This window comes from Danio rerio, chromosome 19 (genome assembly GCF_052040795.2).
Source record: "Danio rerio strain M-AB ecotype USA chromosome 19, GRCz13ab, whole genome shotgun sequence".
NCBI classification, from domain to species: Eukaryota; Metazoa; Chordata; class Actinopteri; order Cypriniformes; family Danionidae; genus Danio; species Danio rerio.
Window position 1 is genome coordinate 13,730,534 of NC_141039.2, and position 72,089 is coordinate 13,802,622.

A 72,089-nucleotide genomic window follows, 5' to 3' on the forward strand; every position below is an offset into this window, starting at 1 on the left:
GCAGTTTATTTATTTTAAGCCAGCCAGATCGCATTTTTAGGAGAGCTTGTATGATTCACTGGAACATAAAGGTGTAGGTGGACAACGGATATTTCTAGTATCTGTGGTGCACATTAAAGCATTTTGTTTACAAAAAAAAAATCTTTATGGAAAAGGTACTATTTTGAAGAAAGACAAGCTGATCTACCTTAAGGCCCTACAGCTTTACTTAGCTGTTCCTGAACACCAATAGTCTCAAACTCAATTCCTGATGGGCTGCAGCTCTGCATAGGCTGTTTCTCAATTCCAAGAACGCAGAGAACAGACTTGTGTTCTTGTGAAGACAGGTTACCTTGAAAGAACAAACTTGGGAGACCGTGAGAACAGAGTGTACCTAGTTAGACCTTAATTAGCTTGTTCGGGTGTGTTTAATTTGAGTTGGAGCTGAAATCTGCAGGACACCGGACCTCCAGGAACAAGTTTGGTAATCTCTGTCCTATAGTGTGACATGGCAAAAATTAAGGAAACCTCTTAATAATATACACAGAGTGAGATTGATTTATCTTCATATAGTTTTATCAAGTTTACTTAAAATTATAAATCTATTTTTTCTTCACAACATGCTGGACATTTTAAGGACAACTAAACACCGTTTTACATTGCAAAACTTGACCCAAATATGTTACAAGGTTAATAAAAAAAACATCTGTAATAAGACACCAGAAATGTTCATCGTTTTTATTGTCAAAGTTGACAGTCAGGTGGATCATCCTTCAAAATAAAAGGCCTCGTAATCCTGTAAGAGCTAAACATCTCAAGTGCTTCACCAGCAGAGATATTTTCCATTGAATAATTGATTAAATTAATAACCTTCATTAATTACTTTGCACACTTGAAACAAAAGGGACTTGGCCATCATCACAGTCCACAGAAAAATGAAAAATCAGGTCACATAAATAAAACGCATGAACATGGCAGGAACATACTGAACGTGAACTCCAAACAGGACGTAAAGGCCATTGATGATATGTCAGAAATATTAGTGCATATTCAGCATTACCAGTATTTTAAACAATGGTCAAATCTCTACTAAATCTCACTGTACATTTATACCTGTCTGACACAGTTTTCAAGACCTAGACTAACAAACGGTTAAAGATTTCCTTGACTATATCCTTTTCAGTAATTTTTATAAAAATGTCTGGGTTGTTTCAAATCCATAAATAATTTAAATAATAATGTAACATGCAAAAACTAAAAGAGGCAGTGCTATGTTGTTATTGTTAGTTCAGTCCAAAATCTTAATTCTGTCCTCAGTGTCATCCAAATCCCCGAAATGTTCAAGATACCAAAAAGCTATCAGTGTTAAAACGGTTTATTCCTTAAAGAGACAGCCAAAATGAAAACTCTGCCATCATTTACTTTACCTTCTCCCAAACCAGTTTGAGTTTTTTTTTTCCTTTTTGTCATTTTGATCTGCTAAACATAAAAGAAGATATTTTGAAGAATGTTGGAAACCTGTATTGACTTCCAAAAGTATTTGTTTTTCAGAAGTTTCATTTTTGGGTGAACTGTCACTTTAAGTGTTCCAAATTGACCCAATCATTTCATAAAGGATTAAATATATGCTTTTTTCTTTAACGCATTCATCAGAAATCAAATATGGTAGAAATTGGAAGCATTGAACATGCACAAATTGATAATATTTTTTTTCTAGCATGTCAAGCATGTTAGGTTGAGCTTTTTTATGTACAGTATGTTCTTTCCAAAAGTTTCTGATTTCTTAAAATATTTTTGAAGAGTCAGAATTTTGGGTGAGCGTACAATCAAAGGCAGCACAGACAGCAGTAAACAATCTTCATGATCTTCTGGATGAACATTTCTTTTGACTTCAGAGTGACTTGAATTTTCATTTTGGCCAAGACTAATCTTATAATATTTTAATGAACAAAGTCACTCATAATATTTGGGCAAATCACTTTAGAAAATACTCTCATGTGTTAAAAACGTACTTCAGTCAAGTCCAGTCCAACATTTTTCAGCAAACTTTGTGTGTGCTGTCATATTATGTATTTAGTAACTACTGTAACTTTAGGAGTTATAATTTCACCATCCTGTGATAGCTAGCATTAAACATAAACAATAAGTGTAGAGCTTGCAGCCTACATTAGTTTAATATATGTTTAAGACAAAGTGCTTCATAAATTGTTTTATATTGTGTAACGATGTGAATCTTCAAGACATTATGGGAGACAAAGTCACTTCAAGCCCTTTCACCAGTGTCCAAATCTATTCTTTTTTCTTTCTAAAAGACACTTTGTCTTTGGTTTCTTGAAGTTTTTCATTAAACTTGTCTTTCGTTTCCTCCATTCTTTCGGAGAAACGATCCTTGGTTTCCTCCATCTTGCCAGAGATCCTCTCTTTGGTCTCCTCCATCTTCTCCTGCAGGTATTCTTTGACGGGTGGTGGAGTGGACATGTAGCCGTGTTTCCTCAGGTACTTCACAGACAAGGATGTTCCTCCTAGAGTCACCGTGTACCTCGCTGGAGTGGCGATCTTAAGGAGATCAGAGGAAAATAAATACCCCTCACAACCCTGACTTGTGTAAAAGTCAGAACTAGCATTGTAGTCAGTTGATATTTATAATTTTTCAAATATCAGAGTATTAAATGTCGATACATTTTCTGTTTGGCTGATATATTAGACGTGAGACTTTTGTTTCAACGGCACGGCAGACTTTTACAAATTAAAGATAAGATAAATCAAAGTTGCTGCAACAGGGGAAACCGCTGTAGCTCATATTTCCTACATAACAAATCTATTGAAATTTATTAATAATAATAATTCCTTACATTTATAAAGCGCTTTTCTGGGCACTCAAAGCGCTTTACACAATGGAGGAGGAATCTCCTCATCCACCACCAGTGTGTAGCATCAACCTGGATGACTTGACGGCAGCCATTTTGCGCCAGACCGCACACCACACACCAGCTGATTGGTGGAGAGGAGACAGAGTGATGAAGCCAATTATGATAAGGGGATGGTTAGGAGGCAATGATGAACAGAAGCCAGTGGGCAAATTTGGCCAGGATGCCGGGGTTAAACCCCTACTCTTTTTCAAAGGACATCCTGGGATTTTTAACGACCAGAGAGTCAGGACCTCGGTTTAACGTCTCATCCAAAGGACGGCGCTCACTGAGCAGTATAGAGTCCCCCGTCACTATACTGGGGCATTAGGACCCACACAGACCGCAGGTTGGGCGCCCCCTGCTGGCCTCACTATCACCACTTCCAGCAGCAACCTAGCTTTTCCATGTGGTCTCCCATCCAGGAACTGACCGGGCGCAGCCCTGCTTAGCTCCAGTGGGCAACCATGAGAGAGTTGCAGAGAGCTAGCTGTTGGTGATTTAATCGGACTAGTATAAGCGACAGTCTAACCACTTCTCCTCCTTACCTCCTCTATTTTGCATTTAAATACAGCATTCTGTTTAAAATTGAAAGCACAAATATGGCCTGTTTTCACTGAGTGGTACAATATAGTACGCTTTTATGGCCGTTTCCACTGTCAAAAGATACCAAAAAGCGAACCGTACCGTACCACTTTTTAGGGTACCCTTTCGAGAGAGCATCTAGCACAACAAAAGAATACCAAAAGGCGGAGCTACACGCGCAGTTGAACACTATTGGTTTACAGAGACTAGCTTGTATACTAGACAGGAGAATGAAAACAAAGTAAGGCGACATTTTTAAATATACAGACCTTACACAGTCATAATATATACATATAATAATGAGCCATGGTAGGCCCAAGCATATGCAAACCTTGGTGACATCGTATTAAACAGCCAAAAAGCCAAGAAGAACAGCAGAATCTACTCTGTGCCCTGTTGTTGTTTATAAGGCCATCTAAAGCATAAGCGGTATCACTTTCTCGCGTGCACTCACCGCACTTCAACATTTAAAATAACAAACTTTTTGATCTGATGATAATAACTTGCACAAGATTATTGAAGTGCTTCTGACATCTTTTCAGAAACAAAAACAAACGGCCAGAGTGAAGCTCGAAAAAACAAAGGAGATGGCTGAAAAATGATCCTTTCAGCAAACAAAAACAAACTGCCATGTTTAACTATTATCATCACTTTTTGGACTATTATGAACTTGAAATGATGAAATTACTCTCTAACAGAGGTTACATGTGCTGGTGAAGATTAAAGACACAGATGAAAAGTTTGCACTGATTGTAGGCTATATGTTGCATGTTTTTGAAGCCAAATAAGGACTAAATGTCTGCTGTGTGTAGTTTTACTGTAATTGGTAACATATCATAGACTGTAAGAGGCTGTATGCGTTCATATATGTTGCATTTATGCATTTATTTTGTACAATTGCAGACGTTACAGTAGGCTATTTGTGATCATTGACCTGCAGTTATAATCCAATCATGGTAATCCATAATCCAACAATTATACACAAGTATTTATAGTGTATAAAGCATCTGATTTGTCAAAAGTGCTTCTCATATGATATGTGAACGACACGCACAGCTTTACTTTGACATTTACTTGAGTGAGAATGATGTCAACTGCAACTTTGTCGTGCACCATGCTTACCAGCAGTGGAAATGCAAGCCTGATAAAGGTGACCCTTACAGACCCGTAATGTACTGCACCACTCAGTGGAAATGGGCAATTACATTGTTTAAACTGTCTATCCCTTTACAGCAGTGTTGGGGTTACACCAGGGGGTGTCAAACTCAATTCCTGGAGGGCCGAAGCCCCGCACAGTTTAGTTCCAACCCTGCTCCAACACACCTACCTGTAGGTTCAAACAAGCCTGAAGGACTCAATTAGTTTGATCAGGTGTGTTTAATTAGGGTTGGAACTAAACTGTGCAGAGCTGCTGCCCTTTTGGAACTGAGTTTGACACATGTGGGTTACACATTACAAGAAACGCGAGTTATGTAATAAAATTAGCTTTCTAAGTATTGAGTGGAGTAATGGAATAAAAACATTAAATAATAACATTTGAGCTACTTTAAAAAAAATATAATGCTAGTTACTTGTCAGCTTAATTGATTAGCTATTAAAAAATAAAATGCTAAATTAAAATTAAGGCAGTCATATTGAATCCCACACTCGATGAGAGAATTTGTTCATTATTTTGAACATATTGAAAATAAGAAAAAAGGGATTTTCTCAATGGACAGCGATTTTACTTAACTACTAAGGCAAAAAGTTGCTTTAAACTGTAGGTGAATGTGTAGTTTATAGAGTGTTTTAATAAATGCAGAGCACCTCTATTAAAATTTCTGATAGAGATCAAGCCTCAAAAAAAAAGCAACGTAAAAGTAAAGCAAAAGTAACTCAAAAGAATGTAATGCATTACTTAACATAAAATTTAACTGAGCAACACAACTAGGTTATTTTTGAGGAGTAACTCAATATAGTAATGTATTACTTTCAAAAGTAGCTTTCCCAACACTGCCCACTACAGTATATACTAAACCAGTGGTTCTCAAACTGTGGTACGCGTACCACTAGTGGTACGCGGGCTTCCTCCTAGTGGTACGCGGAGGAATCGCCAAATAATGAAAGAAACAATTAACACTTTTAATCCTTTGATGCGTAATATAACATCGATGTGACCAGCATTGGCTGTTTTGTGAAGCGTACGATCACAACGCTGTGCTTAGAATGTTTACTTTAGTGCTTTGTGACATAAGCTGCTGAAAATCAGTTTCCGAAGTTTAAGAATTGATTCTGAAGGGTGATTTGACTGACATGAAAAGTAGCCAATCACAGTCCACTTTTTCTAGTCGCGTGAAACGTAAGGGCGGGACAAAGGCTTTCTGTGTTGCAGAGACAGAAAAGACAACTGAAAAACAAAAGTTTTGTTGGAATAGTGCTTCTCGGATGTTTTCACTAGATGTCTAGCTGAGTAATTAAACCGCGGACATATTTCCTGCCTTTTTGATTATCTACATACACGTTTCGCTCTCCGACAGCCAGTCGACTCGCCTCTGACCTGTCACTCCTCTAAATACATTCTGAATGGCGGCGCGGGAATGGAGGTATTGCGCAATAACTCATTTCTGCAAATGTGGCGAGTGCTTTATTTTAACACGAGAGAGCGCATTCATGTACGCAAATCGCTAAAACAGATATGCGAGCTCCTAAATAGGCTTTTTTTTTAAATGAACTGCAAGTCCTCTCATGATCGCCTGTGTGCTCAGATTAAATACAATCGCGATCTCTCCACTATTAAAGTAGACATTATTTATCTTTGCTCCTTGACTAAATTTAGTCAAAAGTATTCAAAGTTATCAAGTATTTAGAATTAGATTGATGCATGATCGATGACTATTCAAATTGTCTTCTTATTTGGCTGTATTGTGAAGTAAAACTTACTTTTAGCAAAGGTGGAACTTATTTCTTTACGACAAACGAATAATGCTGGAAATGTTTCTGGATGAGGTATTTGTGTGATTTATACATTTAGCTGTATTCTGATCTGTGTTAAAGCATTACAGGTCAAAACAATTCGTTGTTACTTATTGTTTATTTATCAAAATTAACAATAAGGCTCTTAAAACACTGCGTTGATAAATGTAGTGTCATATTTTAAATACCTCAAGTAAAATGAAGTCATTTGTTTTATTTTTTTACTGAAAGTGTACTTGTATTTTTTTTTTTGTATTTTAGATTAAGATCAAGTGTAAAATAAAATCTACATGTGATATACAGCTATTTAAGAAACAAATTTGCCATATTGTAAAGAAAAATAGTGTAAAATATATAAATAAAAGGCTAAATTTAAATATTTTTACCATATACTTTAATTAAACCTTTCAAAGCTTGAAAATATTGTTTAAAAAATGGGCAAAAAGTGTCTCTATGGCCTTAAAGTTTATGTGGTAGTTTTGCGAGTGCTATTGAAAAAAAATTAATTGTCATGAAAGGAAAAATCAACCATACTTCCTTTGTTAGTGAAAATTCCTATACATGTAGCTTTGAGATTTAAGCAATTAAACCATTCAATCAGGTTTACACTTAAAGTGATTTCAAAATGAAAATCCGATAATTTTTTTTTCAAAAGTAACCAACTAGTACTTTTTGAAAGAGTACTTTGTACTTTTACCTAATATTAGTATTATTTACTAAAATTTGTGTTATTTTAGCAGTGTAATAGTATTTTTCCTTGAGTACAAAAAGATTTCACAATCATTAAGTGCAGGTTTATTATATTATTAATATATGATTAATAAATATTATTAGTATTATTATTATTAATGGTTTTTATGTGTATCTATTCCTATGCAATGTTTTATGGGTTGCTGAGAATACATTTCAGGTCTTCAATACATAGCATGTCAGTCTTGAAAAAAAAAAATAGGTGCTGGAATTGATTTTCATTAGGCTGTGCCTGTATGAACCCTGTCATATGTACATTTAACATTTCAAGATTTGTCTAAAAGTGTATGAATATGACATATAGCCTATATTTATGAGGTCCAAGCAGCATTTCCAGCTTTTGATGAATAGGCTATTATGAATACTTTAGATTTAAGTGCAGCAGTTTTCTTTTTACTTTTTAAGAACAGCGCCATTTTTTATGAACCTTTAAAAGCACATTTTAACAAAAACATTTTTTTTTTTACCTGCAAGCACAGTTAATGTTCAGACTATTTAAAATGTTTAAAGTGACTGACAATAATACATATTCTTAATAATAGGAATTAATCTGCATCGTTTTAAAACTGTGCACACCTGTAGCTGCTTAATTAGGCCCACGACGCTATTTTTTAATACTGGTAAAAAAATAGCGTCGTAAGGTGGTACTTGGAGAGACAATTTTTTTCTAAGGTGGTACTTGGTGAAAAAAGTTTGAGAACCACTGTACTAAACTATGTGTCATTCGCTGTAAAGACAATAGTGATTTCTGATGAATCTATATATTATGTAGGGGACTTTAGATATAAATGATTATTTATTTACAAGTTAGAATTGCATCTTTATTTTGGAGCACAATAAAGCTCACAGAACCCCTTAAGACTAAATTATCCAATTTGGATTTCATGGGGTATTAAAATGTATGCTCAGTTTTTCCTGAATTAGTCAACCGACACCATATCTAATTTACCTGTATTTATGCACTTTTACTAATTATTTTGTGAAATTAAACCTAAACTGCCTTGATTTGGCTTCCATCTTGGGGATTCCTGAAGTTCTATAACTTAATAAGACAATTAAATGCATGAAACTACTTTGTATTGTTTTCAATGTTTCAACAAATGTTGAAACGTTAATATATTCGGCTAAAAAATAACTTGGCTCGCTCACCTTGTACATAGCATATGCTGTCAGTGCGTAGCCGCTCTGAGAGTTCTCCAGGAGCTTCACTACCTTGTCAGGAAACCCAACGTACTCGAGAAACGGCACCAAATTCACTCCTCTAAAGACAAAAAAATAAGAGAGAACAAACATTTATTTCATAACAAAGGGACGTTTCACATCTAAAAGGTGAATGTGCTGTCATTTATTACTCACCCTCAATTTTAAATGGTTTTGCTATTTTTTTTTTTTAAACATTAAATAAGATGTTTTGACTAGAACTTGTTTTGATGACCAGTGACTAAAAGATAAAAAACACGAGTAAGGTCTGAACATATTTTCATTTAGGGCAGGGCAATAATTCTATATCGATGATTATCACAATATCTAATTTTGGATAAAACGATGACAGTTCGATAACTGCTTGAAAATATTTATGCACAATGCGTAACGCTGTGCAGGCATTTTGCAGCCTGCCCTTCCGGATGTCGCACGCAGTATACAAGTTTACAGCCATACACTGTTAGTTGCACTTGAAGGAGTAAGAAAAAAATAAGGTAAAAAAGGTCAATCACAGACATTGTTGACAAGAAACGTCACTAGACTTAAGTAGTCTTGAGCTACATAGTTTTTTGCGAGATGGACACGAACTAAAAATACATGTTTATAAATATATATTTCTTTGAAAATGTATCTTTTTGTATAATGTGTGAATTAATTTTGATGTATATTTTGCTGGTCAGCTATCTACACAATAAACAAGAAGAACGAATAACATTAACGAATAAGGTTAAGCGATTTCAAACAAGCCTGCTATATTCTTTAGCGCCAAAACAAACTATCAAACTATTTTCAGGGTTTCAGTTTGAGCTGCATGAGCTGGAGTCTTGTAATGTGTATTTATATAGCGCATTTATTGTGTATGGCCGTACACCCAAAGTGCTTCACAATCATGAGGGGGGTCTCTCCACACCACCACCAGTGTGCAGCATCCACTTGGATGATGCGACGGCTGCCACAGGACAACGGCGCCAGTGCGCTCACCACACACCAGCTATTGGTGGAGAGGAGAGACAGTGATAGAGCCAATTCGGTGGAAGGGGATGATTGGGAGGCCATGATCGTAAGGGCCGATAGAGGGACTTTGGCCAGGACACCGGGGTTACATCCCTGCTCTTTCACGAGAAGTGCCTTGGGATTTTTAATGACCACAGAGAGTCAGGACCTCGGTTTAACATCTCATCCGAAAGACGGCGCCCACTGACAGTGTAGTGTCCCCTTCACTTTTTACTGGGGCATTAGGACTCACACAGACCACAGGTTAAGCGCCCCCTGCTGGCCTCACTAACACCACTTCCAACAGCAACCTAGTGTTCCCTAGAGGTCTCCCATCCAGGTACTGACCAGGCTCAGCCCTGCTTAGCTTCAGTGAGTAACCGGTCTTGGGCTGCAGGGTGAAATGGCACCTTAAGGCTTATTGCGTCTCATAGCGCAAAGCATAACTACACTTTTAAATGTCCATGCTTAATCAGTCATCGATAAGATCTATCGATTAAAGCGTTATCGACAATCGATAGATTATCAAGTAAACGTTAGCATACCTAAATAAAATATATTGAACTCACCTTTTACTTGTTCCAAAACTGTTTTTTTTCTGATGTTGAACAATAACATCCAATAACTTGTAGGTAATTGTTGAAAACATGAACAGTAAATGCTAAATTAAGATTGTTCTTTTGCTTATTATTTTATTATTTATAATGTCAGACAGCTAAAACATTTCACAAACTGTGTTAAATCAGCTGCACAAAGGGATTGGCATGCTGAAAATCCTATAAAATTGATAAGATACCAGGGTTCAACGCTAAGGATTTTTTGTACTGGTCTGATCGGGCCAGTGGTTCAGATTTTTACCTGCCCTGCCAAAATTTTCAATGGCCCCAACAAAAAAAAAAGGAACTTAATAGCTATATTTTAGCCGCGTATTTTAAATAATGTGTCAAAAATAAAGTTTGTGAATCTACAATTTTAATACTTAAAAAAAAATTATTAAAGTGTTATGCAAACAAAAAGAGTAGTATGGAAAATGTGGAGGTATTTTATTACAGTTCGAAATTATTTAACAAAAGGTGGGCTGACTTGTTAAACTGACGGCAAACTGTGCAAAACATCACTTCATTTTTTTTGTCACTTTGTTCACCTGTAAATGTCTGCTTCCAAAACATTAGAAACAGACATTTTCTTTTAGCCTTATATTTTGATATTGCTGCCATGTTGCTGTTTCTTCCCTGTTCTGGATGTTACCAGGTTATGGAAAAAAATTGCATGCTCAAAACATCAAATGAGATAAGAGGAACCTTAAAGAAATGTGGTGTTTACTACATCACAGACAAGGTAGTGTTTAAAGACTTAAAAGCACAAACTTAAAATGAACGCAATTGACAAATAGCAGACAAATTAAATGTTAGTGACAAGGCAGTACTGTCCCAATCGGGCCAGTAATGATCCTGTCTACTGTCCCAAGCGTCTCTCACGCTGGCCCTGGGCCACCGGGCAGTCCTTATTGTTGAGCCCTGGATACAAAGATTTTACATTTATCGTGATGATTATCGATGTCCACCGATATAAAAAAGAAATTGTAATTTTTTTTGCCATATTGCCCAGCTCTATTTACATTATTATTTTGTTAGCTATTCTACAAGAAGGTCATTAAGACCAAAAAGACCATTTCAGAGAGAAAAATACAAATATAGACACACAGATTGACAGGCAGACATTCTCACTTTGGAATTAAATGAGTGTTGAGTAAATAATGAGAGAATCTTAATTTTGTTGTGAATACACCCTTTAATAAAATAGTCAAACGTTCAAACTAGCATCGCATCTGTAATATAAGCCAAAGCTGTATGCATGCAGACGGTTGGTGAACATATGACAAGGCAAACTGATAACTAGGAGCCTGTCAGCAGAGTGAGGTCATGGTAAATGAAACAGCACATTTTCAAGCATCCATTACCACCTCCCACATTTCTGAAATGTCTAGACAGTGGTGACCCACATTCAGCCAGATGTACAGCAGAGTAAACATTCCAGTGTGCCATTTACCTCAATCCACCACGCGCCGTACACATACAATGACCAAGCAAAAAAGAAAATGACCCATCTCCCCCCCGCACATACCTGCTCCACCTGACAACCGCCTGCACTGTATGAGCACTCAAGCTTTTTAAAATCGCTTTGATTTGTCAAAAGAGACTGACTTCAATAAACCACTGACTTCAATGAATCAATTTGAAATTTCATCAACATACTGATATATTGAACAAGACAACATTAAAGCAATTTTCGAAGCCATTATTTTGTTTATGGTGATTCATGCATATTTAAAAAACAGAACAAATGAATAAATAAATAAAAATCCCATTATATTTTTCACTTATTTTACCTTTCTTCTATACCACTGTTTCAGTTCTCCTAAAAACGGTCTGTTCACTTCCTGTTACAAAGAAGCCCCTCTCTCAGAAATACCCACTGAGTACTGATTGGCTACCATTTGGGGCACATTTAAAACAAAAGCAGTTTATGAAGGTTCCATATAATGAAAATCTGAATATACCTGAATATTATATCAGTACATGGACATTACACACCATTAGCTTTATTTTCTACAATATTTATAGATGTTTTAAGGCTGTAAAACCCTTCACTACACACTTCATATCATAAACTTTTCTCAGACAGGCATTAACACTTTTCACACTTTTCTCTTGTTTAAACATTCTATAGTTCAAACCATTGTAGAAAAAAAAAGTCTGATAGTATACAATGAAACCAAAGATCAAAACCATTTGATCGTCCTTTATTTATTCCATAATGGTGCCCTACACCTGCCTAACCTTTAGCATGTTAAGAAGTTCAACTTTTTGTGTGATGATTATCATTTTCCTCTGCCTTTTGGGTGCTAGCGCAGGTGCCTTTGACGGTGCAGAACGTTTTATAAACATTGTGAAGAGAAAACTTGCAAAGATACAGTGCAGACTCCCACTGCAAGCATTAAAGATTTATGTAAATTTGACAAGCTAAACGTGTTCTGTACTGTACAGGAGACACGGCACAAAGAAGATTGATTGACAATGGTCTACAGCCAGTCAGAATGCAAAACACAATGAGCTAATCAGGAAGCAGAACACAATGACCTTTAAAAAAAAAAGCATGTCAAATTGTGTGAAAAACTTTTTACGAAACAGGGAAAATTTCATCTATTTTGTTAGTTTAATGTGTATATTCTAAAATTTGCCATGTATGTTTGTAATGAGCCAACAAACACATGTAAAGTGCATAATGTCAAATCACTCAGCTTTTCCTGTCATTTTTCATGAGTGAAAAATGGCAGTAAACATTATGAAACTTAGCAGAGGCTGAAATTAATCCCTGCTTGTGTTTTATATTTAAACTCACAAAATACAATTCTAAATACATCAATCTATTCCATTTGTTTGGTATAATTATAATTTAGCTTATATTTAATCCACAACATATAACCAGGGCCAGACGGAATCTGCGAACGTTTTTTGCTATTTCTGCGGAGAATTTTGGTAAAAATCTGCGGATTTCTGCGGAATTATTTTGGGAGTATCCAGCGGAGTATCATAACTTACACTTTAATATATTAAATAAAAAGTAATAAATTACTGAATAAAAACTGAATAAATTCAGAATTACATTTACTCAAGTAAATAAACAGAATTTATAATGGGCTAAAAATCTGCAGAAATTTGCGGAACTCTGTGGAAAATCTGCGGAATTCTGCACGCGTAGATTCTGTGTGGGCCTACATATAACTAAGGTGCAGTAAGAAAGAAGCAGACTTGGATGCCTACCGATAGCTCACTCACACCTAATGTTAACCGCTTCTCCACTTGAAATGATTGGCATTTAACAAGGCACTTACTCAGTTTGGTAAAACATTTTTGACAAATAAAGAATAATTATTTTGCACATGCGTGTATTTCAGCATACACTGTGTGTGTCAGGCACTGTCATGAGGTGTGGAGTGTCAAAGCAGAGCTTATTAATATTCACAACTGTTCCAAACCAAACTTTTTAGTCTAGTGGTTATGTCTGCAATAATAAATAAGTTAAACTTAATAACTTAATTAAACTTAATAAATATATATATTTTTCTGGAGAATTCTGGAACTTCCCAAGCCCCACACCCACACCCACCCACACACACAAATATATATCAGTATAAGTGAACGATTAAATAGTGAATCAAAAGTATGGCATCTTTTTTTTTTACTGCACTGTTAGTAGCTTATTAATCAAATAAACAAATTACTTTAAAAATAGCAACTTTTTCGATCTTTGTACAGATAGCTGGATATTAATTTGGTTAAAGCTCTAGCCTCACTCCTCCTGAATAGTGAAGCTGCGGGCTCTTTGATTGCCCCCTGGTGACGGGTTGCCAGACAGGTCATAAACCCCACCTTCTCCATGTAAATGAATAGAACTCGAGTCCAAATAAAATAAAATACAAATTACACCTGTAATAAAATTCCCAGAAAGATGGTTTTAGTTATTTAAGGCAGTTGTTATCCATCTGATATAGGTTCAGGGGTCCATTCTTCGAGCATGGATTACACAATTCGCTGGATTTGGTTATTGACGATTTGACTTGTTGCAGGATTATTTAATTTTTCAAGACTCATCTGAGTGTTTTTGTCTTAGCAACAGTTCTGGTAGCTCAAACCTGCTTGGGAGCAGGCTCATTTCATAGAAACAGGACTAGATCGGATTTAAAAATATATGCAGAGTTTATGCAGGTTTTTACAGAGTTAAATTTAAGACTTTTTAAGACTAATATGACTTAAATTTTAGACTCAAAGCGCTAAAGTATAATGAATTTTTCAAATGGCCCAGATGGAAGATTTTTATTTGCCCTATCAAAAAATGTTTTATTATAATTTAATACATTTATTAATACAATAATTATTTTATATTTGAATATTTTAGATTCAAAATATTTTAAATATTGTTTAAAAACAAGCAAGCTCTACTTGTATCTATACACTTTTTTTCACAACATAAGTTTTCTTTAAAATAAAAAAAGAACAAATGTTTTAAAAGTTTAAAATTCAAAGTTAAAAAAAGTTTCATTATAGTAAATACTATAATAAACTAAATCTACATGAAGAACTTTTTAAAAAATGTTAAATAACCATTATGATAGAGTTAAAAATTACTTTAAGTTTTATTGAGATGGATTATTGATTGTATGGGTTTTGGCCAGATTGGGTAGCGATTCAAATGGTTTTTGCATTCAATGGAAGAAGACGGTGTCACATCATCCATATTTTAGTTATATTGTCAAAATGCTGTTTTAAATCCATTCCAACTGCATACTCTTTTTATTGTCTGTTTATGGAAGTGTGTTATTCAAAACATCACAAAAATTAGATTAAGATAAAATTGGTTTTAATTTCGCACATTCAGACAATCTTCTTAGTAATATATTTTCAAAAAAGTAAAATATTCTTTGCAAATTCTAAATAGGGAAATCAAGTAAGCAGTCAATGACTTTCATTACTGTTTACAGTCAATAAATAGTGCTAATGTTGTTTTTAAGTTGTACTTGAATGTGATTTCAGACCGGATATTCAAAGTACTAGACCATTTCACAAGTTTTCAAAAATGAAGGAATGTGAGAATATAAAACTAAATTTTCCTCATTCATTAAAATTAGAAAGAGATAAATAGAGCACATAAAAATAAACAGTGTTAATTTATAGCATGGGGGAAAAGTTTAGATTTTGAATATGGGAAATCAATTTTTGTTTTATATTAAATGTATTAATAAACTACCACAATTCGGAACATTTTGTGAAAAGTATCCATGTATATGCAAATATAAAGTTCATATTTTCGCAGAATAAAACCCTTTAGTCTTGTACAACAGCCATCCATGTTAGGCTGCAAATAAGCATGTTGGGATTATTCTGCGATAATAAATGCCTGGAGGCACTTCATCCATTGCTTTTATATAATAATCCATAATCAATATCACTAAATAAACTAAATTCTGTTCTTGATCCACTCACTTCATTGCAGCATAGTAGAAGGTGCCGAACCACATGGTAGAGGTCAGCAGGTGCACAGGGATCATGACTTTGCCGTACTGCTTAAAGGTTTTCTTGAATCTCTGAATGAGGCCACTGGATTTGTCATGCAGTGGGTCTGGCTCTTCCTGTCCTGAAGCAGAGGTTTTCTGTGAGGTCGGAGAGCAGAGGGCGGTGGTGGAGTTGAGCCATCGCTGGCTGGAAATCAGCTGTTTCAGGCTGCGATGGGACGGGGAATCCTGCATCCGTCTGGTATGGCAATGGGACACAGGGCTGATCTGCAGCAGGACAGACGTCTGCCTGAAGACTCCAGAACACACAAACCGCTGCATCACAAAAGCAGGTTCTTCCCCCAAACGTCTGTCAAAATAAAAATGAGAAAAATTACCAAACTTAGCTCACAATAAAGCAAAAGAGCTTTGGAAACAGAAGACATATACAAAAGACAAAATGAAAAAAAGCATTCCATTAGTAAAATATTATTTTTATAGGTGCATAGCCATTTTGCATCTAATAACATTTACATAGGTTATATTATATACATTAGGGGTGGTCCTGGAGGGACGATGACCTATAAACTTTAGTTTCAACCCTAATTAAACACGCCTGAACAAGCTAATCAAGCTCTTTCTAGGTATACTAGAAACTTCCAGACAGGTGTGTTGAAGGAAGTTGGAGCTAAACTATGCGGGGACACCGCCCTCCAGGACCATGTTTGGACACCGCTGACAAACATAAAACACACCTTTAAGTAAAGGGTCTACTTTAATGTTTCAAACAGCTTTAATGAAAATAAAATGTCAAAATATTGTTGAAGTTATGTTTTACGTGGGGCGACATGGTGCCTCAGTGGTTTGCACTGTTGCCTCACAGCAAAATGGTCGCTGGTTCGAGTCCCGGCTGGGTCAGTTGGCAGTTCTGTGAGGAGTTTGCATGTTCTCCCGGTGTTTGTGTAGGTTTTCCCCAGGTATTCCGGTTTCCCTCACAGTCCAAACACATGAGCTATTGGTGAATTGAATAAACTAAATTGTCCTTAATGTATGTGTGTGAATGAGTTTGTATGGGTGTTTCTCAGTACTGCGTTGCAGCTGGAAGGGCATCCGCTGTGTAAAACATATGTTGGATACAATGGTGATTCATTCCGCTGTGGCAACTACTGATAAAAAAAAAAAAAAAAAGAGACTAAGCCGAAGGAAAATGAATAAATGTTCACATAAGAGACACATTTATGTAAAATTTAAAAATCATAGGCTACTTATTCTGATCTGCATTTATTCAAATATATATTTAAAATAATATGTGAACAAGCAAAATATTTTTCATTCATTCATTTTCTTTTCAGCTTAGTCCCTTTATTATCAGGGGTCCCCACAGTGGAATGAACCACCAGCTTATACAGCATATGTTTTAAGCAGTGGATATCCTTCCAGCTGGAACCCATCCTTTATTATCAGGGGTCCCCACAGTGGAATGAACCACCAGCTTATACAGCATATGTTTTAAGCAGTGGATATCCTTCCAGCTGGAACCCATCACTGGGAAACATCCATACACTCTTGAAATCACACACATACACTGCTGACAATTTAGCTAATCCAATTCACTTAAACCTCATGTCTTTGGACTTGTGGGGGAAACCGGAGCACCTGGAGGAAACCCACGGCAACACATGGAAAACATGCAAACTCCACAAAAAATGTTAACTGGCACAGCCAATGTTTGAACCAGCGACCTTCTTGCTGTGAGGCGACATCACTACCTACTGCGCCACTCTACATTTAAATGTAAATCACTGCAAATTTCTGACTTTTTGGCAATTGCGCAAAACGCAGTGGTTTTAAATTTCGTGGCAAAGTATTAAGAATTAAAATTATAATGAATTAGTATTTTGTGGTTGCACTGCGAGTGTTAAATACATAAAAAATATGTCAATTTAACATTTGGAGAAATTATTTTTTTTTAAACTTTCTAAATCACACCATCCTCTGGTTTTTAATTTCTGCTTGACAATGGTGTTAATGAACACCTAATACAAAGACACTTAACAATTTTTCCCGTATCTATCAAACAGTTATTTTAAACATGTACAAACCTTTGGGCAGCACTGCACGTTTTTTAATTGATAATATGTATGGTATACAATTACAAAGTTGAACTGTAATTTATTTATTATTGACATTAGACAATTATGAATGCATATGAAGAATACATGACGTGAAATATGATATTGCAAATTAATAAACATCTTTAGTAACTAAAGAGCAAACACTTATTAATATTTTATAATGTGCTTTAAAGCATGCTTTCAACAGGGACACTGGTGATTTTATTTAACAAGTTAACAGACAAACCCTGTAGAAACCCAGCAAGCTTTTTCTGTTTTTAAAAGATTTCTTTGCTTAAACAAGGCTAAATTTGGGCTGTCAGTGAAAATCCAACAGACGTTTAAGAATAGGCCACATCTAGACTAATCATCAAATAAACAGATATGAATGACAACACATACTGTATATAGTCTGTCTAATCTGTCTATTTTTGGGCTATTCTTGGATGTTTATTACTGACAGCTCAAGTTAAGCCTTGTTTTAGCCAAGCTGTCTACGTTTAGATGTCTATTAAACACAAAATTGTTTGCTGAGAAAATTATAAACATCGGACATAATATCAGTATTTCCTACCTTCAATATGCCATCAATAAGGACGTCACTGGTCTTGGTTAAACAGCTGAAAAATGACAGAAATATATAAGCTGCACATTCTCAGAAGACCACTTATAAATAATACAACATGGACCGACTTCCTAAAATCAATTGCATAAAAAAAACTCCTGACAAAACTTGTGCTACGATGGTCACCAAACGTGAGTCAGCTAGCTTTGCTAAGTGGTGTCCACCTATCCGAACAGCTATACTGATCAAAGTTTCACTCGTTTTTAGTGTAAACAAACAGAAACGATGATCGGAAATATGTACAGCTACATACGTGAGAGCTGAGATCCAACATGATGTGATTTCGCCAACATAAACACATTTTATTCATGTCCCTTCTGTCATTCAGAGAATTCCTCAGCAGACGCAGCGACATGACACATGGTGACTGAGCTCGCAGTGTGTTGTGGGAAATATAGTTCAGCCGTGCTGCGAGAACAACTGTTGTATAAGAGGCCAAAGCTCTGTGGAACTATGTTTCCCACAATGCGTAACAATGTCGCGAGTGATTACCATTTGAACGTGTATATTGCAGCATTGTATTAAAATCCCCCAGATTCGACTTTTTACCTACATAATATTTATAAAAATTTGTAATTTTTCTCCATCCAAGCTCCCTATAAAACTTTAAATTTCATGAACAGGCTCCTTTTCTCATGGAAATTATTTTGACATCACAATGATAAATACAATACAAAAACAAAAGAAAAATTACAATTATTCAAAGAGAAGAGTTAAGGCTTCAGGATATTCTTTTTAATTCTCCAATAGATAAAATTAATTGGAAAAAAATGGCTCATACCTTACAAGTTTTGAGTTCCCAACAAAGTTAAAGAAATTACACTTTAAAGCGTTACACAACATCTACCCCACACAAACGAGATTGTATCTAAATTTTGTAATTCTAATTCAAATTGTGTATTTTGTAACTTGATTGATCATCTTTTTGTCAAAGGCCCACGTTAAAGTGTTTTGGTCTGATTTATCCATCTTTTTTTACATCAAAATGTAAGTTTAACATAATTTTTTTCATCTGTTACTTTTCTCATGACAAACATGACGTAGAACTTCGAGGCAATTTATTTATTTTATTGGGTAAATATTATATTCACAAATGTAAATTTTCTTCATCATTACCTAATTGGCAAGATTTTCTTTGTGACTTAAATAGTTTAATTGCTAATTTACAAAACAGTTTACAGCAAAAAAGTGTAAAAATGTTATAAGAACTTATTATTAAGTTATAAGAAAAATTATTTAATTTGATGGTTTGCCTCTGTACCCTGTTTTTTTATTATCTTATTTTATTATTATCGCTATTTATTTCTATATAGTTTTCCTTGTTTATTTTTGTACTTGATGTCAAAACGATTTGTGGTATATATATGATGGTTAATATGATTGTATTGTTAAAACACAATAAAAAAGTTGCATTTAACATTGTCATAACTATGAAAATAATGAAAATATAATTTTTATATGAAACAAACAATACTTTACATTGAATTATGGCTAGCGTAACCTTTCGTATGGGCTATAAAATTACACTGTGTATTTATGTAGTCAGTTTATCTCTGTTTTTATGATGTCGCACTTAACGTTAGGCTGTTTAGAATGACACTTCCATAAACTGAAAGTAAAAAGAGCAAAGTTAGAGGCTCTGAATTAAACTAGCTACACATAAAATGACAACAATGCTTGCACAATACATAATGCAGTGTATACATGAGTAACATGAGGATCGCTGCGCATGCCGGTCCTCTAAGCGGCGCTGTGTTCGTCCCTTCAAATAAAATACTGCAGTACAGCTCCGCGAAGAGCGCTGCTAGTGGATGCATGATGGCGCAAAACTCAAGTGAGTGAAGCAACATAGATTCAGTCTTCAGCGATCTGTCTGTCACATAATCATGCTGTCGAAAACATAAACTTTTAATATGACTTCTAATGTTTGTCTCATACTAAGTTCAAGCAGCCGGAGTCAGTCTCTTTGCTGCTGAAACACGTGTCGAGATAAACGCTTGACATGAGCTCTTGTTATCAACGCAACACTCACGCAGTGCAATTTAGTGTTCTATCAACTTAAACCTCTATATTCTGCGCATTTCTTTATATTATGTTTCCCCATGTGGTAATTTGCGCTGTTTTATAGACGAATTCAAACTGTAAAGCATAGATGCTAATTCTCTGTGTGTTCAAAGGATTGTTCGAGATGGACAGTCCGTATGCTGATGCTAAGGTCGATAAGGACAGCATAGGATCATCTTTTGATAGTTCACAGACTTCAACTTCATCATCCTCCTCATCAGTGAAGAGACGGCGGGACGGTGATGAAGAGGATGACGATCACTCCCCCAGTAAAAAGCTGGTTAGTTCATGTTTCCTTTATATGTTAGTACTGAGCTTTATAGTTGGTTTTAAAATGTTTTTTTTGTGATCTTGGTCATCATGGTTTTCATTATTTGTCAGAAATAAACTGTGAGGCACAGAAGTAGAGTTTATTTCATTGGAACGTGACTTTTAAAAGTAATGCTTAACCCTATTGATTTCTCTATAAAACGTAACTAATTGCGTTACTTAATTGCTATTTGTGGAGAGGAATGCATTATAAAACCTGCAAAACCCCTTCACTGAGAAGTATAACACTGACAAGATACTTGATCTGAGCATGACTGATGCTAATGTTTTGTTATGCAGATGAACAACAACAAAAAGTGTATTAAAAATTACATTTGAGTGATGCTGCTTTAAATGAAGAATATACAATCACTAGCCAGTCTTAAACTATACTATTCAGGGGCATTATTTGACAATGGTCTTTTATTAGCAAATAATAACGTTTGTAGCTATACACATATTTTATGTTGTGTTTCAATTGATGTTTAATTATTTATGCGATTCAGAATACTATATAAACATGGTTTCCGCTACATTCAGTCTTCCATGGCGGGACGCCACACCAAAATTCATCCTGTCAGTGTTACATTACAGCTTCTTATTCAAAACATTCAGTCATTGCTGTTGTTGTTTTTTAATAGCAAGTTATAATCGCACCAAAACGAATTAAAAGGTTAGTGAATTATAACAGCGCAAATTTTTCTGTAACCGTAGTTGTGCTTTGCGTTATTTGGTTAACTCTATAAGGTGACATACTGACTGACTGACAGGTGCGCGGGGCCAGCAAACATGACATAGCTTTTAGTTAAGATGAACACAGTTTCCATAATTCTACTTTATCATGCTGGAGTTTATAGTCGTTTCACTTTACTTCAGAACACATTAATGCCGCTCTGTAGGTCTATTGGAGACATTCATAAATATTCCTAGCAAATCTTATAAATGTTGGACACATACTTGTTACATAAATGCACTAAATCGCACTTCAGCAGTTTTTATTTGAGAGCGCACAAGAAGATCTGCGCTTTGGCAGCGTATATTTGAGGGCGTGCAAAAGGTTTTGTGCACGAGCAGAGGAAATCGGCGCGCAAGCAAAGAGATTGGCATATGCTCGTATTACATAAATGCGATCTTGACTTATTATACTGCACTCAAGACATTTCCCCATTTGTCATTGAAATAATGCCATAGGTAGTTGGTAGATTTGTGTAAAAGACCTGCTGCCACTGCTGGAATCAATCCTAGTGGAAACACTTCCACTCAAATTTACGCTGCTCAAGCGCAGATCTTCTTGCGCCCTCTCAAATAAACACTGCTGAAGTGCGATTTAGTGCATATATATATTTTGAGCATGTCTCCAATAGGGTTGTAACAATATACCGGTATGACGGTTTACCACAATTTGAACGTGCACGATTATCATACCATGAACAATTGCATATCAACGGTTTTAACCCTTAAAGACCGAGACAGCCGCCCGCGGCTAAAAATAAGTATTGCTCTTAAATGTTTAATAACTTTTGATCCGCTGATCCGATTCATACAATTCAAAGATTGGCATAAAGAAGAGAATCTCAGCTTTCCAGTGCTGTATCACATCACATTCGCGGACTTTCAGAGGCTCCGGAATCAGTGCGGTTACGTCATCAAAATTTGACAACGCTGATTTGACAAAGAAACGCTCGTCACTGTGTCTCCGGACAAACCAGACATGATACATTGATGCATTGTCCCTCCTCCATGCCCAGATTGGTTCAAACTCGCTATATCACAACCAATAAGCATAGGTTTCACTTTTGTTTGTGGACCAAAACTGAGCTTTTTGAACAACACGGAATGAGGTTAGGCATACATTTCTGCGCGGCTAAATAAAACGCAAAAAAAAAAAGTTTTGCATGAAATAATTCTCATACTAAGTACTTTTGCATGCACAGCAGCACAGAAACATGACAAAACAGTGACACAGCAAAGATGAACTGCTGCTCTTGCTGTTTTCAAAAGACGCAAATGAAGGTGCAGCTGTTTGTCTGCATTGCATACAACCACATCCAAATCCATATCCACAGACAACCATATCCATGCTGGCACATAAAACCTAAGGATGTTCCATATTGAATCTAGTTTCGTTATGTAACTATTTATAGTATAGTAAATATTTATATCTATTTTTTTACTGAGGATTTGCACCATGTTTATTTGGACTTTGACACATTATTTATTATTTTTTTATTTGTTCATTGTACAAGTGGACACATTCTCTCACCTCAGCGGTCAAGATAAGGTCCTGAAAATCTCAACATGCTTACATTTCTTTATCACAACCTAGACTGAAAAAAACAACGCTTTAAATACATGTTTACAGCCATAAACTTGGTATTGCACTTTTGGTCTCCCATTTATCCTGCTTATAAGGAAGGGCAGTTTAAGTTTATTTTTGTCTAATCTTAAAAGACCCTGCTTGTTTATTCCTTCTAATTTAATTTATTAAAATGGGAGATTTTTCAGTTTATTTTTATAAAAGACTTCTATAGTTCTATTAAAATGGTTCTTTCAAAAGTTTGTTGAAATAAAACCTTTGTTCAGTCAGAAAACGTGTTCTTATTCTTTTCAGGGTCTTTGCTATGAGAATTACTATTTAATACCGTATACCGCGAAACCGTCAAACCGTGGTATTGTTTTAGACGATTATCATACCGTAAAAAATTCATACCGTTACAAGCCTAGTCTCCAACATTTATTAGATGTGCTAGGAATATTTATGAATGTCTCCAATAGACCTACAGAGAGACATTGTTGTGTCCTGACGCAAAGTGAAATGGCTATAAACTCCAGCAAGATAAAGCTATTGCATGCAGAACATTCTCTTTAAAAGTAACTTGAAAAACCATCTGGTTAAGGAACATTGCATTTTTAATGGCCATGTCATACAAAAATTGGTCAAGGTGTAAATAAATGTAAAACAAATTCACGAGTTAAATAGCGTTGCTGAAGATTTGAATAAGAAATATTTGTGTAAATATTGCAGTTCCCGGAATACAGGGGTATTTTTTGCAAATTTTGCTGAGTCTAGGAAAGATTGGCAGTCAGCTCGGCTTTGACTTTGTCTTCTGAATAAATGACAGGTTGTAAAGCTGCTGCCTTTTTATTAAAAAGATACAGTGGAAGAAAAGGACTGAACATGGAAACTGTTAAGCCTAATTTAACCCAATGTGTGAAGTTGTATACGTATAGCAGGAGCAAATACAAGTACCAGATTTGTGTCTAATATAAATTAATATATTTAATCTATTTTTCTTTTTTCCCCCTTTTAAATACCGATCATTAGATGCGCTTTGCTCCACTCTGTGTATTATGCTGCCTGATCTGTCTGGTTTTCAACTAGGTCCACTAAATGACGTCATGGGGGCGGGTACTTTCATTTTCACTGCTATAGTTCCTCACCTCTGCTCGTGTTCAAACCAAAAGATCGGCGCGGTTTTTCACATGGCAGGCTTTTACGTCCTTCATACATGTTGAGATCGAGTTTATCGACTTGATGAGGGAATATGTCTTGACAATCCACACAGACGTGACTCAGACTAATGCAACAAGTTAAATCCTACATGACTTCACGCTTTAACAGGCAGTCAAGCAGGTCGCACACCAGAAGCGCTGCGACACGGCGCGCACATGACAGTTTAAACTATCACATACCAAACACGCACATTCGCATGATATTTAACGTAACACTAATCAGATGGCGCTCTGTGGCGCGGCTAAAATATAAACTGCTTCGTGAATCGTGGCTGGGCGGCGCTGGTGTGTGTATAGAAACCTGTTTAGAGTTCTAAAATCTATGGCGCTGCATGGTGTTGTGCGGCGCGTCGCCGAGAGGCGCTTCTGGTGTGCTTCCTGCTTCATACAGAGAGTGAACCAAAGCGCATTGGTGCCATTATAATGTATTAAATATATATTTTTTTTAAATCGCGATTTCTCGATTTGATTCAAAATTAAATCGTCTGAAAACGTAAATTCGAATTAATCGAAAAAATCGCCCGGCCCTAATTCTTAGTAGTCGGACCATTCAAACCATTTTGAAAGTGGTGTGTTTTGAAAATGAGGTAGGATCTTAATCTTTAAAATGTGAATCTAAAGATCTAAAGTGTGTGAAGACAGTTCTGTCCCTTCATTATCTATATAAATATGTTGTCCACCTAGACCAGGGGTGACCAATCTCATTCCTGGAGGTCCGGTGCCCTGCATTGTTTAGCTTCAACTTGACTCAACACACCTGCCTGGGTGTTTCAAGTATACCTAGTAAGAACTTAATTAGCTTGTTCAGGTGTGTTTGATTAGGGTGGAGCTAAAATCTGCAGGACACCGGACCTCCAGGAAGAAGTTTGGTGATCCCTGACCTAGACTGTATTTTTTACATTTCGGGTGTCTTATTTGCTTAAACTTTTAGATGGTGAATGAAAACTACAGCATATAATGTTTTTCATTTAATTTCTTTCCCATTTGTCGATGGACCATTTTCACAAGAATTTTATGACGCAAATAACGGTCATCAGCATCCTGACAGCATCATCTTGGTCAGAAAGAACCGTCTCATTTGCATTTAAAGGCACACGCACAAAACGGCTCAAATTTGCTCTGACCCAAAAATGGACATTTTCAGTCGTGTATAATGCATAAGCTGGTGGATATTTTGAGCGGAAACCTTTCAGATACTTTCTGGAGACACCAAAAACGTATTTTACATCTTGTTGAAAGAAGCAAAAGAGTACCCCTTTACCTCTGTTTTCTGTTATTTCATGGCAATACAATACAACACAAACTACAAGATTATAAATGTACATCATTATTACACTTTGTTTTGCAGGTCACAGAAGATTCATTACACAGTCAAAAGGTGGCCACACATTACAACAAAATTAAGGAGTGTGGTCTGGCAGAACGAAATAAAAGCAGGATAGTCTACATGCGCAATTTCAACAACTGGTTGAAGAGTGTGCTTATTGGTGAGAAGAAGCGCTTGCTTATGTTTAACTCCCAAAACAAGCATGTTTAATTTGTGCTCTTATTTGGTGCTCAAGAGCCATGCTGAGGTCTCTCTGTGTTGGTTTTCTCAGCTGAGATCTTGGACAAGGTCAGGCAAAAACGAAGAGAGGTGACTGTACTGGATCTGGGCTGTGGAAAAGGAGGAGACCTTCTGAAATGGAAGAAAGGGCGTATTGATAAACTGGTCTGTGCAGGTAAATACAAAAAATCCTGTTGAAATTTTTATTTGTGCCTAGATTTATAACTTTGTCTTGTTTAAAGCATTTTAAACATTTTTATTCTTCCATCGGTCGATGAGGTAGTTTCCTGGTCCTGTCCCCAACTTTTCTTTCCTGTTAATTCTTGTCATCTCTAATGTTTTGGGCCAGTAAAGCCATCAAGTTTGAAATATTTTATCCTATAATAAAGTATACTTCTGACACACAAATAAGTAAATTTATCAATTGTTGAAATTCATTAATTTTCTTTCGATTTAGGCCTGATCCCAATTCTATTTTTGTACCCCTTACCCTTCCCCTTGGCCCTTACAACTGAGGGTTAAGGGGAAGGGCTTCAAAATTTACCCCTAAGAATTGGGACAGCACTACGATCTCTTGCTTCATATGAGATCAGATGATCGCAACTGCTGTAGTTATTCCTGTTGTGTTATTTTTTGGTATTTATCTTCAGGAAATCGCTGAAGGCATATTATATGTTATCATAACTATATAATGCAGCAATAAGATTATAACTGTACTGTGTTTAGACCATGGCCATATTCATGTAAACACACAAAACCAACATTATCAATATAGCAGACTCTGTAAAAAGCTCATTCTCAGCCACTAAACTTTTCTGACAAGGTATTCGAGTGTAATCAAGTGTCAGAATGTTGAGGATCTCCTTACTTCTGGGTTCAACAATACTGCCGTTGTGATAGGTGTATTCTGGGAAATTTTCTTACCCCTTGGTTTTGAGTGTGGTGCTGAAAAATCTTCATTCGAAGGGCTATTTACCCTTACCCCTTAGCCCTGCGCCTTCAAGCTAAAGAGAATCGGGACAGCCCTACCTCTTGACGTGAATGCGCAAAACGAGGGGTAGGGCTAAGGGGTGGAATTGGGATTGGGCCTAAGTCCCTTTATTCATCAGGGGTCACCCCAGCAGAATGAACCGCCAACTTATCCTGTATATGTTTTACACAGCAGATGCCCTTCCTGCTGCAACCCAGTACTGGGAAATCAGTTGTTTAAATAAAAGAAAAAAAGTTTGGAAAGTAGTTAATATATGATATTGACACTCTCATCTTATGTTATTGGAAACGAAATTAAAAGCTATTAAAAACTATTATTAGCCCTTTCAAGACTGTTTACCATTGACTTGCCTAATTAATCTTACTTGCATAGTGGTTAACTTAATTAACCTGGTAATTGTTTTAATTACGCTTTAAGCTGAATACTAGTATCTTGCAGAATAGTTTTTGAAATATTATTTACCTTATGGCAAAGAATTTTTTTTTTACTATTTTAACTACTTTGTTAAAATATGGGTTGTGAAATTTGACACAATCATTTTTTTAATTATTATTTTTATGGTCCCACTTTATATTAAGTGGCCTTAACTAAAGTACTTACACAGGAATTAATAGTTTGTTAAAATGTACTTATTGTGTAAATACATGTATTTACTGTGCACTTATGCTTGATTAAATACATGTATGTAATTACATCTGCAATTAACTTCTGTAATTACATTTGTGAATACACTGTTGACCATCCCTTACATCTTAACCCACCTTTAAACCTACCCATACCACCAAACCTGTTCATAACCCAACCTCTATTCCAACTCAAAAGCATCACAAGTGTTCTCAAATACATCGTAAACACAGTAAGTACATTGTGTTTATTTTTTAATGTAAGTACATAGTAATTAAGGACACTTAATATAAAGTGGGACCATTTTTATTCCAGCCAAAATAAAAGAAATTAGACGTTTTTTCAGAGGAGAATATTGTAAGAAAGACAGAAAAACCATCTTTGCTTTGTTGAACATCGTTTTGGTGATATTTAAAAACAATTTTAATTAAATTTTGTCTTCACCTGTATATTGGGTCCTTAAAATGTGTAATAAAGGTTTGTTATGTAGCAATTAATCATGTTGGATTGCTGGTTTGGATCATGGCTTAAAAATAACGTAATAAAAAAATCGATTTGAAAACATAGAAAGCTGCCCACTTTTTCAGCAATGCAGTTGTCTATGAATTTTTCATCACCACTTGAGTTTATACCTCTAAAACATTTACAGGTTTTGAAATTGCCATTTCAAAGTTCCATGACTTTTCTGTGCTTTTGTGGCAGTTTATACCCGGAGTATACTTGTATAATAATAATGATAACAACATTGACTACCCTAGCTTTACACGTAATCATATTGTATACCACACCTCTCATCTGTGTTTGTGTTTATTTATCACAGATATTGCTGCTGTGTCAATTGAGCAGTGTCAGCAGCGATATAATGATGTCAGACGGAGGGGTCACCCAAACGACCGTACCTTCTCTGCTGAGTTCATCACTGCAGACTGCAGCAGGGTATGAGCCACCGCTTCATTTACACTACTAAAACCCACACACGATTTATTCCAAATTATTTGTTACACTGGACTCACACTGTGCAGTTTTTGATAGAACTTAACACTTGTACTGCTTTTTGACTCTATGAATTGTGTACCTTTTGTAATTTATTTTGAGATAACTAATTTCACTGCATTAAAAAGTAAATAAATGTCAGACTGGATGAACATTATCTGCATGTCACACTAGAAGATTTTAGTTGACCACATGCACCGTTAGCATGTCTAGTGAACTGTCATTTTTGTTTATCTCATTGCGTTTTAGGCCTTGTTCAATGATTTGCCTGATTGAAACTACATTTTAGAAAAGGGTTATAAGCCAGACAAGCACTGCATTGCACCATGCTGTGTCTTTTTAAAATTTGAACACTGTATTTTCTGTAGATGTGCACACAGTGTCTCAATGCACTTTAATTAACCTTTTACAGGATTATTTAAAGTCTATTTACTGTAACTGACAGTATTCTGATTACAGTCTATATGTTATGCTATCTGTGCTGTTAAAGAATGGTCATGGAAGATACAGTCATGCCAATCTTTCACTAGAAATTAATCAGTTTTGTTAAGAACGTTTCATATAGTAAGTTAATTTCAGACTGTTCGCTCTGCGGGAAAGTGTGTTAGATTTCCATCGGAGGAAGAATTTGATTACAATGTCTATTAATTGACGGTGGCTAAACATGTCAAACCAGTGATTTAAAAACTCCAGATTTAATCCTAAGATTATAGAAATCTTTTAGGATTTTAAAAATGTGTCTCCGATTATATATCATACCCAGATTCACACAGTGCGAACTCAGCTTTAGAGGGTTTCAGTTCATTGTCAAAATAAATAAACGTTTGTCTGTGATCATCATTCAGTACATGACAGTACAGGGTCACATACTCTCCGTCTGTCTCAGGAACTGCTGTCTGAGAAGTTGCAAGACCCTGAGCTGCAGTTTGACGTGTGCAGCTGTCAGTTTGTGTATCATTATTCCTTTGAGAGCGAGTCGCAGGCTGACACCATGCTGAGAAATGCCTGTGAGAGACTCCGGCCTGGAGGATTCTTCATCGGGACAACTCCTGATGCATATGAGCTGGTGTAAGATCACACACACACACACACACACACACACACACACTTAGGACCTACTCACACTATGCTATACGAACCGTGCCCAGGCCCATTTCCCGGATCGTTTGAGAAGTGTGAGTGCGCTGAATCAGGCTCAGGCACGGTTCACTTGGCCGGCCCTGGCCTGGTTGGAAGAGGTGTGCCTGAGCGCGGTTCACTTGGGCTTTGGCGCGGTACGCTTGGGTGTGAGTGCAAAACGCGCCAAAGCCCGAAACTGAAAGCGAGATGTGACTTTTAAGGGACCGTTTCATATGGATTTATTAATCATTCTTACTGTTCAGTGAACGCAAACTTCCGCAACCTATTAAAAACGCAAACCCCTCACTGCATGACATCTGCGCACATTCAGCAAACCTCCTAATTCCTGCAGCACGAGGGCTTTATGATTGTTTATGAGCGCCAAAAGTGGCGGATCTGTTCGGCGAAATATCTGACTGCGTGTCACTGCATCCCAAACGATATAACTGAAGAAATCCTCACTGTGCTTAGTGAGAGCACTTCTGACCACCAGCGCATCATCGATGACGTAAGCGTGCCCAGGCCCGATTGTAATGTGAGTGCGAGTCATCGGAGGAGACGGGAGGGGGACAAGCGTGCTTTGGCCCGGTTCGAGGCAACTGTACTGTCCATGGGTGTATTTTATACTGTAAAAAAAAACAATTGTTATTTGGCCTTACCCCTAGGGCTGGGCGATTTTTCAGAGCGTAATCGAATTTTCAGGTGTTTTTTTTTTTTTTTTTCAAATACTTTCCCTAGCGCATGTGGAGTCATGTGACCCCGCTCTGTTTTATACTTCTGCGGCCACTTTGCTGCCACATCTCTGGTCAAGTAGAACGATGGACCCATTCTTGAGCCATTATTTGCATTATATTGACGATGATTGGAAGCTGCACTAGAGATACCTTGAGATGACATTTTCTGTTACATTTAAAATTATTATTTACATGAAAATATTTGCAGATATTTACAGAAAATGCAAGAAATGCAGTGTTTAAAATATTATTTACAGGATATACAAGAGTTATTTTATTCAGAAGAGATGCTGCAGATTTTCTACTTTTAATATGAAAATCCATAATTTTTTTTAAAGAATTTAAGAATAAGTTTACTTGGTTTTCAATAATGTTTTTTAATTTCAGTTGTTCAATGTTGATGTTCAATAAATTATTGTAGATAGTGTCACTTTCCTTCAGTTATTTAAAAATCAAGTAATGCACCCTACATTTAAAAACCTCTCACTGGTAGTATGGAAACATATTTACTGTACAAAACTTGTCAGTGAACTATCAGGGCAAATAAATAAAGTAATCGCTCATTAATCATAATCAAGTCAAAATAGTTAATTAATCGAGATTTAGCTTTTAGGCCTAATCGCCCAGCCCTACTTACCCCCAAAACCCAATTCAAATATTCAATGTCAATGCCCATTAATTATATATGATGTTTAAGCATTTTGAATTACCGGGATACAAGACATGTTCTTGTAAACCACCTGAATAGACTACAACTAGGTAATACCCATGTCATTATAGAATTTAGTGTCCCCGTGAACAAGTACACTAAAAAAAGTACACAATCATACAAAGATTTAAAGCCATTAAGATTTTTTTTTCCAAGGCTGTATTTTTAAATAAAAAAGTAAAAATGATAATATTGTGACGTTTAATATATTGTATATATTCATTTATACTTGCTTTCTAATGTATTGTAGTTTACTGTCTTATTTGATCAGCTTAATATGCCTTGGTAAATGAAAGTGTTGGTATTTAAAGTATATTTTCTTCTATCATATGAAAAAACAAATAAACCAACAAACATATAGAATCGCACACTAGAAGTAATGCATTTTTCAAAACCAGTGGTTACAATATAGAACAGCAATGCTTGTTTTAAGCTCTGTCTTTGGCCAGGACATGGATTCGATTTAAATTGACTTCAGTTTGAAGTTCATGAAAATTAAGTTTGGAGTTTTACCACTGATGTTTAAGTCAGAGAAGCATTTATATTTATTTATAATAAAATCATCAGATTAAAGGGTTAGGTCACCCAATAAATTGTCATAATTTCCTCCACTTGTTGCAAACCTTTTAATTTTTTTTATTCCGTTGAACACAAAAGAAGATAAGTTAAATATTGGAAACCAGCAGTCACTAACTTGTATATATTTTTAATAAAAGTGAATGTATACCAGTTTTCAACATTTATCAGAATATCTTCTATTGTGTTCAGCAATTTTAAAGAAAAAAAAATGTTTGTAACAATTTGAAGGGGGAGACAATGTTATGTATTTTCATTCATTCTTGTTTGAACTATGCCTTTAGAAACACTGATATCATTGCAGTAATCTTAATTGTGTTTACAATGCTAACCAACACGGCTGATGCAACTACTGATCAATGTCAGCAGAAAATTAATTTCATTATCTGGATTTTTTTGTGTTCACAGGAAACGCTTAGAAGAGTCAGACTCCAACAGTTTTGGAAATGAAGTTTTCAGTGTGACCTTCCAGAAGAAAGGAGAATATCCTCTGTTCGGCTGTCAGTATGATTTCAGCTTGGAGGGAGTCGTCAATGTCCCAGAGTTTCTGGTGTATTTCCCCCTGTTTGTGGAGTAAGTGGCTCATCTCAAATTGTTGCTTCTTCACTTAAGGTCCAGCAGAGGGTGCAACTGCTTTACAAAAATGTACTAGTTTCCTTTTACATTCTACAAAATTGGGAGAGTTCATCCAAAAAAGAACATTATGTAACCATTTACTCACACTCAAGTGATTCTAAACTTTTTTGAATTTTGTTCTTCTGCTTAACACAAAACAATATGTTCTGAGAAAGTTGGAAAAAGCAACAATTGACATCTATAGTTGGAACAAAATATATAAATAGAAGTCAATAGCTGTTGTCTCCCAACATTATTCATTATATTTACATTTGTGTTCAACAGAATAAAAGAAAATCAACATGTTTTGAACAAGTGAAGTAAATGATGGCAGAATATTCACTTTTGGCACTATACCTTCTAAAAAACAAAAGCAGATTGTTTTAGGTTTCTCAGGTATGGGTTGCGGCTGTAAGGGCATCCGCTGCATAAAAACTTGGTGGATAAGTTGGCGGTTCATTCCGCTGTGGCGACACTGGATTAATAAAGGGACTAAGCCGACAAGAAAATGAATGAATGAATGAATGAATGATTGTTTTAGGTTGAATTAAAAGTTTAACAATTTCAGAGTTTGGCTAAATTGCATACTATAACATAATATTTACCAAATGTTGATCTTACCAATCGAAAAATGCCTATAGGGTTGTCTTTAATCACTGAATATTTCTATTTGCTAAGAATTGTTATATATTTGAATAATTTCATTCTTTTCTTTTCCAGAATGGCAAAGAAGTACAACATGCGTCTGGTTTACAAGAAAACCTTCAAAGAGTTCTTTGAGGAGAAAGTTAAAGATGGCAAGAATAAGGATCTAATGCAGTGGATGCAGGCTCTGGAGGTTTGTGGGCCTATTCTTACTGTGTATTAGACACTTTTATCATCAGTCAGTCTTTTGATTATTTACTCTGTTCTTTCATTGCCTCACAATTCATTCATATTTGGGGATTTTATGATTCCCTTGCCTATTGATTGCACTGTTTGATATGATTTGTCCTCATCACAGTGCGCATCATGTGATCTGTTGCTTAACACTGACGAAATATTGTAATAATGGATATCTATTTATAGCTAAGTAACTTCACTATTTCTTGTTTGGGCTTTTAACTTCAGTAATCACTCAAAGTAGACGTTTATTAGTTTGTGTTGCCTATAAATAAAAACATTGCAATTTAATGTAAAAGTAAACCTTGCTGGTAAAATGAGTTAGAATGTGCAGAGGCTAGTTATGAGCTACGGGGAAAACATGTCAAATGTGTTGTTGGCAAGGGGGAAATATTCAACTACCGCTTTCACAAAGATGAGTTTGTTAAGCCCTCATCTAGCGTTCCCAGTGGTCCAAATACCAATTAAATATCTAAAGTTTTCTTTATCGGAGTATTTTCTGAGAGGTTAAAAGTTTTTTTGGGGAAATTTTAAAGAAAAACCAAACAACCATGACACATTTTGTGTAGCAGATGTTTAAATAAGTACCAGGATAAGTGTTTATCGTTAAGGAATGCAATATATTAATATTTTACAGAGCTTTCTTGATACTTCTTATCATCTTATGCCAGGAGGTGGCGATGACTGGCTGTTTAAAAAACATATTTGTCAATGAACGTTTATTTAATCTTCTTAAATCTTTGCTTGATGATTTTGTTTTGGAACCTTTAAAAAAATAAAAAATACTTTAAATTTTCTGAGGGTTGGCTTCACTTTGATTTGATTTCAAGCATGCATACTGTAGCTCATTAATTTTGTTTTGCCCATTTCATACAGTGCAAACATTAAGTAAAAACTTCCCAGGAAAAATCTTTACTGCACAGCAGTTGCATTTTTTTATCAAGCCTAAAGTTAAATTGATTTAAACTTTTAAAAGTTCCGGTTTCCCCTACAGTCTAAAGAGATGTGGTATACAGTGCTCAGCAGAATTGAGTATACCCCATTTCGAAAAGGAACATTTTTATCCATTTCTCAGTGAATATAGACAACGTATTTTAATGCATTTAAACAAAACAGATTTATTAAACGGATGTATTTATTCAATAATATTTTAGTCTCCGAACCTTTTTAGAAATTTAAAGATAATACAGTTAAATTCAAGCTAAATATTGCAAAAGGAAAAGAATATATAACCTACAAAATTTTAACAAAATTTGGGTGTACTAGTTTTTGGACCATTATTGCAAGTTATTTTGTTAGATAAGCTCCAGATTTGATTTTAGTACTGACTAATGTAATGTATATGCACAAATATAATATTGTATAGCTTCCTATTAAATATATTAATTTACAAAAGAGATTTAGGAAGGATGTACTTATATATGCCGAGCACTGTAGGTGAATTGAATAAACTAAATTGACCCTCGTGTATGAGTGTGAAAGAGTGTGTATGGGTGTTTCCCAGTACTGGGTTGCGACTGGAAAGTCATCTGCTGTGTAAAATATATGCTGTAATAGTTGGTGGTTCATTCCGCTGTGGCGACCCCTGATAAATCAGGGACTAACTCAAAGTAGAATGAATGTTTATTATGTCTTAAATTATCATTAAATCAATGTATTAATTAAAAAGACAGAAAATAGTGTTTGAATTTTAACTTTCAGCAAGATGGATTGATGTGCTGTACCACTTTATGGCTGTCCATTTAATAGTTTTGGCCCTTCTTGATGAATGATTGATGACATTGTCAAAGTTGTAATCTGCCTTGACTCTCTTGGTCTGGTTATGTAATGTTGAATATTGCTATTTTTAGTTTAAGTATATTAAAGGTGCAGTAGGTTATTGTCTTCAGAAACATTTTTGTTGTGCTGGTTGAAATTCTCTTCACAGTCTAATAGTAAGGGTTACAGTAAATTATCTAAATGTGTTTATATGTATTTTTATATTCTGGATAAGGAGTAAAACTAAAAAATGTTCATCCAATTAAATATTGTCAGACCGACATCTCCCACAATTCCGAGAAATAACTGTCTGTCAAAAAATGTAGATTTGGGCTTCTGTGCATCTTTGTTCAAGCATATCCGCCATTAGCGAGCCAGTCACAGTCACGGTAAAATCAGATCAAAACTTTTTAAACTCCTGAATCAATATTGGAGTAACTTCCGCAAGCTGGAGGAAGGACGGTGGCACCATGGCTGAAGTATTTCTGTTAGACAGGTGATGTTCTGTTTTAAAACTCTTTTAGTCACGCAGAGGGTTGTTATGAATGGGTTATATGCTTAGTCGTGATGTTCAGCCACTGAAATCTCCCTGTGAGATTGATGTGACTATTTTTACAGCGTCGATAATGTAGATTTTTATTTAGTTTGACAACAAAGCATCAGTAAATAGCACTATTCCGCCTAGCCTGTTTCACTGAGCTGAAGTTGCTTTTATATTCACATTGGCTCATTTTTGAACAACGACAGCCTTCCTATACTGTTTACCATGCTACTCTGAATATTCGCTCTAAAATAGCATGCAAGTATAGCTTAGCAATAAGCGCTATTCCTGCACGCCGCCGGCCAAACACTAACTACTCTTCTAACTAGTTAATGACATGAACTAGTCTGCTGTCGTCTCTCGCGTTCGTGATTTATGGAGGCGTGGCTTTGAAACACAGTCCCTCCCCGTCGTCCAAAGATAATATGCTAAGCTGTTAGCATTTTGGCAGATCACCTACTGTACCTTTAAGAGTGTTCAAATAATGTATTTAGTGCAATTTTATTAAGTTTGTACATTTGTTCTTATAAATGGTTTTGATTATTTGTGATCTAGTAATCAAAAGTAATTTAAAGTGGCACCACTTTAAAAATTACCAATTGCAATAGAGCTTTGTTAAATTCTGAAATTTTTAAATTTAATGTCTATTCTACATAGATTTAAGTTCTCCGTCGCTTTGATAACAGCTAGTCTAAGATGGTTTCCTGTCTGTCCTTGTAATAAATGTCTTAATTTTAGCTTGATTAGGTCTTAAAATAAGGAAAAATGAGTGGTGTATTGAGCCTGCTGAGGGGGATGTGATCAAAGCCTGGAGTGGAGCAAAAGCATGTTTCTCTCTCTAAGGGCTGTTTGATCTGGCTAGTTGATTTGGCTGTGATTTTGCTAGAGTTCTAGAATATATGCAAATGATATGGACAATTAGATTATCAGACAATTTTGCAGGAGCTAATCTTTCTGTGGTGAGTGACAAAGCAGTGTTCAGTACCATTATCATAGTAATTGTTTATACAATCAGAAGTTTTGTTAGGTGCAGAACACGTGCTCTTAAATCAGTTGTCTGCCATATGTTTGGTGTGTTTACATGCAGCTTTTTAGTCCAGGCGGGACCAGACGTAGACCAGTGCGAGGCAACAACACAGTTGGGTTTCATTGGTGCTAGTTGTTTGGCTGCGTCCGAAACCGCCTACTACATAGTAGGTACTGCCTTTGAATTTAAACGTACTACTCGGCCGTTAGAAAAGTACGTTCTATACAGTATGAATGTGAAAAGTATAAATGGAATTCGGACGTACTACATCCGCCATTTTGTCATGGTCACGTGACCTACCTGCGTCAGTTGCGTCGCTTTACTTCCATTCATGAATTCGCTAACGGGGCATCATGGGATAGCGCAGCATGCATGGGATGCGCACTTCGGAATCTCGCCGGAAGTAGTAAGTCATCCGGGTACTTCTCGCATACTGATTTTCGAATTCTATGAATTCGGACATACTACTCGGCTCGCATACTGATTTTGGCGTACTATATAGTATGGAAGTATGCGGTTTCGGACGCAGCCTTTGCCTTTGGCTAGGTGTGTACCGGCCATAAAGGTTCTATTTGGGTTTTACATTGACTGAATAAAAAACTACTGTCCACTCCATTTTAAAAGATATGTTTTTTTCATGAACACCTGAACACATCTATAATACTATAAAATTGGTAGTTAGGAAGTATGCAATGAGTAAGAATTATGCTACATTCAATAAATAGAATTACACAAACATGTCCAAATGTATAATTAAAGTGTGTGTATCTTCCCTTTAATTTTCTTACTATAGCATGTTAAAGGTGTTGCATGTTTTTGAATAGTACTAAGGCTTAAAAAAACTAATATATTTGTGGATAAATTGTTTTAAATACCTGCTTAATTATCATACTTGTTTGACAATAGCTTTTATAAATGTTATAAATAACTTTTGTACAAGTACAGAAACTGGCAATATTAAAGTGGTTTAAAACATATTTCCTTTTAATTCTGTTGGTTTCAGTTATTTAAATAGTGTTGATTAGAGGAATGTGACCTGAAAAAAAAACTGTTTTTTTTTTACCTCAATCCATGATTCTATTATTCGATTTCTAGCAGGTTGAAAACCACTGCATTATACTGTTTGTGTGTATGTATATATATATATATATATATATATATATATATGTATATATATATATATATATATATATATATAATTTCAGCCAGGTCCTCAATCAAGTACAGCACATAACTGCACGTTTAACACAAATGAGCACATTTAACTCACTCAAAGCCTCTTTTCCCCGTGAGAAATCCGTCACACAATCAGTTCTAATCCCATTAACATGCCAGTGGAAAGTGAACTGGCATAGAGATTTGTGTATTTTTTTTCTCACTCTAGATGAATCTGGTTTAATTTCATTCTAGGCCTTTACCTTTCTCCTCCATTTCTGCACACTCATTCACACACACAGATCTTCTAACTCTAATACATCAGGCACGGAGTTGTTTGCCTTGCCATTGATGAATCAGCTATCATCTAGAACTAACTTGATTGAGCTGTTTAGCCCCCACCCCCCTCCCCCCTTCCCCCATATTGCTATTTATCAGGCTATCAGTGTTTTCTACAGTTATTCCACAGATTTTGTTATCTCTAATCAAAAATGTGAAATAACCGCTCTGGAATGGTATTCCTTCTCTTGTGTCAGTTTGAGAGATTGGCTTTTAACTACTGCCCTCCAACCATTAGCTTGCTGCAAGCAAGAGAAGTGCTAAAATTAAACATTACTTTCTGTTTCAGTTGGAAATGCCCCTGTACTATAGAAATTTCTACTGTGCACATACTTTAACAAAGAATAAAGTATCTCAGAAATCACCTTTATTGGGCTAAAAAGTTAAACTACTGAATAATTTTGATTATCTACTAATTAGAACACAGGTTTGGGCAAATTAGATTGTTGGATGCAAAAGAACTGGGCAGAAATCAAGACAAGGCCCAAATTTTTATTTGGAATGTGACTGTGTCTGAGTATTCCTGTCTGTCCCTGGGTTGCTACCTGTTAGCAGCCAGCTTAAGGCTGATTTATACTTCATTGCGTCGAGTAATCGGCATGACCCATGGTGCAAGCCATTTGCGTAGCCATGCATTTATACTTCTGCATGAGGTTAGTGTTGCTCTGCAATAACACTTTCGAAACCCTAGCTGGCAGTAGGTTTTCTGTTCCTCTGTGTTAAGTTTCTTCACGGGTGTATTTTTTTCCCCCGAACGCTACAAGTACCTAAAACATGCTCATTTAGTGGCGGGAACTAGCGGACGTGCAGCAACTTTAATCATTGGGTAAACAAAATTTTCCATATGGAATGCCTTCTTGAGACTCGACACTTGTAAACAATTGCTCTATTGGGCTCAAAGCTCTCAGCAACGTCCACGCTTATCACTGCTACCAAGCCGACCAATCACAGAGCTTGCGCTATGTGTCATTGCAACGTGTAGTTAATTTTTTTTAGAAGTGCACATCAGAATCACTGTCAGCCACGGTGAGGGCTATGCGATCACGTGAAGGCTGTGCCTGACCATACACGTGCATTTGATGCAAAAGTATAAATCAGCCTTTACTTTCACTTTCCTGTTCATTTTAAAGGTGCTAATAGGGTTGAAGTCAGGACTCTGTGTAGACCAGTCAAAGTCTTCCTCGCCAAACTCATCCAACCATATCTTTGCACCCTCCACACTTCACCCCTTTTATCTTTATTTTGCTCTGTCTAACTACTGCCTTAACATAAAAAGGAAAAAAACAGCAATAATAAAAGAAAGGCAAAATTAAATCTTTGAAACTAAAAGTATTGCCATGGTGAAGCATTCTCTAACCCCTAAAAAGCATTTCTGCTTATTCAGGTAATGTTCTCCCCTGCCAAACCCAAGCACTCACAACAGACTCGAAAAAATGAATATTTGTCACTCAGAATAACATGTTTCTATTGCTCAAGAGTCTAGAGGCAAAGTTGAGCTACCTTTTTGCAGTGTGTTCCACATGTTTGCTCTAGTGTAGGGGTGTCCAAAGTTGGCCCTGAAGAGCCAGTGTTCTGCTGACTTTAGCTCCAACTTGCTTCAACACACCTGCCTGGAAGTTTCTAGTATACCTAGCAAGAGCTTGATTAGCTTGTTGAGGTGTGTTTGATTAGGGCAGGAGCTAAACTCTCCAGGACACCTCCCCCCCAGGACCGAGTGTGGACACCCCTGCTCTAGTAGGATTCACACCTGTGCCAGTTTGCATTGAGACTGAGAGGTTGCTCTGACTGCAAGTTCAATAAATGTCAGTGCACAAGAATAACAATGAAAAGTCAAGATGGCACAGACAAAAGTCTGTTATAATTTTGCGTCATACCTGAACCTTCTAATATGCAAATATTTTCTTAACATGAGCTGCCTGGAAAGAAGAAACTGTATTAGTATGATTGGTATGCAAAATGGCAAGCAAGGAATGCTTTATTTTTCTGCAGTGTTTTGACTTCCCTTTTTGAATAGGGAATTTAGGCTTTTGATATAATGTTGCGTTCAGAATGCACATGCACATTTTTTTTCAGTGTTTTCAAGCACAGTTATTTTGGCTAAGCTGACATGAGGAGACAACACCATTTTTATTTATTATTCATTATTTATCTGTTTTGCCGCAGCTATTTTTTGACGATGGTTTGGTATTTTTCACAGTCTTTACTCCAGTTTATCTGACAATTGGCATGGTTTATGGTGATGTTTAGATGCCACTGCTCAGCCATTGAAATCCATTCCATAGAGCTCCTTCCATGCAGTTTTTGTACTGTTATTAATGCCAATGGAAATTTGGAATGCTTCATTTGGAACATGTCTTGCAGCTGCCCCCATCTCACTCTCTGCTTGACGCAAGTAAAATTATAGCTTGTTCACAGGGATGTAGAAGTCATACATTTTCATCAAGTAACCCTTGACCAATCTGCGTTAATAGTAGCAGCTTTTCAGTCTGCATCTTTCCTCAATCTCTTCTGAAGTGTTCCCTCAAAGAGCACGTTTTTCTCAATAAAGCCTCAGACAAGCACACCAATCCAGATTTCACGCTTTGGGAAATTGAGGAAGAACTCTCATCCCCCAAGAAAAGCATAAAATGAGCAGACATGGTAACAAAGAGGCAGAAAGACAATTAAATGAACAAGCCACAAATAAAAAGCAGAAAATGTAATTGCAGTAGTCAAGTTGATCAAATCCTTTCGCTTTAAGTTGTCCTGGAACCAAAACAATACCTGTTTTTTATTTTTGGACCACATCAATAAACCTTTTTGACCCCTTTAAATGTTGAATGCTGTAAGTCTCAGTATTATATCTGTAGACGTTGCGCATGTGTTTGGGTAGATAAGCTATCAATAAAATTGTAGTAAATACTAACGAATAACAAACCCTAGAAATACCATCATACTCTTTCTTTAAACGTGTAGTATTTTGTAAGCTTTATTAAATGTGCCATGAGTTTTTGACTCTTCTAAAGCATACAAATACCATTATGTTTGCAGATATTTAAGAAACATGCTAAGTGAACATACTTGTTTATTTTAAAAACAATGCTAAAGTCAGATATTTTTCTTTGAAAATGCGTATTATGTGCCAGAACGGCTGTCTTTGTTTTGGTTCTTTCAACCTGCCCAATGCCAGTTTAGCCAAATATATTTCAGCACCCCGGGTTGCCTTGTTAAAAAACTGCATATGTCATTCAATAGCTGCATTTCCACTGTCGGGCCAATGTGAGCCGGGGCTTTTATCGGGCCGGGACAATCGCCCAGGAGGTTAAGTAGTGAGGCCGAAATCATGTCGCGTTTTCACTGTCGGGCTAGTAGCTGGCAGCACGTCATGCAAACCCCGCCCCCATACGTCCCTTGAATTAAACGTCACACAACTTGCCCACTTCAGCAGGAATCAGGCAATTAAAGCATACCATCGCATCATCATGAAATGATTAAAATAATGACAACTAAAACAAACAAATGACAAGTTACTGTACAGCAGTGGTTCTCAAACTGTGGTACGTGTACCACTAATGCTACGTGGGCTTCCTTCAAGTGGTACACGGAAGAATCAAAAATGTCATGTGCATGCTACATATATTTTAAAATTCATCAAAAATGTTTTATATATGAATATGATGACATATAGCCTATATTTATGAGGTCCAGGCAACATTTCCATGTGTTGATGAATTGGCTACATACGTTAATACTTTACATTTAAATACAAGAGTTGTTGTTTTTTTATTTTTTAAGAGCAGTTACCTACTATTTTTAACTTTTAAAAGCACATTTTAATTTAAATGTTGACATTTTTAGTTTTTGTTTGTTTACTTATAAGCACAGTACAGTGTTAATGTTCAGACTATTTATAATGTTTAAAGTGGCTCACAATAATAAATATTCTTAATAATAGGAATTAATCTGCCACGTTTCTGAACTGTGGAGTGCTGTAGCTGCTTTACTGGGCCTACTACGCTACTATATTTTAATATGGCTTATTATAGTGGTACCTGGAGAGACGATTCTTTTCTGAGGTGGTACTTGATGAAAAAAAGTTTTAGAACCACTGCTGTACAGCATTACATTATATTTCTATACACACAGGCCTGTGTATTTCCATTCATTATATTTGTTTACTCACCGACCGACTTTTGGCATTGTACATCGAGTGGTCTCACCACTAACAGAGGAATGACCCAGTGCAGTGAGCGCACCCATCCATAATATAAAACCACAGATATTCTCATTTAATAACTCTGTATGAAATGTATTTTATAATATCCTCGTGTTGATAGACGTCATCAAACATTTAGCTCAAATGCTCCGGAGAGACCTAAAACATATAAATTTTTCTTTTAAAAAGCTCTTCATTTAAATTTCACATTTAAATTTTACCACATCATAAAACATAAACATTTGTCTGAGGACATAGAACACTTTTTGTATTTGCAGTTTTACTCAATACGTTTGTAAAATGGTGCTGCACAGGACTGGATGACAGAAAAGAAGGTAGGCTAGCTATAGGTTCTGCTGTCACTCACCCAAAAATGCTGTTTGCGCATGATTTGATTAATATCATCGTATCCAAATAATTTATAAATAATATTGTAATATTTTAAACCTCCTCCGGTGTTTATTGTTTTTAGAAAATATCTAAAATATTTTTTTCAGATAGGCCTTTGTAAAATGAAAGTTATATATGGTTTAAAGTGGTTTGATTTATGTATTGTATATACCTACATTATTATAGCTTTTTTTTGTTTTATATTGGTTTATTTATTTAATGTGATTTTATTATCGTCGATATTTGTAATTCTTTAAATTGTTTCAATATAGCTTTTTTATTTTATTATATAGATATTTATTTTCTTTATTATTTTATCGAGATATGACACTATTGTTTTGAGCCTAGAAAAGTGGACACGTAATTTGTAAAGTTTTAAACCTTTTTGTTGTATTCATAATTTGTAATATCTCCAAGATAAATTTTAAAAAAAGAAAGAAGCCACTCGTGGCATCAACAGAACTGTGAAGCGAGCGCTCATTTGCCCGATCTCTCACACACATACAGGGATCTAAAGCACACGTATCGCACATTTGCTTCTGCTTTCAGTAGTATGGCAATAAATGTCATGTAAAATGACATTCGAACTCGCACTGTTACAGTAGCATTTAACACTGAATAAAGCACATGAGGTTCAACTGCAAGAAATAGAAGCCACGTCCAATAAATCAATTTGAGATTGGTTAGAACAAAAACTCAATTTAATATGGAGAATATTCCTTTTATCATGTGCCTTTTATTAGAACACGTCTTGAATCTGCCTTTATGTTCGATTGTCAGACTAGCTTCGTCAATCTGGCAACCTGCGCTTGCTTTTGTTTTAATGCAGGGATGTAATACCTAGTTCAACCACTGGGTGTTAACTTGTATAATGCACCTTAAAAAAAGAAAAACAAAACCTACATTACTGTTTAAAAGTTTGTAACTTAATATTTAGCTTTGAAAAGTCTTTTGTTGTAACTTTGTAGGCCTAGTTGCATATTTAAAAGGACATCTATTCCTGTAGTGGCAAAGTTGAATTTTGGGCATTAATCTACTGAGATGTCACAGTGAGGAGATACCTCATATATAATTTGTGTGCTTCAGGGATCTGCAATCATTTTGTGGGTGTTCACTTTTTATATTCGCTTTCATAGTCGTGGTCATGCACACTACATTGTGCACATATACCTCCACCATGATCTGATCAGTCATGTCCTTACTCTTGTCACATGAGCAGAGAAATCGAATTCAATGTTTCACAGTATGGGGACAGGTGCTGAAAGAGCAGAGCAGACGGTCACGGTCCCGGACTCCCAGTTTAGAAATTAAATGTCTACTACCGTGCTAGGCTAGTTATGTAATCAGTCTATGCCTGAACATTGTGTAACACTGACGTACAGCAAGCATTTTTTTAGTTCCACATGATCCTTCAGAATTTATTGTAATATGCTAATTTGCTGCTCACGAAATCTTATTATGAGGGAAACTGTTGAACAGTGGTGCTTTTTTTTTTTGTTTTGTTTAAACATTGAAGCAAGATTCTTTGAATACAGTTATTCTTTGAATGCAGTTAATACAAGTATAAAAAAAGGCAAAAGACAGTGCAAAACTCCTTATAAAACATTATTAAAGTCTTTCCAGTCATTTCTAATAAAATGAATGCATCATAATTTACTCCTCCGCTTGTTCCATTCTCCCATTAGCAGTTTCTTAGGGACGACTCACCCAAAAAATATTTTTTCTCACCATTCACTTGGTCTCAAGTGGTTCTTAACTTTGGTGAATTTCCTCCATCCCTTGAACCAAACATGTATATGGAGGGTATATGGATTTGTATGGTTTTGCACTTGTACTAAGTATGCCAATATCTGCTTTCTTTTCAACAGGCTTCAGAATATCTGAACAGAAGAAAGAATTTTACTAACGTTTAGAACAGAGATTCCCAAACTTTTTAGCCCACAACCCTCAAAATAACAATGCCAGGGACTCGCGACCTACACATTCCTCAGGGGTGGTTATAAATATACAAATGTTGCACACACAACAAAAGGCCTATATAAACATGAGCTTATTGATAACGCAAAAACGTGCAACAGTCTATTAAGCATAGGCTAAAATTAAGTAATTAAAAGTAACTAAAGTAATTTATTAATTTGTTTAATATTAATCTCACATAATGAAACCAATGGTCAAAATGTTTTTGTTTATTCTTGGTTTAATTTTAGAGATCATCCTGAATGTTCAGTTGTGACCTGTGTTTTTTTTATGTATTTGAGTGCCATAAAGGTGTAATAGTTAAACCTGTTGATGTAAAATGAATCTGCTGCAGCTGACTCTATTGCCGAGCAGTTAATCTAATGTAAACACACAATCCTACAAAAAAAATTTAAAGGCTGATGGCTTTTTATTTGTATGTTGTTGCTTTTTTATGTAACCATTAACTACTATTTTTATCTTCTGTGGGTTATGGATAAAAAAATATAGGAATTCTTATAGTTTAAAATGCATAACTTTTTCCACGGTTACGCCTTCCATCCATTCGAGCCCCAAAAACGACCGTTTTGGAAATGCTGAAGAGGCTGTTTTCATTTTAAAATGCTGCTGCGTGTCAGTGTGGATAGGGGAAAATTGAGATATATGAAAATGTAGCCAGCCATTCGCTACCTGATTGGGGTATTTTCTTAATATCAAGTACACAAAACTCTTGTATTGTTTTCTTGTAACGTCAGACTTCTCAAGTTTATAACTATAAACTTCCAAGGATGTGAGGACACGTCAAATGTAAATCTTCAAATGTAACGGTAGTGTACTTTTATAACGTCATTCAATAAAATAAAAATTTGACAAAGCATTTTTGATTTTTATATTAACAACTTAAACGTAACAGACACCAAAAATGTTAAGACATCATGTACATATTTATATTACCGTCATTTTCACTCGCTGCAAATTTAAACAAAACGAAGCCTAATAACTGACTCCTTTCATTTTCATTTAAAAATATGGAACATTTGGCAATATGTGCTTGATGAGAGGCTATATGCACACAATAAAAATTACTAGAGGAAATTCCTTGTGAAATACAAAATAACCGTCTCTTTTGTTAAATATAATAATCAGTAAGCTGTAATTTTAATAAAAAATAATTATAAAAGTATAAAGTACAATAGTTTATTAAATATAGGAAATAAAGGCAAGCAATCGGTCAAATGTGCTGAATCGGGTATATTACCTTATATATTAATAGGTATATTAACTTTGCGCTCAGCCAAAACACGTCACTTAAGAACAAGTAGGCTAATAGATTCAAAAGGCAGAGTTGTTAGATACAAGATGCATTATGTATCGCGTTTAACAACAACAGAGAGATGAGATCCAGCAGCGGATTCGGGATGGACTGCCCGACGCTCGGCTGCTCTCAGCTGACTGCCTGATTGCCTGGAACTCAGATGCATGCAAGAATACACTGAAGCAATTTCAGAGCATGCCAGAGTGCATGTATGGTCACGTGATGTGCGTTTACAGTGGTGTAATGTGGATAGAGATTTTTTTCAGAAACACTGGATGAAACGCCTGAGTGGACGTGGATTGTTTCTGTTCTGAAACGCCATTTTTAAACGAAAACGTATTAGTGTAAACGGGGGCCTAAAATGGATTTGACTTTTAGAAATCACAAAGCGACCCCCACTTTGGGAACCACTGATTAAGAACCACTTCAGTCTGACTAAATAGTGATATATCCCCTTAATTAAGAATAAATGTAATTTTAAAATAATCTTTAGTAATTTTAACAAAACTTTATATAAGATTACACTAGTATAGTATGTTAAAATAGCATTTACAGGCACAATAATAACAATATGAAGTGATGCAGATTAGGGCATTCTGATTAGTCAACGCTATCTGAATCTGCAGATGTAGCCTCCAGGAATCATGCTCTGCCTTAAATATTCTGATCCGATCCGGAGCTAATGTAATTCACCACAGAAACCCTAGCTGCCATGTATTAAAATGATCTGGCACACCTCACCTACCATTCCGAAAAGTATGGCCAATCTCAGCACCAGAACACCACAGAGCAACCTGTCTCAGGGTGTCACCATAGCAACAACATGTGGAGGGACGCCCTAGCAAGAATATAGCATAAGAAATGAGACATGTCTTTGCACAAGAATATCATGCAGATCTTCCAGAACCCCCTCGTCTGGTGCCATGTTTTATCTCTGTTATCTGTAGATAATGATGTCTGTTGATCTGTGCCACTGCCTTATCTGTACTTTGCCAGATTCAAACAGTTTTGTGTCTCGTTGTCATAGCAATACCCTCCGGATGAGAGGGGCCAACTGTCATCCAGCGGTCCGGGGGAGTACGACCATGCCAAGAGAAAAGCTGCAGATCCTGCTGTTAGACGTCCACTGGTGAGCCATAATATCTTTTTCTTTTGCAGCAAGGGTTGATTTTTTTCCTGTCTTTCTTTCTTTTGCAATAATTGTGTTCTGATGGTTTGCTTTTTCTCCACAGGGAACATTGAGCAAGTCTGAGTGGGAGGCTACAAGTATGTGGTGATGTTGTCCCTGTCTAAATCTATGTCGTCTTTTGATGAAGGATGATGTTTAAAGTTAATTAAACCGCGCTGATGTTTTCTCCAAGGCTTCTCTGAATTTACAAAACATTACTGGAAACTTAATATGCGCCATAATGATTCAGTGACTTTCATAAAAAGTCACGGTTCAGCTGTTTGATCTTCATGTTCCTAAGCGAATATAACATGCACGAGGGCTCATTTGTACTGAAAGCTCCGGCCGCACGCAAGCCAAGAAATTAAAGAGCCCAGCTGTGAAAAGCCCTTTCTTCTTTAGATCAAGTAGTTGCTATTTGGAAGTACAGCATGTGGGTTGGCCATTAGAGGAAAATTATTAAATCTGAAATGCCTACTTGCATCTGCAATAGCCCTAGTATGAATGTGGTTCGCATTTAGTGCCATGGTGCATACATGGTATTCAAAACTTATAAAAAAAAGCACTTGTCTGCAGAAAGGATGCATTAAAGGTGCAATATGAAGGATAGAACTAGGTGTTGCAGTTCGAATTCAAAACACTGGAGAGGGTGTTTTCACCTGGCCTCTCTGATGACTCTATGCAAACATGGGTTGCCAGATTCACGACATCAACAGGTGCAAGCATGAATGATTATCAAACATACACCATGTCTACACATGGTGAAAGGAATATTTTGCTTGTTAAAAGTAAGGGTGGTAATTAGGGTTGGGTCGATAGACGATTGGCATCGTGATCCTCCGCTGCGTACGTGCATGTCTGAGCTCCGGCAGTCAGCAGGTGTTTTGAGCACAAATCCCCAGAGAGCAGTGCACATTGGACAGTTTATTAAGGATGTATCGCTGGATCTCATCTCACTATAGTTGTTTAACGTGATCTTTAATTAATCTTGCCTCTATCTGACAACTCTTCAGTCTTTTGAATCTAATCAGGTAACGCGTCACAGCTTCAGCAAACTGCTTCAGTCTTTCGTTTTCACGCTTGTACTTAGTAATTTTAGTGAAAACCTCAGATAATGTCGGTTGGTTGCTGTTGGTTGTGCACCTTTTTTACCAACCATGTTTGTCGACGCCATTATAACGACACAGATCTCTCTGCCTATTCATGCCAGATTCCCGCGGATGAGCGATAGAGGGGCAATTTGTTTGTAAATTATCTTTATTTATTTATGATTTGATTATGGGTAGAACGAAGACCATGCGGGTCAGGTAGTTGAAACAGTAGGCTACAAATAATTTGTTATGAATTAATTAATTATTTATAAATAATTAATTCACTGATTCCATCGCAATGTTTCACATTGGACATCGTATGATGCCAAATTAGGACTTTACGATCTGATCTAAAATTGGGGGTCAAATTGGTTCCTTACCTTTTTTTTCTGCTGTACATTTAAGTTTTTACACCTTTTTCAACTTTTTAACCAGAATTGGAGTTTCTATTCTTGCTTAATGATTTGAATATCCATATGACAGATTATGCCAGATTACAACAAGCAGTTATGAAGATCAAACAATCATATTCTAAAAATAGAGCATTATAATTGTTTTATTTGTTGATTATCAGGGCTTGACATTAACATTCGCCAAATGTGGGTAGATTTCAGCTGTGGCAGGTTAGACAGCCACTCCCACTAGCCACTTTGGCTGGTTGAAACTAATTTTTAGATTGTAGTGTTCTTGGATCAACAACAAGGATGGCCCAATATGCATGCAGATGCAATCTTAGAATCGAGAAACTTCATGACTGAAAAAAAAATTGTGTTCGCACAAGCAAAAGAAAGCAGGTGAATACTAAAGGAGAGATGATTTCTCACCTGCACAGGTGATGTGATCTGCTTTACTGTTTAAAAAGCGTTTGTGCTCTTGTTTCTATCTGCGAAGCAACCGTGCCTGGAAACACAACTGATGTTATCGGTTTTCTTTGAAATAGACTGGACAAAAAGTGATGCTTGTGCGCTCACAGTCCTACTGCTTTCTAGAGCTCTAGATGTCTTTTTGTAAGCAGCAGCAGTTGCTGCTTTCGCTTTAACCATTCTTTGAACAGATAATTAATGGGCCCATCTTTAACCGTGTTCACGTGATCTGGCTTTCATTATCACACACAGTATGTTTTTCACCTGTATTCCTTTGCTTATAGTTATTTTTTATTTATGATTTAATTATAATTTGTTACAATAACATTGCTTTAATTGGAGATTAACTTCCTGTTTATGTTTAGTAACTGCTGATCTGAGACCTTTAAATACATGACAATAATAATTATTATTATTTTTAAATGTTTTGTTAAATAAAAAGTACATTTATACAGCTACATAATGCTTGTTTTGACACATTATTAAGAATTTGTGGCTAAAATCTTCTATCCTGCTGAATCTTCTAGTGGCTGGTGATAAAAAAAAGGTAATGTCAAGCCCTGTTTCTAACATTATGATAATGTTGAGAGAAATATATAAATATGTAGAGTTAGAGTTTCAATTAATCCTTTAATTAATTTAAATCCCTTTTGTGAAATTATTATTTTCTTTTAAATTTTTCCCTAATTCTGTTTGTTTATCAGAGAGAATAGTTTTCTAAACGCATGTAAATATATAAACGCATAATATATATATGAGCAATATCACATGAGTAGCAATGCGATATGGCTGTATATCTGCACTGCTGGGAGGTGTGCGTTGGCACAAGGCCGCAGGCCGAGTGCCTTAGTGCTACCACCAGTGCCGATATACAGCCATATCGCACTGCTACGAGTGTGATATTGCGTTTATACAGCAGCTTGACGGCATGATTGTGTATATAAAAACAAAATCAAATATAGAGAGTCTCAAAAACCCTTTTGTGTGAGGAACTACTTCCACGTTGGATTCAAATCTTAAGCCGACAGTTAAACAGCTGAGCAAGCATCTTTTAAACTTTAGATCTGTAGTGTCTGCTTTTTGTTGGCTGTATGTGGGCGGAGTAATACACAAAGGGTAAAGAGGCTGTACGGGTGCTGATATTACTTAAATATATCATGGCTATCAGCCAATCAGATTCGAGAACCATACAGAACTGTTGTATATATATTATTTTATTTTAATTTTTTTAATAAAGTTGCCAGACATCAGCAACATTTTTAATTATTTTCGCCTAAATTAAATTCAGAAATGTTCTGCTAGGAATTTGAGCACATTATATATCAAAACAAAGAACCAAGCATTTAATCTTCATGTGTTCATGCGTCCGCGACTGAAATACGACCTCCGATGGACAGTAGCAGACTTCGAAATGAGATGCAGATTCAGAGTTCCACATGAGGTTATTAATTAAGAAATGATATAAATATTACTAACATAAACATTAGGTGAGCAGGTTACATTGACTTTCAGCTGTTTGCACCAGATGAAATGCAACAGAAATGTAAATACAGCCATTCAGAAGCACAGAATATGCACTCACTCACAAAATGGTAAGGTTTATAATCTAATTATTGCATATTAAACCTCTTTAACATTATTAAATGTGGATGCTGAATGGCTAATATGTGTTGGCATGTATTTTTCCACATTTCGAACATTTTTTTTATGTTTTCAATATCTGAGATGAACTGTCTGCTGCTGCTTTCAGTATATGGCAATAAATATCATGTAAAATGGCATTCTAACTCACATTATTAACATTTAACACTGGATAAAGCACATGCGGTTGACCTGAGGTGATCATTGTCATTTATCCTGCTGTTCAGCTGCAAGAAATAGATGCCATTTGTAATATATCAATTTGAGGTGTTGGTTAAAACAAAAACTCATTTTAATATGCAAAATAGAATATAGAACACAATTTAAATCAGCCTTTAGACTCGATCATCAGGCTCTTGTTGGTTCTCAATCTGGCAACCTGCGCTTGCGTTTGTTTTGATTCAGGAATGCAATAACTAGTTCAACCACTGGGTGTCAAACCTACACACCGCACCTTTTAAGGAACTTTGTAAGCTTCTTTTTTTTACACGCAGTCTGACTTTATTGTCTCTGATTATCTTTTGTGCCTCCTGAGAGTAAAATATAAGTTCTGTACCTCACTCAGGACATGCATTAGGGCTTTCCCTACCATAAGATACCTAAAAGACACATCGCTGTAAAAACTCATCAGTGGTGGTGAAGCGTTTTCTTTTAACAAATTATTTCCTCAGTGGGAGGGAAAGAGTTAAATAATATTTTTAATAGCAATTCTAAGCTGAATTAAATGGAAAGTCTAAGCTGAGTACTAGTGTTCCTTTACCATTGACCAATAATTCTCGCTTCTCTTCTGATTTTAGGCATATACCTGGTGTATGTTTTTGAGAAAATGTCATGAGTTGGAGGGATTAACCATTGAGCTGTCGCATCTGGACGAGTGATTTTCACAGATGTGGAATCTCATTGTCATTCATTCGCTTTCCAATGGCCTGCTGAGCACGTCCGCTTCACAAACCGTCAGAGATTTTATACAGCCAGAGCTTTTCTTCGTGAGTGTGTATGTACGTGTGTTGGGAGCCTTTGTGAGGAGGTGTACACAATGCTCATGAGCAATACTCTGTTTGATATTGTATATCTGTCTATCTGTAACCTTTGTTTCCCATTACTTTTTTGTCTTCAGGTCAAGCAATATAATAACCCAATAGAGCTTCATACGGTCCCATTGGGGTTTATTTTGATTGTGGTCCACCTTTCCTTTAGGCTTCACTGAACTCTGTCTTGGTTTCTTTATTTTGCAGGGTTGTTGACTAAAGCTCTGCCCAATTCTCAGAAGTACTGTGTTCACCCATTTGGTGTTAATTGGTATCGTGTTTAATGTGTGTGACCGGGATTGTTTGGCCAGGGAGGAAGTTTATCCCCAATGTAGATATAGATTTTCAGATTTAATCTATAGAAGTTGACAAATCCACAAGATTTCCTTTATTTACTAATGACTTAGCATGTTTCTCGACACAACATTGTCTTTTGATTATGAAATACTGTATGTGTATTTCAGTCTTTATTCTTCTGATTTGACTTTGTAGAGCAGTGTCAGGGAATGAAAACCTGTCTTATGAATATTAAACCATGAATTATGACATCAGTTGTTTGCCTGTGCTGTGTCTTTACTGTTGAAGCGTACACTGTGTCTATATATTTCAAATATGGAATAATACAATAAATCTGGCCATTGTGTATTAAAAAAATTAAATCGCAAAGAGCTAGTTAATGGTAATAAATAAATTATAATTCTCTTAAATATTTACCAAGTTTTTTTAACAGAGAGAAGAATTTTCTTAACACATATTAACTATTTCAGCCAGTTGCTAGACTTTGGCAGCATTTTTTTGCGACCCACAGAAATGTTCTGCTAGGAATTTGAGCATATTATATATCAAAACAAAGAACCAGCTATTTTATTCAATCTTTATGGATTCATGTTTTAATAATAATGATAATTCTTGTTGGGCAGGTTTGGTCAGGATACTCGAGTTAAACCCCTACTCTTTTTGAAGGACATCCTGGGATTATTTAACGGCCACAGAGTCAAGACCTCGGATTTAACTTCTAGGGCTGCTCGATTATGGGAAAAATCATAATCACGATTATTTTGGTCATGATTGTAATCACGATCATTCAAAACGATTATCGGTGTAAGTCAAAATTATTCGCCCTTCTGTGAATTTATTTTTATATATAAATATTTCCCAAATGAAGTTTAACAGAGGATTTTTTTACAGTATTTCCTGTAATATTTTTTTCTTCTGGAGAAAGGCTTATTTGTTTTATTTCAGCAATAATAAAAGCAGGTTTAAATATTTTGAAATCTATTTTAATAGCTCGATATTATTAGCAACCTCAAGCAATATATATTTTTGAATGTCTGCAGAAAAAACTATTATACAATCAACTGCCTATTTACCCTAATAAAGCCTTTAAATGTCACTTTAAGCTGAATACTAGTATCTTGAAAAATATCTAGTAAAATATGTGCTATCGTCATAGCAAAGATAAAATAAATCAGTTATTAGAAATGAGTTATTAAATCTGTTATGTTTAAACTGTGCTTTAAGCATCTTCACTGTATTTTTAATTTTATTATTGATTAATAATAAAAAATAGTCAGCAGCAGCAGGTATATCGCACGCTGTCAATTTAAGAATAGAGCGGCTCTGGTATGGTTTCTCTTTCACGTGTCTTTTGATTCTCAACTTGTTTGTTTATTACAAAAATGAGGGTTTATATGAATAATCGCTTAACACCGTGCTTTGACACAAATACAAACTTCCATTTAATACAATTTTTTTTATACAGGAATAACTCACTTTATGTAACACATGTTACAGTCTTATTCTAAAATGGATTAAATAATCGTATTTCCTTAAAATTCTACATACAATTAACCCATAATGACAATTTGAACGTTTTTTTTTAAATAAAAAACGCACCCCCCCCCACCCCACCCCAAAAAAAAAGATTCACATGCACAGAAAGATTCATAAGTAGAGCCCTGAAGCTCTTAATTGAGCTCAGTTACGTTCTGTTTTCACTGATCATTCTTTAGTTGTTTCAGCAGATTAATTGGAGGTCACCTGTGTTAAATTCAGTTGATTGGACATGATTTGAAAAGGCATACACCTGTCTTTAAAAGGTCCCAGGGTTGACAGTGCAAGTCAAAGCACAAACCAAGCATGGAGACAGAGGAATTGTCTGTAGACTTTCGAGACCGGATTGTCTCGAGGCACAAGGCTGTGGAAGGTTATTCTTCTGGAAAATGCTCTGGAAGTTCCATTGAGCACAGTGGCCTCCATCATCCGTAAGTGGAAGATGTTTGGAACCATAAGGGGCCTCATGTACGAAGACTTGCGTGGAAATCATACTAAAACATTGCATACGCACAAAGCTGTAAATGTGCGTACGCAGAAAAAAATTCAGATGTATGAATCCCACGCATATTATTTGTACATCCGAATGAACGTGAAACGGAGCGTATGAATATGCTAATAAATCTACTTTGGCAAAACCAAACGAAAAAGTAATGTCAAAGGCATGCAAGCAGAGAAGAGAAACTTTGAACAGAATGTGAATCGTAGGTGCTCCTTTCGGAGGTAGACCGGAAAAAAACGGTGTTATTTGCAAGTTAGCCTCCGGAATTATTAACAAAAGAAAAAAAATAGAGTGGGAGAGTTTAGCTGATGCGGTTAACACAGTTGGGTCTGAACATCGCACCGAATGGATTAAAAAAGAAATAGTGAGATATATAGGTGTAAACTGTTATAGTGTCATTAGCATTAAGTGGTACAGCTCGTAAAACGCATGGTAACATGTTTTGACATGTTTGAGCATGAACTCAAATCCAGTGTCTGATGAACTCCTTCTTTTTTCCCCCCGCTACATATCAGATTTTGCCAAATATTAATCACGAGCAAGACAAGTAGGAATCATAATAAGTCTTTGCATCATATTTTATTTGCACATTTATTGAATGGAAATGTTTCTGATTCACGTACGCAAATTCATCTTCAGATGGTGCCTTTATAGCAATGTGCGTGCAGTAGATTGCTCCGATTACATTGGGAAAACAGGCGACCGCTGCAAATTGCGCTTTAATGTTTGGCTGGTCAACTGCACGGTATGGAAACCTTATAAACCTGCTAGACATGCAGATGAACCCGTCTCATACAGCTGCCATTGCACCACAGCTCAAAGACACTTTGTAGAGTGCAATTTAACACAACTGCCTCTAGGAGTCGCCAATGGAAATAAAACAGACACGCACAAAAAATGTGCGTACGCCAGCCATGAAGTTGGCGTGGAGCTGTGCACATTCCTACGTTCATTTCCTCGTTAGTAAATCCAAACGTGAGCGATTCTGAGCGTGAAACCTGGGGTCCGTTCTTCGTACGTGGATTACTCTGTTAGCTGGATTTGGATATTGACGATTTGACACGATCCAGGATTGTTTCGTTCTTCAAAGCTGTGTAACATGAAATTAGCTCATTTTATGAATATTAATAATCAACAATAATGGTTTATTCTTAATTATTAATATTCCGGCTTACGCTTCAGTCAGTTTGGTCAAACAAACATAATTGTAAATGATCATGCTCGCGCGACCGAGCGGATCCCCAGATTATGAATATTAATTATCAACAATAACGAATTATTATTAATCATTAATATTCCGGATCAATTTATTGTTAATTTGATCAAACAAACACAAACAGAGCCGCCGCTCTTCCGAGCGGACACGGTAATCTATTCATTTAGAAAAAGGGAATTTAATTGCTACTTCTTGTGAAGTAGATTAATCATTCAAAAGTTTTAAACAACTTATAATAGCTAGGCAGGGAAATCTGTATTTCAGTGACATTTTCTCGTGAGGCAATCAATACAATTCATTTGATTATAATGGAATTTATTGACTAGTCAGACGTAACGAACAAACAAACGCACAAACATACATTAAACACAGAACAAAAGGTAAACCACGTGGAGATATCGGGTCTATAGAACGTGTAACAGCAAAGAGACATAGTAAAGCTAGGAAATATAGATTTCAGGTAAAAGAGTAACAAAACTTTCAGTTCCACACGCACCATTAAGGACCACCGAGATTATAAAACACACCTTTTTGCTAAAGGGGCACAGCTTAATCGCATAACTAAAGGTACCTGGACTTAATGCCTGGGATCTCTCTCTTTATGCGGGTCTTTTCCTGATGAAACTCCTTTTGATGTCCTTCTGGGTGCGTGGAGTTTGTAATGCAGTTCGGACGAACACGATCGCAAACTTTAAACTGAGTTTTCTTTTGTCGGAAAATAAAGAAACGTGGCGGGAAAGTCCATGCGGCGTAGGAAAGCCGCGTGGCCCGAAGGCCACCGACAATGATGTTCTTCTTAGGACGTTCTCTTTCTGCCCAGATGTTTGGGGGGAAGTGTGCTTATACCTGCGGGTCACGTGACAACCCGTACAGCATTCTGACCAATGATTTCAGGGGAAAGTTTGCGCGCGAACCCTTTCTTTGTCTCGCGGCTCCTCGTATGCAAATTTGAGTGTCCGCCCAAAGCATGCGGACAAGCATTTAATACAGGGGATTAAAGAATAAAGCAATGCTAGTTAAGATCTTGTTATATGCATCATGTGCTGTAAAATGTCAGCAGAAACCCATCGGTACCAAACATGGGGGGGTTGAAAGTACATCAACATAATTTTTCATATCCTTACAATATTTATGCTTTACAAAGGCCTAAATGGAACATGCATACAGGTTATAAGAGAGGTTACACAGGTAAGAAAAGTCAGAAATGAGATACAAAGTTTACAAAACATAACACATTGGTTTTGTGCTGGTTCAGGATTTGATGAGTCCATTTTCTTTCTGTCGGAACAGCCTCGTGGGGGTGTGTGTGTGTGTGTGTGTGAGCGTATTTGGGCTGGAATGTCTTTGAAGCTTTCCTGCCTATCTCTCCAGTTCCCCTGAACAACTTAAGCTGTCACGAAAATCCAGACTTCTTGGAGCCAGGGGTCGTAAAACCTTCTGACCAAAGCCAGACCGTGATAAAATCAATAAGAAATTTTATCTGTAGACTGTACGCTACAGCTGATCCGAGAGTTGTTGTCATAGCAACAGTTCTGCTAGGTCAAACCTGATCGGGTGCAGGTTTAATTCATATAAACAGGATTATATCGGCTCAGTTCAAGCAAAGATAATAAAGTATTTTCCGAATTCTGTTATTTTCTTACAGTAGTAGTTATACACTTGGGAAAATGGTAAATATTTTTAAACTATATATATAAAGTTATAGTTACTGATAAAATAACTAAAGTTATACATATTAATAAAACTTATGCAATCTGCACCCTCGAAATGAAAGTTCAAAGACTGCCACCTGGTGGTGCAAAGAGAAAACTTATTGATCTGAACTTTTTAGATGGCTTTAGTACAATGGAGTTTTTTTTTTTTTTTTTTTAAGCAATAATACATTTATGCAATCATAAACATGCTTTGACAGTTAATATCCCAGTGATTTGATGCTTCACAAAAGTTGCAGACGCCTTTACCAATATCAAAATGCTTTTGTAAACATCCAGTTATTATTTACACCGATTAAAAAAACGGCTACTATAATAAAGAAAATCTTTTCTAAATGTAGAACTAAATACATTGATTTGCATTGAAATACATGATGAATACTCTTGACACATGAAAGTGGAAAGCCTGCAGCTCACAACAAATGTGGAAGGTTATAGCGTGTCATATTTAACAAACCGTTTACTGCTAATTTGATGTAATTTTGCTCACATGGATAATTGAAAATTAATCAGATGATGTCATTACGCTGCTGTGCCGTCAGCCAATTGTTGCATTGCCGATCATGATTTCGAGGATCGATAGATCTGTCCTTCACAACACACGCAGCGATCTCAGATCAGTTTATCCAGACATTCTAATCTGATTTGCGAACTTGTTTGAAGAACCAAATTAGCGTGAGATCAGTAATCGAGATGAAAAGATCCAGGATCTTCCAAATCATCTTAGATCAATTAAGCGAGTTACGAAGAATGGACCCCTGGCGTACGCAAAGTTTTTGTGCGTACGCAGCGTTGATACATGAGGCCCCTGGATGGACTCTTCCTGGAATTGGTCGGCCATCAAAGCTGAGAAGAGAAGAGTGAGAACCTTACAGAAGAACAACCAACCAGCAATCCACCAATCAGGCCTGTATGGTAGAGTGGCCAGACGGAAGCCACTCCCTGCTTGGAATTTGCCAAGAGCCACCTGAAGGACTCTCAGATCATAAGAAACAAAATTCTCTGGTCTGATGAGACTAAAATTGAGCTCTTTAGAGTGAACGCCAGGCGTTACGTGTGGAGAAAACCAGACACCGCTCCTAACCAGGCTAATACCATCTCCACAGTGAAGCAAGTCAGCATCATGCTGTGGGGATGTTTTTCAGCAGGATAGAGGGAAAGATGAATGCAGAAATGCACAGATCCTGAATGAAAACCTGCTTCAGAGTGCTCTTGACCTCAGACTGGGGCGACGGTTCATTTTCCAGCAGGAGAATGACACAATGCACACCACCAAAATATCAGTGGAGTGGCTTCACAACAACTCAGCGAATGTCCTTGAGTGGCCCAGCCAGAGCCGAGACCTTAATCCTATTGAACATCTCTGGAGAGATCTGAAAATGGCTGTACACCGTTGCATCCAACATAGAGCTTGAGAGGTACTGCAAAGAGGTATGGGCAAAAATTCCCTAAGACAGGTGTGCCAAGCTTGTGGCATCATATTCAAAATGATTTGAGGCTGCAATTGCTGCCAAAGGTGCATCAGCAAAGTATTGAGCAAAGGCTGTGAATACTTCTGTACATGTGCTTTTTCAGGTTTCTTATTTTGAATAAATTTGCATCAATTTTTTTTTTGCTTCCTGGTGAAAAAGTCATTTCATCTAGGTTGTCTGGAATAACGACCATTTTACGTTATTATTAATTATATATTAGCCCCCCTCTAGTATTAATAAAATAATAAATATTACTTGCATAAACTAACTTGCCTGTTCAACCCAATTAATGTAGTTAAGCCTTTAAATTGCACATTAAGCTCAATACTAGTACAGTATCTTGCAAAATAATGGTAACGCTTTATAATTACACGCTATGAATCTTTTGTTAAGCATTCGCAAATAGTGAATTCATTATTTGTTAAGCATTAACTCAGCATTAATAGACGTCAGTAAGCAGTTTATAATGGCAGATAAAAATGCTCTATTCTTGACTCATGAGCACATTTAAACTGTGCTTAATTGTACTTTCATACTTTATTATTTTTATTACTAAATTAAGTGTTTAAGAGTAGTTGTTTTTTTAAGATTATTCAGATTGAGTTAGTGAATGATTAATAAACTATTCAAATCAACATTTATATAAATAATTAAATTACCATATCGTATTATTAAGGCATTACTAATAGTTAATTTGTATTTTAGGCGCTTTATTAAGTCAACTTCATCCAGTTTTGTGACCTAATCTAAAGTGAGAAGCATTTATGCTCCATAAATTCCTAATAAATGACAATTAAAGGCTCAGTATCAAATAAACAATATATCTTTGCAATCTTATCTAAAAAGTAAAATCACTGTAAAGTTTAAACAAGAGCGTCAAAATATAACATAAAACTCAGAATCAAATTTATTATCCAATTTAGAGAAACTTGCAGCAAGGTGCCATAAAACAGGTGAAGTACCATGTACACATTACCAGAATATTACCACAAAACATACAATATTGGATGTAAAAATACAAACTAAATAAAAAATACAACAATATACTAATTTACACTATTCATCATGATACAACAATTTGATGTGATTTAGCGATTGCACAATCATTTTGTTTTAGTTTAGATTGCGAAGATTTATTTTTAATTTGATTCAGTTTCATTTGTGTTTCTTTAAATTAATAGAAATTAACAGTCATTTATTTTCTCCTTTTTCCTGTTTAGAATATAACTGAGCCTTTCATTGTCATCTATTAGGGATGTATAAGATGTATAATTGTTAATTTGAATGTTTTATTAAACATTTACTTGCGCATTCTGAATAATCTTTAAAAACCAGCAGCTTCTCTCAAATAACTGGTTTGTAAATGATGCAATAATTAATTTAGTTATGAAAAAAATTAAGTAAAAATGAAAATAAAAAAGTACTATTATTAAGCACTTTTAAATGCTTGTGAGTCAAGAATAGATCATTTTACATTTACATTTAGCCGACGCTTTTATCCAAAGCGACTTACAAATGAGGACAAGGAAGCAATTTACACAACTATAAGAGGAGCAATGAATAAGTGCTATAGGCAAGTTTCAGGTCTGTACAGTCTAAGACGGAAAGTATTAGTAATATTTTAGTAATTTAGTCTTTTTTTTTTTTTTTTTGTAAATTTTTATTTATTTATTTTTTTAAGTACAGTTAGTGGTATATCCAGAGAGGCAATTGCAGATTAGGAAGTGAAGTGGAGACTAAATAGTTGAGTTTTTAGTCGTTTCTTGAAAACAGCGAGTGACTCTGCCGTTCTGATGCAGTTAGGGAGTTCATTCCACCAACTGGGCAGATTGAACGTGAGTGTTCGCGAAAGTGATTTCTTCCCTCTTTGGGATGGAACCACGAGGCGACGTTCATTCACAGAACGCAAGTTTCTGGAGGGCACATAGATCTGCAGAAGTGAGAGCAGATAAGGAGCAAAGCCATAAGTCGCTTTGTAGGCAAACATCAGAGCTTTGAATTTGATGCGAGCAGCAACTGGCAGCCAGTGCAAACGGATGAGCAGCGGAGTGACATGTGCTCTTTAAGGTTCATTGAAGACCACTCGTGCTGCTGCGTTCTGGAGAAGCTGAAGAGGCTTGATAGAGTTAGCTGGAAGCCCGGCTAGTAGAGAGTTGCAGTAATCCAGTTTGGAGAGAACAAGAGCTTGAACAAGGAGTTAAGCTGCATGTTCAGATAAGAAGGGTCGGATCTTTCTGATGTTATAGAGTGCGAATCTGCACGATCGAGCAATTCTAGAAATGTGGTCAGAGAAGTTCAGTTGGTCATCAATCGTTACTCCAAGGCTTTTCACCATTTTGGATGCAGTAATGTTTGCCCCATCCATCTGGATTGAAAAGTTATGGTGTAGAGTCGGGTTGACAGAAACTACAAGCATTTCCGTTTTTGCGAGGTTAAGCTGAAGCTTGTAACTAACACAGAGGTAATGCTTAACAAATAACAAAATAACTATTTGCTAATGCTTAATAAATGATTCATAGTGTGTAGTTATTATAAAGTATTACCAATAAAATATAATGCATGCACTGTTACCAGTTTTTATAGTACATGGTATTTATCTAACATGAACACAGTTATGCATGATGTTACTGAATTTTAAAGTCGCCTTGTGAAATTTACAGCATATTTTACAGTAAAGATATGCATACAAAATGCATATACAGCAAGATAAATGATGCTGTAAATTTAAATACAGTATTTATGATGTAAAGAATTCAGTGACTTGTGAATAAATATCATGAAACCATGTTAGGTTTGCAGAAAATGTGTGAAAGTCATCTAATTGGGTGGCAGTTCTTTGGACTAAATTGCTTTTTAATGAGAAGTTAGAATGGCTCAAGCTGACAGGAAAACAATGGCTAAAATAATAATGCATTGCAATGACTGTCAGAACACAGCGGGATCAGCTCCTGTCAGGCTACAATAGGAAACTGAGGCCAAACTGCACAAGCTCAGTAAAAGCGGATGGCAGAAAAGCGCTTCCTATGGTCTTCCTAGGCTCATTCTGTGATGACATGCAGATGGCAGGGTCAGAATGTGCTGTAAACAACATCACTGGATCCATCCTTTCTGTGTCAACAGTTCTGACTGGGTGGTGGTGCAATGGAGTGAGCAATATTTGATCTGGCTCACAGTAAGGCCCTTAATGGTGGGCAGGAATGTTTAAAGAGAATTTTAGAGGTAAATTCAAATCGGGACGTACAGATGCTGACACAAATGTTCACAATAGGTATTTACAAACATGAATGTGTGGGTTAAACATCTACTAAAGCACTTGTATGTTAGTTTTTTTTAAGTTTAGTTTTTTTGTAAAGTTCCTGTCAAAATTTGATATTCATTCATTCATTTTCTTTTCGGCTTAGTCCCATTATTAATCAGGGGTTGCCACAGCAGAATGAACCCCCAATTTACCTAGCATGTGTTATTACGCAGCAGATGCCCTTCCAGCTGCAACACAACACTGGGAAACACCCAAACCCTTGGGGAAACCGCAGCACCTGGAGGAAACACGAACACAGAGAAAACATGCAAAATGAACACAGAAATGCCAAACTGACTTACACCGCAGAATTATACATATATATATATATATATATATACACACACACACACACACACACACACACACACACATACAGTTGAATTATCAGCCCCCTTCAATTTTTTTCTTCTTTTTTAAATATTTCCCAAATGATGTTTAACAGAGCAAGGAAATTTTCACAGTATGTCTGATAATATATATTTTTTTTTCTGGAGAAAGTCTTATTTGTTTTATTTCGCCTAGAATAAAAGCAGTTATTAATTTTTTAAACACGTACCATTTTAGGGACAAAATTATTAGCCCCTTTAAGCTATATATTTTTTCTCGATAATCTACAAAACAAACCACTGTTATTCAATAACTTGTCTAATTTACCTAACCTGCCTAGTTAACATAATTAACCTAGTTAAGCCTTTAAATGTCACTTTAAGCTGTATAGAAGTGTCTTGAAAAATATCTAGTGAAATATTATTTACTGTCATCATAGCAAAGATAAAATAAATCAGTTATTAGAAATGAGTTATTAAAACTATTATGTTAAGAAATGTGTTGAATTTTTTTCTCTCCGATAAACAGAAATTGGGGAAAAAATAAACAAGCATATATATATACACACACACACACACCCACAAATACAATTAGCATGAGAGTGATACAGTAGGACAGTAAGGTCTGACTTTCTTAGACAAAAGTCTTGTCACAGAAATAATGTACAGTATAGAATATAAAGTCATGGTGCAGTGGAAAAAGAATATCTCTGCAATAACTCAAATAACTTATTAGTAAAGTCATCTGAAATGGCACAGAAAGCGTTCTTGAAGGACTTCCAGAAACATCAAGATTCTTTGGATTTATCTAAAATGACTGCTCCGTCGTCTTACCCCAGACAAGTTCAATAATGATCATGTCTGGTGACTGGGCTGACCAATCCTGGATCACCTTGACCTTCTTTGCTTTCGCTTTGATGTGGAGGCTGAAGTATGAAAAGAAGCGCTATATTGCTGAAGAATTTGCCCTCTCCTGGTTAGGAATTTAATGGGCAGCACAAATGTCTTGATACCTCAGGCTGTTGATGTTTCTATCCACTCTGCAGATGCTTGCATACTGAATGTAGTAGACGACTTACCAATCTACGAGTTCCTGGTTGCAAAATGAGACCAGTTGCAATAGCAAACATGTCATGTTGTGCGGTAGGATGCCAAATTCCAAAAACAGAAAACATAACTTTTATCGTACACCACACTGCTTTTAATGTCAACCGCAGATGTCTTTGGCTAAAAGGAAGTTCAATGAAGTGACAACCTAATTAGAAATGCTGGACTCTGCAGTTCTCATGTTTTATCAGGTAAGTTTACGCTATGCTGAATCATACACATCACTCATTTTTGATTGCAGCAATGATTTCAGCAAAAACTGTTACATATGGTGAATTAAACTTACACTTAATGCTAAAAATTAAACGTGAAAGTGTACGTACACATACACGACCCGACAGGTTCAGTTTGCTGTCAGAATGCAGTTTTGCTTATAGATGATTAATCACCCAGGCTGTATTGTCCCGTCTTTTTCCTTGTCTTTGGTTTGGCAGAACCTCAGAATTTAGCACTACAAAGTTTTGAATCTGGTAATCATGAACATTATTTCTTGCACATGACCACACAGAACAACATTGTTGGCATCCAAAGACTTGTAGGCCTTTAACGTCTCTCTTGTAAAATCACTTTGAGTTATATTATATATTAATATATTATATTTGGGGCTGGAGGCTTGGCCATTTCATCTTATCCAATATCCATTGGGAGGGTGCTATTGCAAATGGACCTGTCAGATGAACGCAGCTCACTTTAACGTTAATTTTGCCGAATAACTGTGCTTATCACTATGGGATAAGCTGTTATAATATGCTGAAAGTATTATGTAAATGATATATATATATATATAATATGTAATCAATGTCAAACCTCGATGCACGTACATTCTGAATGTTTAAAAACATGGTTCCAGACTATGATTTTTCCTTTACCAAACTTGACTGATTTAATATTGGGGGAATCATGCAGGTTCCAATAGGTTTTCTGCAGTATTTGTGATGACTGGGATGCAGTTCAACAGATGATTCATCTGAATCTACCTTCTGCCACTTTTCCAAATAATCAACTAGAAGTCAAGTTATTAATTGTTGCTCTTACAACTGGGATCAACAACAAGACTTTTGTCCGGTAAAGTAATATACATCACTGAGGAGGATAAAAAACTAAAAAGAACCATAGCACTGTGAAAGTGTACTGAGAAAGTTAATGTATGTTTACTAGCTGATTCTGAAAAGGAAAACTTAATGTTGACCAGGTTACAGATTTTACTGTAGCATTTTAACGTTTTTTTACTGTTGAACTTTTTGAATTGTTGGACATTTTCAACAAACAGGGGTGTCACACCAAAGGACAACACAACAAATTTTATAGCAGTTCCAAAAAGGTTAAATTTGGAAAAGAAAATTGGAGACAAAATGAACAGTTGCATGTTATGAGCTTCAGTCACCTCATCTTGAATAGAGTCCTTCAACTAATTAAAGTTGTCCATGGAATTGACTATTTTAAATTAGCATATAGTGACCAAAGGATGTTTATGAGTGACAATCTAATTCCTATGTTTGTAACATAGAAACATGTGGAAGAAAAATATGATTATCATTAACAAGTAGCCAAATTATGCCAGAGATATTTATTAATGATTTTACAATTTTCTTTTTAATGTATATGAGCTAATTTAATACAATAGCACAGTTTTGAGATTTGTCTCAACAATAACAGCAGATTTTATAACAATATCCATATAAGACAAGGAAATGCTTAACCATTAACTGCATTTATTGATGACAATACTAATTATAATCATCTTTATCAAGTGTGACATTAAAATGTCATCTCATCAACAACCCATATAGACTATACTTATTTGCTATGCTATACAGAATACAGCCATATGTAGGTAAAACTAAATCAACATGTTTTTTGTATAAATAAATCTCTAAAAAGTGCTGGATTTATGTTTCACCAAAGACCACAGCTTCAGCAGTTTTTTATTGCTCTACTGAAGAACAAAAGTTGGTCACATTTTAGATAGCCTGAGAGTAAGTAAATTAAAAGCAAATGTTCAGTTCTGAGTGCACTATGCCTTTAAGCTTATGTGAATAAAATTCAATCTGTTGGTGGATCAGCAAATGTTATAAACGCACATGTCACATGGCATGTGTCTCAGTCTATTATTAATAAATGATCAATTACCAAATAACAAATACATTTAAATAGATTTTTAGTTTAATATAGAAAGGCAAATAATGCATTGCATGCTTAACACTCTTATTGGTACAGCAGAATCCTCAGTGTATAATGAACACCTAAAAGGCAGAATCAATTGAGAATGTGATACAAGACAAAGCCTTTGATGAAATTAAATGCAAATTGAATAAGTATTTTACAAAAACCATAAACATCTTCAAAAAACATCATCACAATGTTGCTTTATTTCTTTCCTTAGGTATTCAATAAAGAGGTTATAAATGACCATGCTGTATAAAATGCTGGGTTGCACACAACATGAAGGAATTAAGTTAACTTATTAAGTTTTGCAAAAAAATTTGTTGTAGAAAAAAAAAGAATTGTGTTTTTCGGCTAATTTAAAATACACTGTAAAAAAAAAAAGTTGAGTAAACTTAAAATAATTAGGCAACCTATCACACATAGCTTTTTGAGTTAACTCAACAAACAGGGTTTGAAGACCAGTGAACTCAAAATATTTTGTTGAATTCTTTAGTTCTCTGAACAAGAAGTATCATGTTCACCCAACAAGACATTTTTGTTTGCTGAACAAAAAATATCATGTTCAACCAACAGGATATTTTTGTTTGCTGAACAAAAAATGTCATGTTCACCCAACAAGATATTTTTGTTTGCTGAACAAAAAATATCATGTTCAACCAACAGGATATTTTTGTTTGCTGAACAAAAAATGTCATGTTCACCCAACAAGATATTTTTGTTTGCTGAACAAATATTATCATGTTTACTCAACAAGATCTTTTGTTTGCTGAACAAAAATTTTCACGTTTATTCAACAAGATCTTTTGTTTACTGAACAAAAATGATTGTTTACCCAACAAGATTTTTTTAGTTTACTGAACAAAATAAAACAAACTGATTCATTATGCATTTACTATTAATTTTTAGGATTCAAATTAAATACACAAGAATAGTCAATTCACTTTTTTTTTTTTTTAACTGTGTTCAAATCACAATCCAAAACATTTGCATACAAAATCAGCATTTGACATTAGCCGTGTTCAGCATTGGGCTAGTTTGTACACAACTAGTACTGAATGTTTCCAGATTTGAAAAGATTGTACACTGCCTCAACATAAAATAACTGGCAACCTTACTAAAACCAAGCTATTAGTGTGTCTAAACACTCAAACCAGGTGAATATACAATCATCTAATCAGAGTAAACCCTAAAAGCCACTCCATTCATACAGTCTTTAAAGTGTACTGCACTTTTGTCAACAAAGTACATAAAGTCCAAAAACAGACCTCAAAACATTGAAACAGTGGCACATTAGGAAGTGGTCACGGGTCAGTTGCCGTTACTGTGTGGAGTTTGAATGTTCTCCCTGCGTTTACGTGGATTTCCTTTGGGTTCTCCGGTTTCCCCCACAGTCCAAAGACGTGTGGCACAGGTGAATTGGGTAGGCTAAAATTGTCCGTAGTGTATGTGTGAATGAGTGTGTATGGATGTTTTCCAGAGATGGGTTGCAGCCGGAAAGGCATACGCTGCGTAAAACAAGTTCATTGCGCTGTGGCGACCCCAGATTAATAAAGGGACTAAGCCGAAAATGAATGAATGAATAAACTGAACTCTCGCAGATCATGTGCCACCAACCTCCATAAAACATGCTGAATCACTTAAAAAGTATATTTGAGTTCTTTTGGGTATTCCATATTCAGTCTATACAAGAGGCTGAACAAGTAAGCGAAGGCTGCAGGCAGATGTGTGATATCCTGAAGTACTATGGCCTCCTCCAAGATTTTAGCGAGGTTCATCACATATTGCAGGGATGCAGAAGTGCCATTATCATCTTCCACCACAGTGAAGATTCCAATCCTTTAATCTCTGGTGCTGTGGTCTTCAGGGTCCGTGTCCTTATAGGAGATTAAGTAATGGGAAAATTAATTGATGTGTAATATTAATTACTACTTATTAATGTTATTACTATTATGCAAAGAAAATAAAAACATGTAATACTTTCGTACATACAAACAGTAACACTTTGAATAGTCTATAATATATAATAATTGAACAATATATTGACAACTTTTTAATATTTAGCAATTTTTTAAACTTTTATTTTACATAAAATTGCAAAGATTTACTTTTATTTGATACAGTTTCAATTGTGAAAGTTGTTTATTGTCCTGTTTAGAATATAACTGAGCCTTTAATTGTCATTCATAAGGGATTTATAAAGCATAAATAGTCCTCACTTTAGATTAGGTCACAACTGGATGAAGTTAAGCTCATAAAGCATATACTAACATACAAAGTAACTATTATTACATACCTTAATATTAGGATATTTAAATGTTAATTTGAATAGTTTATTAATCGTGTACTTAAGCATTCTGAATGATCTTAAAAACACCAACTATTCTTAAATAACTGGTTTGTAAATAATGCAATACTTAAATTAGTAATACAAATGAATCATTAAAGTTAAAAACAAATACAATCATTGAGCACTTCATGTAGAGTTATGCTTAACAGAAAATAAATTAACTATTCGCTAATACTAAATAAATTATTTATAGCGTGAAGCTATTAAAAGTGTTACCAAGCAGACTAATAAATGTAGAATAGGGTATGAAAATGGGTAACTTACCAGACATATCTTGAGAAAGCAAGCAGAATTTTTACGAAGAAAAATTGGCAATCCCTCAAGAGCTGCTCTTTCTCGATCGGTGACAATATCAGTGACCTAAAGGAAAGTCATTTACAAAGGGTGTTTTACAATCTTATTGTTTTGTAAGTAAAAATGTACTTAGTACATTTAAATGAGCATAGTATTTTATTCATGCTGTTGAAAAAACACATGGCTTTATTTTTAAAAAAAGAATTTTGTGGTTTCCATACAATGGAATTTGATAATGGTTGTGTTGGCAAATTTAGAAAAATGTTTAGTTTCATGTGACAATTACTTTGAGTTAAAAACTACAGCTATTATTTTCTATTTTCCTCTTTGAATGTATTCATTTGAAAAGGTCACTCAAAACAAGTGAAACATCTGTTATTTATCTTACTTCCATCTCACAATCAAAACACAACTTGACACAATTAAAATTAATGCAAAAGGGCTGGACAATTAAATTGTTGCAATTACATTTTATTAGACTGTATTACCTGAGCATGAAATTCTTGACAGGACAAAATATGTTGCACATGTTAAAAACATCAGACGGGTGTATAAGAAAAAAAAAATCTTAATGAGTACCTGCTCATCCATCTTGTTTAAAGTTGTATCCATCTCTGGACCCATTGAATCCCTTCTTTTCTGTAGAGTTTCAGGAGAGGTGCTGTATATTTATCAAGTCACTCGATTAACTGTCTCAGGAGATCTATATTACAGATCTGAGAAAACTCTGTGCAGATCTACAATATACAAAAAAAACATACATATTAATTTTTACACATAATATATATATATATATATATATATATATATATATATATATATATATATATATATATATATATATATATAAATGTAAATATTTAAATGTTCAAATGCTGAATACAGATGTATTTTGAATTACCTATAATAATAATGTTGTTTGTTATTTTTAGCATTATCATTACTACCTTGAATGAAACCAAAGCAATTGCAATATAGTGACTTACCTCTTCCTTAAAGTCCAGGTTATCTCTCTCTAATTTCTTCCTGGCTAAATCTCAACAACTTCTTTTGGGCAAAGAGAAAAGGTTTCTTGCATCTGCTGGTGAATGACCGTCAAATTTCACTGATGATAGCAAGTCTCACCTCCTCAAGGAAATCTTGCATTGAATTATGTCATTGTCAATATTTCAGTCCTTTTGAGCAAAAAGAAAGAAAAATATATATTTAGCCCTTTATATTTTTTATGTAAATAAAAGCTAGCTGACTGTTAAAGCAAGTTGGTCTGAATTTGATAGACATTTAGTCGAGCTAACAAATCAAGCAATGAATTACATGAAAATCACACGATTTTCACACAAATTACACAGTTAAACACGTCACCGTTTGTTCCTCTGGCTCTGGTTCGAAGGGAAAAAAGGTTATGATGTGCGCAATGCTGACAGCAATCTAGATAAACAGGACATAATGTTATATTTGACTTGGATACCTGATCTGGTATGTTATATGATACTCATTGTATTAATCAAGAGTTATTAAAGCAAATGACTCGATTGAAATCGCTATTTGTTTCAAATACATTCACTCTAAACTTTTATTGATGTAAATAGCCAAAACCAAGTGCACGAAACAAGTAACTCACGGCTAAATTATAACAAATAGTTCCGTATTAGGATACACGCGCACATCAAAGCCAACATATCAAATAATATAACGTTAGATAACAACAAAAAAAGACATACATACCTATGATTTAGCAGAAACGTCGTTGGCCTGCTCTTAACTAGGGATGGCTGACGTGAAACTGATGTTTTGACACAGTGTCGAGATCCCGAAGCGCATGTGTTTCGAATCACTGCACCGAAGCATGATCCGAAGCACCCAAGTCACGTGACTAAAGTGTTTCGAAACACCTAGTCACGTGACTAAAGCGATTCAAAGCATCGATCAGCTTAGAAACGTTTCGAGACCTGGTGAATCCTAACTTGACAAGGTCTCCAAATTATCTCTGTCTCAAATGGCTTAGAGCACTGTGGGTTTGCTTATTGATTCTATGCTTAGCATGTTGTTTTGGGTTCGAATCCCGACTTCGAAATCATGGTTTTATGTATTTTAATCATGTTTCTGTTTTGTGTAGCCTAAATAGGATACAGCTACAGTTACGCCATCAATTTAGCATCATTTTTGTAACACTGTAAAACAATAATAAATATTTTTACAGTATGGTTGGGTTTAGGGTTTGGGTAGACATTAATAAAATACAATAAATGGGAAATTTAATGAATAATATAAATAATTCTTGATAACTTCAGGCCACCGTTTTTGATCTAGCAACAACCCTGTTTTAAGACAAACACAAGACATATTTATTCACAAATTGTTTATTCGGATATCAGACCAATGTTGAAACAAAACGATACAAGAGCAAAGCATTACCAACTGGTATTAAAGCATTTTAAAACAACTACTACTGACTGGCTTCGAAACCTACTACTCCTGCATGGATGTCTGACACCTTAACCACTGTACTATGTTACTTGAAGGATTCCACTTTCACAAAGTGGGGTTTAATCCCTCAATTTGTTCAAACGTTCTTTGCTGAAGCTGTTTCAGTGCAATATATATAAAAAGTGACCACTAGATGTCACTGTAGAGTGAGGTTTCGAAACGTTTCGAAGCTTCGACACATTTGCTTCGACTGTTTCAGTGTTTCACGAAGCCTCGCTTTGCCCACCACTACTCTTAACCGCTCTATCACGGTCTCTCACATCATTAATACACTGGTAAAATAGATCGGGCAGTCAGATGGGTAGCACATCGCACAAAAACATGTATACAATTATATACAATCGATTATGAAAACGATTGACACGTAGCTCCGCAGAAAGAAAGATGGTTCGTTTTGTCGCGCGCACGTGACAGGTACCCCCTGCAGTGAGCTATGGAAGTAAATTGCGCATGCGCCAGAAGCTTATAAGGCGCATGCGCCAACAAGAAGGGCACGCATCAACGCAAAACTAAGAATTTTGTATTAGTTCAACGAAATATTTTAAGTTTTTCACATTGAAGCACCATATTTGTTGAACAAACTAACTATTATTTGTCAGCATTTCAAATGAAAATATTTAAATTCAGTTAACTTATTAATCTTTGTTCAGAGGACTTTTTGAAAGTTGGCGTTTTTACAGTGTAAGTACTTCGAACTAAAATCCAATGTCATTTTTTGAGTGCATTAAGGCAATTAATGTTCCAGTTATTTGGGCAATTGGCCTTTAATTTTGATTAAATTAACTAATTTACACCAATTGTTTAAAGTACACACACACTGTTAGGGTTATAATTAAGGCTTTTGATAACTTTCTTATTGGTCAACTCAGCTTCTAGCAGGGTTACAAGACCACCCTTATAAAACCTGGTGACTAAGGGCGTACTCACACTATGCTATCCGAACCGTGCCTAGGCTCATTTCCTGTATCGTTTGAGAAGTGTGAGTGCTCTGAATCGGGCTCAGGCATGGTTCACTTGGCCGGCCCTGGCCCGGTTGGATGAGGTGTGCCTGAGCGAGGTTCACTTGGGTTTTGGCACGGTACGGTCCGTTTGATATGGATTATTTAATCATTCTTACTGTTGAGTGAACGCAAACTGTCGTAGTTTATTAAAGATGAAACCCCTCACTGCACGACAGCTGCACACCTTTAGCAAACCTCCTAATTCCTGCAGCACGAGGACTTTATGATTGTTTATGAGCGTCAAAAGTGGCAGATCTGTTTGGCAAAATATTTGAAAGTGTGTCACTGCACTTCAAATGACTTAATATAACTAAAGAAATCTCCACTGTGCTGAGCGAGAGTGCTTCTTACTGAACAGCGCAGCGTCGATGACGTAAGCGTGCCCAGGCCCGAATGTAATGTGAATGCGTGCCGTCGGGGGAGACGGGATGGGGGACAAGTGTGCTTTGGCCAGGTACAATCCAACTGTACATAGTGTGAGTATGGGTTAAGGTCGCAGCCCTGAGAACACCCAGAGGAGACTAGAAGAAGAGAACCGACACAGACCACAAGAGGAAAAAGTTGTTCTGTTCCAGCTTAGGACAGGTTCTCTTCACGTCCAGAGACTGAAAGCTGACACAATAATGGGTTAAAAAAAATGGCAAAAATGGGTTATCTGTACAGCTCAGACATTCCATACAGCTCATACCTTCTTTCTTTCTTTCTTTTCCGTCGAGTGTCTAGTAAAGTTTAGTGCGCTGCTAAACCAGAAGTCAACACGACTAGTCCTTTTGCTACCTCAAAAACTTGAAACGACAGACTCTACCTCTCTCCAAGCCTCACAGAACAAAGAGCCAACCACCAGCTAACCACGTGGAAACATTAGCTCAACGGAGGGTGCTCACTGCAGAGCCATTTGAGGAGAGCTGAGATCCAGAGAGGTGGAGCATGAGCTGTCGCTCCTCCTCCTGTAAGCTGTTTTAATGCGTACACCAACCCCACCCCTAACCCTACCCCCAGTGACATCACTCGTACAAGAAGTACA

The 72,089-nt window shown here is 35.9% G+C and overlaps 2 protein-coding genes and 1 long non-coding RNA gene across 4 annotated transcripts; 1 reads left to right on the forward strand and 2 right to left on the reverse strand.

Moving 5' to 3' along the window:
* Nucleotides 1–1,448: 1,448 nt before the first annotated feature.
* Nucleotides 1,449–18,528, reverse strand: mims1a (mitochondrial inner membrane scaffold 1a). The gene is made up of 5 exons (NM_001044994.2): nucleotides 18,413–18,528; nucleotides 18,109–18,154; nucleotides 15,413–15,790; nucleotides 8,322–8,433; nucleotides 1,449–2,535 (listed from the first exon to the last, which is right to left on the reverse strand). Exons 3-5 carry the CDS (start codon nucleotides 15,760–15,762, stop codon nucleotides 2,269–2,271), a joined length of 729 nt encoding a protein of 242 aa, NP_001038459.1. The 5' UTR covers nucleotides 15,763–15,790; nucleotides 18,109–18,154; nucleotides 18,413–18,528; the 3' UTR covers nucleotides 1,449–2,268.
* A 1,402-nt stretch (nucleotides 18,529–19,930) lies between these two features.
* rnmt (RNA (guanine-7-) methyltransferase) lies at nucleotides 19,931–51,852 on the forward strand. Of its 2 annotated transcripts, none has more exons than NM_001045000.1 (11): nucleotides 19,931–19,993; nucleotides 20,337–20,503; nucleotides 25,394–25,532; nucleotides 25,644–25,766; nucleotides 28,027–28,142; nucleotides 29,086–29,267; nucleotides 31,746–31,910; nucleotides 32,673–32,790; nucleotides 46,538–46,639; nucleotides 46,743–46,776; nucleotides 51,071–51,852. In NM_001045000.1, exons 1-11 carry the CDS (start codon nucleotides 19,975–19,977, stop codon nucleotides 51,106–51,108), a joined length of 1,203 nt encoding a protein of 400 aa, NP_001038465.1. In that variant the 5' UTR covers nucleotides 19,931–19,974; the 3' UTR covers nucleotides 51,109–51,852. The 2 variants fall into 2 exon arrangements, 1 of the variants encoding a protein (NP_001038465.1); XR_015516033.1 differs by having other exon boundaries at nucleotides 19,953–19,993; nucleotides 46,743–47,924; nucleotides 50,679–51,852.
* A 12,610-nt stretch (nucleotides 51,853–64,462) lies between these two features.
* Nucleotides 64,463–69,396, reverse strand: LOC137488483 (uncharacterized). Its single transcript, XR_015516586.1, has 5 exons — nucleotides 69,303–69,396; nucleotides 68,564–68,752; nucleotides 68,157–68,314; nucleotides 67,548–67,643; nucleotides 64,463–66,810 (listed from the first exon to the last, which is right to left on the reverse strand). It is a non-coding gene; the product is annotated as an uncharacterized LOC137488483 (long non-coding RNA).
* Nucleotides 69,397–72,089: the final 2,693 nt, after the last annotated feature.

Coding starts and splice junctions, on each gene's coding strand:
- mims1a (NM_001044994.2), bottom strand. CDS start 15,762: ATGCAGCGGTTTGTGTGTTCTGGAGTCTTCAGGCAGACGTCTGTCCTG. Junction 8,434..15,412: donor TTCTACTATGCTGCAATGAA/GTGAGTGGATCA, acceptor TTTTGTCTTTAG/AGGAGTGAATTTGGTGCCGT. Junction 2,536..8,321: donor CAGCATATGCTATGTACAAG/GTGAGCGAGCCA, acceptor GATCTCCTTAAG/ATCGCCACTCCAGCGAGGTA.
- rnmt (NM_001045000.1), top strand. Junction 25,767..28,026: donor TGATAAACTGGTCTGTGCAG/GTAAATACAAAA, acceptor TATTTATCACAG/ATATTGCTGCTGTGTCAATT. Junction 29,268..31,745: donor CCTGATGCATATGAGCTGGT/GTAAGATCACAC, acceptor TTGTGTTCACAG/GAAACGCTTAGAAGAGTCAG.